This window comes from Solenopsis invicta, chromosome 11 (genome assembly GCF_016802725.1).
Source record: "Solenopsis invicta isolate M01_SB chromosome 11, UNIL_Sinv_3.0, whole genome shotgun sequence".
NCBI classification, from domain to species: domain Eukaryota; kingdom Metazoa; phylum Arthropoda; class Insecta; order Hymenoptera; family Formicidae; genus Solenopsis; species Solenopsis invicta.
The window spans coordinates 561,706-633,794 of record NC_052674.1 but is presented as its reverse complement, the minus strand read 5'-3'; the positions used below and the strand labels follow the sequence as shown (position 1 = coordinate 633,794).

General features: G+C 37.0%; 4 protein-coding genes and 1 long non-coding RNA gene across 5 annotated transcripts; 1 reads left to right on the top strand and 4 right to left on the bottom strand.

Moving 5' to 3' along the window:
• The first annotated feature begins 29,311 nt into the window (after positions 1-29,311).
• LOC120358962 lies at positions 29,312-34,052 on the top strand. The gene is made up of 2 exons (XR_005575846.1): positions 29,312-29,491; positions 31,167-34,052. It is a non-coding gene; the product is annotated as an uncharacterized LOC120358962 (long non-coding RNA).
• A 19,432-nt stretch (positions 34,053-53,484) lies between these two features.
• LOC105198780 lies at positions 53,485-55,634 on the bottom strand. Its single transcript, XM_011165620.3, has 2 exons — positions 54,885-55,634; positions 53,485-54,464 (listed from the first exon to the last, which is right to left on the bottom strand). Exons 1-2 carry the CDS (start codon positions 55,438-55,440, stop codon positions 54,217-54,219), a joined length of 804 nt encoding a protein of 267 aa, XP_011163922.1. The 5' UTR covers positions 55,441-55,634; the 3' UTR covers positions 53,485-54,216.
• A 1,709-nt stretch (positions 55,635-57,343) lies between these two features.
• On the bottom strand, positions 57,344-58,468 carry LOC105198782. The gene is made up of 2 exons (XM_011165622.3): positions 58,156-58,468; positions 57,344-57,974 (listed from the first exon to the last, which is right to left on the bottom strand). Exons 1-2 carry the CDS (start codon positions 58,351-58,353, stop codon positions 57,429-57,431), a joined length of 744 nt encoding a protein of 247 aa, XP_011163924.1. The 5' UTR covers positions 58,354-58,468; the 3' UTR covers positions 57,344-57,428.
• Positions 58,469-60,374: 1,906 nt separating this feature from the next.
• Positions 60,375-61,532, bottom strand: LOC105198781. Its single transcript, XM_011165621.3, has 3 exons — positions 61,374-61,532; positions 60,849-61,210; positions 60,375-60,769 (listed from the first exon to the last, which is right to left on the bottom strand). Exons 1-3 carry the CDS (start codon positions 61,472-61,474, stop codon positions 60,489-60,491), a joined length of 744 nt encoding a protein of 247 aa, XP_011163923.1. The 5' UTR covers positions 61,475-61,532; the 3' UTR covers positions 60,375-60,488.
• A 1,734-nt stretch (positions 61,533-63,266) lies between these two features.
• Positions 63,267-67,078, bottom strand: LOC105198820. Its single transcript, XM_011165663.3, has 4 exons — positions 65,729-67,078; positions 65,413-65,645; positions 64,614-65,320; positions 63,267-64,010 (listed from the first exon to the last, which is right to left on the bottom strand). The coding sequence occupies exons 1-4, from the start codon at positions 66,360-66,362 to the stop codon at positions 63,872-63,874; spliced, it is 1,713 nt and encodes a 570-aa protein (XP_011163965.1). The 5' UTR covers positions 66,363-67,078; the 3' UTR covers positions 63,267-63,871.
• Between the last annotated feature and the right edge of the window lie 5,011 nt (positions 67,079-72,089).

The window sequence follows — 72,089 nt, the reverse complement described above, 5'->3', positions numbered from 1 at the left end:
GTACTTTAATTACGGTCTGACGAATTTCACAAATATCATTTTCTTTCGTGCATCTCAGTGCACCATTGCGCTTATCGAAAGTTTTGATAAACGTAAACTAATAATCGCTAGGTATGGAGCGATCGGTCACGTACGGATGCAATAATCGAATTCACTCACCAACCGACGATTAGCCGTCGTATCTTTTCTCCATCCTTTTCTCATCGTCGCGTCGTTTCAATCGGATGACTCCATTATTCCAGATGCTCGGGGGGTCCAAGTGGATCGACAGAGGTTAGATTACGATCAATCACGGTCCCAGGTGCAAACGTTACGAACTAATGCTGCCTTGATCCCTCGTTTCATATGGCACTTCACACTCACTGTACACACCGTATACGCGTACACTTGTTGCGATGTATTTACGACAAAACGGTCGAACACGAGTAAACAACGCGGCTTGTCGGCCGTCGCCGTCGCCGTCGCCGTCGCCGTCGACTGGCTTTCGTGGAATATTCCTGAAGATAGGCACGCGTTCCGTTCGAACGAAAAACTCGAGCTTCGTGCGACGGCAATCGATCGCGTATGAATGCAATAATCAAATTCACTTATCAACCGACGATTAGTCATCGTTTGTTTCCTCCACTCTTTTCTCCACTACTGCGTCGTTTCAACCGGACGACTCCAGATACTCGGGGAGCGTCCAAGTTGATCGACAGAGGTTAGATTCCGATCAATCACACTCCTGCCGCTTGTAAACACGGCAATCTAATACTGCAATGATCCCTCGTTTTATATGGCATTCCACGCTCACTGTACACACCGTACACGCGTACGCTTGTTTAGAATGTATTCACGCTAACAGTCAAATACGAGTAAACAATGCGGCTCCCGTCGGCCGCCGGTCGTTGACTGGCTTTCGCCGAATATTTCTGAGGTTAGGCACGCGTTCCGTCGGACAGAAAATTCGATCTCTATGCGATGGCAATCGGTCACGTATGGATACAACAATTAAATTCACTAGCCGACGATTAGCCGTCGTTTGTTTTTTTCACTCTTTTTTCTCACCGCTGCGTCGTTTCAACCGAACGACTCCAGATACTCGGGGGGGTAACGATCGACAGAGGTTAGATTACGATCAATCTCGCTCGCTCCCGCTAGTAAACACGACGAACTAATACTGCAATAATCCCTCGTTTCATATGGCACTCCACGCTCACTGTATGTAGACACCGTACACGTGTACGCTTGTTAGAATGTATTCATAGTAAAACAGTCAAATACGAGTAAACAATGCGGCCTCCGTCGTTCGTCGACTGGCTTTCGCAGAATATTTCCGAGGTTAGGCACGCGTTCCGTCGGGCGAAAATCTCGAGCTCCGTGCGACGGCAATCGACCACGTATGGATACAATAATCAAATTTACTAATCGACAATTAGCCAGCGTTCGTTTTCTCCACTCTTTTCTCATCGTCGCGTCGCGTCGCGTCGTTTTAACCGGACGATTCTATTATTCCAAATATTCGGAGGGTCCAAACGGATCGACAGAGATTACAATCAATTACAATCCCACGTGCAGATACTGCGATGATATCTCGTTTCATACGGCACTCCAGGCTCACTGCACATACACACCGTACACGCGTATGTACATTTGTCGCGATGTATTCACGGTAAAACGGTCAAACGCGAGTAAACAACGCGGCCCATCGACCGTCGACTGACTTTCGCGGAACATTCCTGAAGTTAGGCACGCGTTCCGTGTTTCGTCAGGCGAAAAACTCGAGCCCCGTGCGACAGCAATTTCACACCTCTACGTGCCGCATCTCACGTCGCTGCGGGCGTCTCCCGGCGTGAAGCTGGCGTTACCGAGGATTTAATCGCTGTTAAAAGACTGTCGATTACTGTCGGATTATTTTAATTGCTTGGTAAGATCACGTGCCATCTCTCGTATCTCGATTCGACAAGATTCGGTACTTTCTCGCGTGTGAAGTACGCTTGATCATCCGAATGCAGGTTATGATCTTAGGTTATAATCGTGTCACTGTTGCGTTATTCGTCGCAAGCGCGTTATGCAACGAGTATCGAGAATGCCGTAAGTTCGTCGCCTCGCGTTAATTAGTATACGCGATTATGATAAGTCACGTACGTTTGAGCCTTATCTGCACGAGTGATTAGACGGAGACGGAGGACGCAATGCAGAGCAGCCGACGAAGGACATTGGTGAGTCAATTTATTTATTACGTTGCATAACTTTATATCGCATACGGCGATTTTATGTCGTAGCGATCGTATTTTACACTGTCATTGCGATTCCACCATTGCGTTAAATTAAACAATAGAATTGGACGGTGTTGTGCAAAAGTATGTTATGTCTGAGCGATTGGACATTTATAGAGCTTTATATATGTTAATTTAACCACATGTACGTGCTATCATTTCTTGAAAACTGTAAAAACTAAATTTTGCTTGTACAACATTGTTCAAAACGAAATTGTCACGTACATATTACGACTGCAAAATCATCGCGTCAAAGGCGAAAAAAAATCTAATACAATTCCCTAATATTTTCTGAGAAAAGTCTGAAAGAGAAAAGTAAGTATGTATATTGAATTCCCGAGCATTGAAAACTGTCGAAGAAGGTGGCTAGTACCTTTATACATGATTGGCGGTTACGGTCAAGGACTTTGTGACGTCGGGACGGTAGCGGTTGTTAAAGAATTTAGGTCGAAAAGTCACTGTTGTTCATTCGATCGGCAGTGCGAGAACTCGTCGCCTCCAATTTCATGAGGCGTACGCGTGAACGTCGCGCACGCCCTTCCACGCTTCCCGATGTGAACGTAAATTATCCCGCTACGATCTCTCATTGGAATTGTCGGTCGCTTTTCACTGGAGTTGCTAATTATTTGAATTGCAAATTTATGACACCGAAAACGAAATATCATCCCGTTACTAGGGCATTAGGCTCCGCGACTGAAAAATTATAAATATACGCGTTGTAGATCGTGTATTATTGGACTAAAAACATAATAATGTATTTAACTAAATAATAGGTTATATTATCGCTGCAGAGAACTTGCTAAATTTACGTAACTTCTAGTTTCTTTATTCATACGCGCTAAAAGAATAAAATATTGCACTGGTCATACAAATAAACAGCACTTTGTATGTTTCTTTTTTGTTATATATTTTTAATATATACATATTTCAAAACTTATTTTCTAATAGTAAAGAGAAAACTGTAAAGAAAAAATATTATATAATTCTTAAACGTGCATCGTGAACGTTAATCAATTTTAATAAGATAATGCATACATGTTTAAAAATAATATAATAAACAATATATAAAAAGACCAAATAAAATGAGCAAATAATTAGGTGTACAAATAATAATGTTTTTAATCTTTGACAATAAATGTTTCGACTTTACCGAGTCTTTTTCATCATGCAACGTCGTATATTTATTGTTAAAGATTAAAGACATATTATTTTAACATTTTATTGTTTCCTTACTTTATTTGGCCCTTTTATAAATTGTTTATTATGCATTAGTCATTTATTTACCGAAGACAAAGTAAAAAAAAAAAGATTTATTTCAATATATATACATTTTTACTTATTTTATTAAAATATCATCGATAAACTATAAGCCATTACATTTGAGATTTTCAAATTGTGAGGAATTCCATGATAATTTATATGAAACATATTTTTAACATATAATTTTACTATTATACGAACAATACATATATTTATCATAATTTTTTAACTAATATTGTTATATAAAGAAGAGCAAAAAAACTATTGTTTGGAAGGAAAAGTGTACGATTTGTTTTGTTTAATTGCAACATTATGGATACAAAGATTACGGGAACAATCAACATTAACAGCAATATTCCATCAAAAGATATTTCACTGTATTACGGAAGAGAATCTTCGCTTCTTAGAGCCTTTCACTGAGAAAAGATGAAATCAATTTCCCAGTATGACGTAAGATTGAAATATAATATCCTGTCTTATTTCTTATATATAACAATTTGATATAACTTCGGCGTGAAATGTAATCTTTGCTATGCGTGAAAGTTGTAATGGGTAATTAAAAGAAACATATCTCAGGTGCCACATTATCGGAAACAAAAACGAAAGATTTAAGAAAAAACTATTTGGGGATTTGGAAATTTTTATTTCTATAAGAGAAGCTTTTGCTTGAACTAATTATTTTCGTTATTCTATTAGGTTTCAATTATTGTATATCTTGAAATTCGGGACGTGCGTTTCAGTATCATTTTTTCCCCCAATGAAAATATCGAGTTTATATGAATCACAAGTAATGTTTTATTAATTCGCTTACTCTTCCCACAAATCTTGGCGGAAAAAGCGAGAAAGCAATTGAAAAAAGTGTTAATATTTTCTTTTTACAAATATTTATCGTAGTTATAATTGATTCGAAGAGAAAGAGAATGCGCGTTCATGTCAAGAGGAAAGTAAATAAATTGGCATACGTGATCGCATGCGCACGCTGGTGCTGTTGCTGTTGCTGTTGCCTGCTTCCATTGCAAGGGTCATCAAAACCGGCAGCCTTCTCTCCTTCTTTTCTTCCTTTTCTTCTTCTTCATCTTCTTCCAACCCTTGGCACTCTTCGTGTCGTCACGGACGCTCGTGCCAACTCGTAACGCGCGAAGCGCAGGTTACATAATTATTCCGGCCGTGCCTCGTAAGCGTTTCTTGGCCAATAGGACTGTGGTTCTATGGGACAGTGGATGGTGTCCCCATAGAAGCCACGCCTCGTGACCCAGACTCCCACATAACTGTTCTCGAAACATCATCGGCACTCGGAATGAATCGACGCAACGCAGAAGGAAGAAAGTAGCGTTGCAGTAGTAAGAGAAGCAGAGTGGAAAAAGATAGGCGCCTGTAGCGCCGTCTGCTCTCTCTCCCTCTCTCTCTACCTATCATAATTACGATGATAAAGATACAAAGTTGCCATTACGCATTCTATCATCATCGTACGGTACATTATTATCATAAATATCAGAATTCTCAATAGTATACATCTCGATACTGTGACTCGAACTCGAATAGACTGGAATTTATATTACCGTATGCTGTTAGACGTCGCAACGGTAAATTTTGATATCGAATCACATACAAGTTACTATGCAAATCGAATTGTAGTTTTATGAGTAAAAACCTTCGTTTTTTGACGTTATATATACATACTGTTTTTTGTATGTAATAGTTATTTGATAATAATGATTTGTAATTATCTTAATATTATAAATATTCTACTGAAGTCCAATAGTTTAATTTAGTTGAATAATTGTAATTTTAATCTCTTAATGCATCAGTATTATCTGTAAAACTCTGCAATGTGTGCGATCGAGTAATGTGATAAAACTTGATGACAAAGAATATAATCTATCTATTTTATACTTGTAAAAGTGTAAAATGGATGTCTCTTGAGCCATACCAAGTACTCGATATCTAATGCCAAGTGACCGGTTTAATGGCACGCCCAAGGTGTGTCTACGGCAATTCAAGGTCCGTGATATGCTATCGCGATTCTATCACTTCCTAAAGCAACAGTATTTCCATTGTTCGTTTGACGATATTTGTTTTTGGGCATTCATCTACATGTCCAATTGAGATATCACTTTTCCTTGATCAATTCGCGGAAGGTTGTTTTTTCGTCGATAAGATTGCATGCGTGGGCCATACGGAAAACGTAGAAAATATGAAATAATAAGGAAATTTAAATAATAAGCAAACGTAATTTCCTGATATTTGGGAAAGCAAGAATAATTACGACACTTAATAACTATTTTGAATATCTTAGTGCCGTTTAAATGCATAGTTTATTTTTCTAGCGCAAATAACATTTCATGAATATAGAATTTCATGAATATACAGTCAAGGGTTTCATCCTACCGGCGATGAAAGGCACGTGCACGCCTCGAAAATATCGGACAGACGAGGAATTCTCTTGGCGCGCGCGCACGGCCATCCGTCAAATTAAGGGATGAAAAATGTATAAAAGCTGGATGTTTCATCTTTCAACGTCCTATTTTTCTGTCACCCACGCGCGCTCCTTTATCCTTTTTGTCGCTCCTGGCTTCGCGCCGCCACCACGCCACCATGGGTCACTACCGCGCGTGGCCACTCAATGGAGAGTGTATGCCGGTCACTCGGCCCCGCAAAATGCGTGTCCAGAGGATTATGAAAGAATGCTCGGACATTGGTACAAGTTTTAGGACCTCTCTACTTTGCCGTCTTTTGAACCCATTCACGTAGGCACTCGAGCGTGCCCACCATAGCCTACGATTCGCGCGATTCATCCGTGGTTACATGACAGCTGGGAGAGGACATACGACGCGTCTAATTGCCAATTAAAAAGACATTTTTCGTCGCAGGCAAGCTGACCGCTTGAATAGTCAGGACTATATATCCGACAACACTTGGCCATCTGCATTTTGGTCAGTATAAAATCGCCATTCTTGGAGCTAAACGTTTCTTTCATCGTTCTCAGGGGTTGCGAAGTTTGTTCGCTGCTAGTATCGAAAAGACTGTGATGGAAAATTCATCGACTATAAATTGAAACAAATTAAAATATGCTCTTGCCGTTGATATTACTGAATTAATTGGATTAGGTGAAACAACTATTTTTTTTTATTGATTTTATCAAATCCGCTTTAATAAAGCTATAACGTATTACGCAGATGGTTAAATTAATTTATCAGAAATATATTGAAATATCTTTTATTACTCTATATATAACATTTTGAATATCCTTTTAAAGTAATAATTAGAGCAAAATCTATAATTCAATAAATTTCCAAGAGCACGTACAATCGATTGGATAAATCCAACCGTATAATTTATTAACATATAAAAACCATTTACTTGAAAAAGTTTCTGACAAATCCATACTTGATTTTTCTTCTATTTTTATTTGATTCTTTTTTTCATTCTCTAATCATTTTTTACTGTTTATTTTATTTATATATCAATATCATGTATATTTATTTCACCTTAAAATGCAACAACCGCGAATCATTATTTCTCATAGAATAATCGATGTGTACGCATACCCACACGTGCACGTACGCGTTGCAATCCATGTCGTATCGCGTGGGTCGTGAGTTACGCGGCAACTTCCGGGTCGATTTCAATCGTCGATCTCGTGAAATTCGACGGTTACCAGGAAGCGATCGATTCGCTCTGTTAGAAGTGCGTGCAGTAGCCGTCCTTGTCGAGTCCACCCGATCGTCATTGGCGGGTCAGATAGGCGTGGATGGCGCGGCATATGGGCACAAAAGGAACGAAGAAGCGAATTCTACCCGAGAAAGACGAATTTCTCTCTTCCCTCTCGAGATCGCCATCCTTCTGTCCGCATCTTTTTTTTTCATCACTTTTACCCAGCTCCTCCTACTCCCATTTTTTTACCGGAAAACCAGTTCGAGGCTAGATACAATGCGAGATACGAACACCCGGAAGGAGATCTCGCTAGCGTTGTACAAGCTGCGGCCAAGAAGCCCGAAATTTTGTAAAAAGGGTTCGGGAAATAACAAAACTGGCAGGACCAGCTGCACTCTTTTCCACGCCAGAAAGAAGACGGACCTAAGAAAGAAAGGGGTGAATGACGGACCGGCGAAAGGGGATACCTTTCACTTCATGGGAGTACAAGGGATACCTTTTCTTAGTATACGCTTCCTGATTCTCTCCTGTTTGTGTCGGAAGAATCGTGAGGATCCGGAGTCACGTGTCGCGTGCCACGGCACGCGAACGGCTGGGTCCGCGACACGCTTCCGTAGGTTTACATACGTATGTTGTGACGATCATCGTTGCGTATCGATCGATGTAGGAAAAAAATCTTGAAAAGATTCGAGCTGACCTTAACGATCGCTGACCAGCTCATTGCTTCTGCATCGCGAAGAAGTCACAATTTACTGATTGCGAGGCTCTCGCGTAATAATTCTCTTCGTGCGTAAATCCTTGTAACATATTAGGTCATCAAATATGTAAATTTGTTCCCTCTTTCACATTTTCGAATTAGCCGAAGCGCGTAATTCTCGAACGATTTTCTGACGCACGCACGCGAACGAATTGCATCGGATAATTACGCGCACGACAGAATTCACCGGTTAGACTTCATTGAGACATTTCTTTTCCATCTGTGTCCAGATTGCAGAAATGTTTTAAGTTTTGAGTATGCACGCGGAAAGAATGATTTCAAAATATTAGCCAGTCAATGTTAGTAGCTATTATAGTTGAAATTTTTCTGTTATTGCTAAAAATTGGTTATTAACGAAATATATTTGCTGAGAGAAAAAAATGTTATTAGCTAAAATGAAAAATGTGTTTTAACACGAATAGCTAAGAAAGTGGCAGCTATATACTTCTCGACACCTTAAACATAAAACCGCGCATTCGAATCACAATTGTTTATGAGATGCTGCCATATACATTTGGTTCTAGTAGCGAATATTTTTTGCTGTAGCTATATTCTAATAACTAATAAATTGAGCTTCAGCATCAATAACACTAATTGCTTGGAACGTTCATATGGAACCAGAAGCTGATCCATATACATATAATGTAATATATATTTCACGCTATGATTAAAGCGAAACTCGATTCGCATTCGGTGAAAAGGCTCGCATGGCTCGTGAACGGGCGAGTGTTGTTGCGGAACGCGCGTGTCGCGTCCCCTCTGTATGCGCGGCGAACGCGGAAGAGAAGAGACCGCGATGCAGTCGCTAGTCCTTTTCCAAGTAAGAGTGGGTTAAGGCCCAAGGTCCTGCTGTCGTCTCGAAGGCGATCCCCCGGATGCGAAGGATATACACGCTCGGGCTGCGCGCGTCCCGCGCCTCCGACCTACAGACTCGAGTCAGTAGGCACCTTATACCTAACTGTACCTACATTCACGGTTGCAACGCGAACGAGCGGACGTACACCGGACGCATACGATAAACCGCCACCAATGGCTCTCTCTCTCTCTCTCTCTTAATCTTTTTCTCTTTCTCTCTTTCTCTCTTTTCTCCCATTTCTCTTTTTCCCTTCTTTCTTTTCCGTTCGTCTCTCTTTCTCTTCGTGTTGCGCATCTGCACACGCACGTTACCTATACCGTGTCTGTTCGGCGGTGCACACATACGCCCACTAGCTATATAAGCCGCGTGACGTATATACGTGAGAGTGCCTTTTATGTAGGTACCTACATGCGTAAAGGCTTGAACCGTGCCTTCGAGATATGGCCCGTTACTCCGGGGTGTCGCACACTGGAGCCAGTTACCGTGTTACCGCAATTCAGGCCACAAAGTCAAAATACAGTTAGTCGTGGCCGCGTGCGAGAACCGCTTGCCTGCACGAAAAAAGAAATCCGGCTACTCGTCTTCGTTGTCGTTGTCGTCGTCGTCGACGTCGTTATCAGACGTTTTCCTCGCGTCGCGAGTCGTGCGCGGGTACAAGAACATCCGGTTGCAAATCTACTTGCATGCATCGATACATCCTTGTGTATGGCACGAAGATGGCTCGCCAAACTTATCGTAGCCTGCACCGGATTATCCGTTGACTGACCAATCGTGAGAAATGAACGGATAATCAAGCGTACGGGATTTCTGCCAATATACCGTTTCTCCGGTATTACCCTTGAAAAAATCTAGGTCTCGCCCGGAGGCTTTCTAGCACACCTTTCAGTACTTTCTTTCTCGGGCGTGATTCTCGACCCGATGAGAACGTTCTTTCAAGCATCCAAATTTATCCGTTATATTGAATTATAACGGGACAACAGAACGTTATATTTGAAAAATGAAAGAGCATACTCATCATTTCATGGGTTAAACACACACACATGCTGTATATTCATCTTATTTTTCCTTTAATACTAATTTTATGTATTTTTTCTGTCTCAAACGTTTACTAAGTATGCGCATTTTTATCTCAATTTAATATAAAACGTATTTACAGAAATATGTATGATTTTTGAAGTGTTTGAAAGGTGTTAAGATGCCAGCTGTATACGTGTCAAAATATAATTGCATTCGCTATTAAATCGTGTATGTATTCTTTACCAAATGTAATAGCGAGTATTAGAAATGTTTTTATTACAATTTTGTAATATTAATTTGCATTCCAATTGCGAATTAATATTATATGTTTTTGAGTTTTCTTTTTTCTCGCTTTGCCATTTTGTTCATCCGTATCTAAGAAAGTAGGCCAAGATGTTCAATGTTGGCACTGCAAGCTTTTAATAGAGTTATCAGTCTCGGTAGGCACGGACTCTGACACCATAGATCAGTACCGCGTGAGTTAGTGCACGTTACTATGGACAGCCGAGCTCGTTTCACGTGATGTTTCTACTATACGATGCTGATGTTACACGCGCATGAGTGCGTTCAAAGTAGCTCATTCGCGCGTTTACATTCTACCTAATAAATATATGAACAAACGAAACAATAATTTTCACATTTATTGTCAATTTTATTCTCTCAATCAATCGGATATCATATATGCATATTGCTAGCGTGAATCAATACAGCGATTTTGTACAGAATATATCAAAACACATTGTTAATTGCAATTGTTATTGCGAGCTGTAGATTTAATTTTTTCCAAAGTGTAAAATAAAAACGAAATTTTGTAAAATGCTGCATCTAATATTCCGATGAAATACTTGGCCGTATCTGAGCCATTTTATATTAAAAATGAAATTTTGATGAAATTAAAGCAAATTAAGAAAACTGTATCACTGTGTGTCTAAATCTAAATAATTGCACTCCGACGTTTGCTTTAGTGTTTGAAATGCGGAAACATCAAAGCATTCTTTTCTTCTTACGGCCGTGCCTTTTTCCCCATGGGAAATACACAAAAGTGCGTCTTCAACGCCATAAAGAACGGCGCGATAGAAGGAAAAAAGAGAGGTTCGAGTAGGAGATTGCAACACTACTCGTCATCCACGTGGATCTCGAAATTTTGAGAACCCAAGTACACGGTTATGCCCGGGTGGAGGGGAGCTTCACTTTACCGTTGTTATCAGGTCCCCTGCACCGAAAGCCTTCTCTCCTCTTCGTTTTCCCGCTCACGCAGCACGAAAAATCCGCTCGCCGAGGTGGGAGGAAAGGATGATGCTTTCGGTAATCGTAAGCTGCGTCGACACGTAAGACGCAAGAGCCCCCACATGACATTCCACACGTCTCCGTCCGAGTCGGTTGGACAAGGAGGAAAGGAGGAAAGGCGGAGGGCAACGCCCAATTCGCAACCTACGGGATGCATTGATATAGTCCCTAGGGAGTGGGCGTCCGGGACGACGCTCGCTATTTCTAGACCGGGCAATTGTTTCGCCGCTTCGCGGAAGGTTAACGACACCCGCTGTCTGTCGAAACATACAGCTGAATATCATTTCGTGACTCCGCGGATTCCAGTTACTGAGAGTTTGAGTACCGTCTCTCTCCCTTCTCGAGGTAAGGGTTCCTGTCCAGCTTGTCTTTTGGTCGTAACGAAACAATCGACCCTCTCTCCGCCCGCCTTCTTTCTCGCCGTGTTCACGGCGAACCGGAGAGGAATCGGCACAGTCCTCGACATGCACCTGCATGCATCGAATTCGTTGCTCACGACACTGCTGATCGTTGCGTCCGCGTCCGCGTCCGCGTCCGGCTCACAAAGTAGAAGCCGGCTGGTTTTAGGAATGAGGAAGTATCTCACGAATACTACCACCCACGCGCGCTCGAATAATGTAAGCAGATGTTGCGCAACCGGCCGATACGATTCTTTTCGCGGTTCAAGTACAAACTCGTCGCTGAATTCAGACGGCCCTTCGCGACAGAAAGAAACAGGAAGTAACATGTAGAACCAGCCATCCTAATGTCTGATCGTCGATTGATATTCGAGATATTGTATGCGATGGCAACAATGACGCATTATATCACGATTTATCCTTAATTAAAGTGTCAAGATATTCGGAATTTTTTAGCTAGAAAAGTTAGAAAAGTTGAAAGATTTGTTGCTTGTTTTCAAACGGACTCTAATCTAATGAAATCTCTAGGTTGAACGCATATCATAATTTTAATCGAAAAGAAACGGAGATATACATATAGTTAATTGACCAACGTGATTTACCATAACATTGCACACCGAAGAAATGGCGTGCAACTTTCATTTCTTCACAGGAAATTGCTAATGTCACTACAATCGTGTTGCGTTTCTCCTTCGATAGCAATGTGTGCACGTTATCTGTGAGAAAATGCGTTGTAAGTTGATCGCTAAAGAAGAAAGCCTCTCGTGAAAGTCACAACCGGTAGTGTGTATTGCGCGAAATAATTGCTTAGCCGTTCGTGAAGGTAAAAGGAGAAAGGAGGAAAGGTGACATAGAAAGAGAATCCTTCCCCCGTAATCTTTCGGGGTACTCGTATTAATTTAATGCTGACGAATCAGTCCGCTACTGATACCTTGATACTGTGCCAGTTTTGCCAACTGCAACCATATCTCTGTTTCTTCCTTCTTGAATTAACATAAGTATACTTAATAATAAAAGTCAATGCACGCCTTGGAACGAGTGAAAAGAACAAATTTTTGGACATAAGAAAAAATTTTTTAATCTATTTATATTCGTGTCTGGAAAGCGTTGTATTTTTAATAGAAATATTATTTTTCTTTTTATCCCTTCTTGTCATGTTGTTTAAAATTTGTTTCAGCTCTCCATTACTGAAACACAGATTTAAAAAGATAATTATCTTGAAACTTTTGCACGTCATTGTATCTTACCGTTCATGAGTTTAACTGTTTCTATTTCGTTCAACCTAGGTCACATCATAGACTTTCATTTCTTTCACTCTCGCATAATCGGCATCTTTATTGTTGTGAATTGCAAACTACATGTTGATCCTCATTTGTCGATGCTATGCACGCTTACGTATCCTGCATCGCACGCGCACTTGTTGATCGAGATTCAAGTCGCGTATCGATCACGCGTTAGGGACGATACGTACGTGCACTGATACATGAAAGCGATCCACGCGACTAAAAGTATCAGTGAAAGCATACATGTCCGACTTGTGCTATTTGTTAAATGTAAATATATTATAATATAAAATTTTGATATCTTGTGAAGTTTTCTTGAAACATTGGAAAGTTATGAGCGATTTAAAAATTTTAATGCTAACGATTATATGAATCTAAGATTGTATGGTGATACGAAACTAAAAAAATATTTGAATATCACGTAAACATGTCATAGTCGTTGAATTTAAAAATAATATTAAATATATTAGCATATATTGTTTAAAGCAAATATGCATAGTAAAAAATAATTTACGCCGATATTAATCTTTTTTATAAAAAAATATCAATAGAAGGGAATATCTAAAACAGATATATTATTTCACTCTACGATTTTACATGCGATGTACTTGGTTTATTTCTCTTTTATCTCTCTTTATATCCTAGCTAAATTAGCACGTTGCATTATTAATGGTAGCATTGGGCGATCGTCCTTCTGATTTACGCGACAGGTAAGAGCGGCGAACAAGATGAGCACGCGTACAGACGTGCAGGTGACTGATTTCACTTTCCCCGACGTGGAAGGTGGTTCTCCCTCTACTCCTTTTTTTTCTATGGGGAAAGTAAGAGAGAACCGTGAGAGTGCACTAAAGCTGTTAAAAATAACCGGGTTCCGGATATGCACCGAGTTTCTTTTATCATGACGCGTGATAACGCAAGTTTCTCCTTTTGCAAATGTTATTAGACATGAGAATATCGTTAAACATATTTTCGTTTACGCGAGGTTCGATCTTTCTCATAACTTTGAGAAACTTGAAAGAGAAAGTAATTTCTATAATAAAAAGCACACATTCTTAAATCTCTTCACTATTAATAAATCTATTCAAAATTGTATTGATTATTTCTTTTATTGATCGATACATTTGAACATTAAAAAAAAGATATTTTTTTAATTAGTTTTTATTAAATCAATGTTATAATAATTAACGATTATTTGTATTTTCAATACACTTAAGTATGTAAGTGTGTAAGTAAACATTACATAGAAGGTAATTTGATGATTACACATTATTAAAAAATAATCAATAAAACATAAAAAAGTAATTATTAAAACATTATATCACAAATAACTTAGAGACAATGGATTTCTAGAAAAGTTTCGCGATTTCTCTCACGAGATTTCTATCTATGACTAATCGATCGGATTACTTTCGTTTAGTGACCAATTACTTTCATAAGCTTATGTATGATGACTCAGAATCTATGAATAACTAGTTGTATTCTTAGTCACATCTTGAAGAAAAAAAGTGTTGATTGAGTTTCATGGAAGCATCATTGCGTTTTAACTTTCGATAATACAAATTATTTTTGGTAGCAGAAATATAAGTTTATTTCTTGCTATTTACAATCTATTTATGAAATAAATATTAATGTGCTTGGAGAAGGGGTGGGAGGTACACATCTTCTAAAAATATAACAAATATATTATAGTAAAACTTATATTACGGAGCAAGTACGAAAAAATACGATACTTTTGACAAAATTTTAATTTTGTCAAACTTTACGAATGATATGTACATAAAAAGTAATTGAATACAAATGTATAGTGCTTCGATGATTTAACCTTGATTATGACACAATATTCATCGATAGATAATTTGAGCACGTTATGTAAGATATTACAATAGCTAAATCCGTTGAGAAACCGAGTTCAACGATCTGACAGTTTTTGGTTACACCTTATAGATAATTTAAGAATTGACGGAAGGATTGCGAACTCTACATCTCATCGGTGACCTCTCTTTCTGTAATCTATCTGAACATCGTTCCCTCTTTCATTCTCTACATCCCTTTTTCCTTCTATATCTCTTTTCCGCTCTTTATCTCTATCTTTCTTTCTACACTTCTATTTCTCTTCTATCTCTCGTTGAACGTTGGACACGCTGAGAGGGTCAACGCACCTAGTCTAACGAGCAAGCAGTCGACCAACCTATCTATTCTGCCTATATCTATTCTGCCTACCTACCTACCCATCTACCTACTTATCGTCACTTATTCACCGTCGCTCAAGGTGCTTAGATAGTACCTCGAATTGGTGGATCGCCTTCTGTACGTTGTTAGATAGATGCCGTTCGTTTTGGGCCAGGTAAGGCACCTTCTCGCGTGCCACGCACGATGGTGAGGCCCCCAGCTGGACTACACGGGTTCGCGATATGTAATTCGTACGCCCGTATTGGAGAAGCGGCGTGGCGCACGTCGGGTCAGTGATCCAGCTGGAATCGATTTGCAAGAAAGCGGTAGGGGCAAAGCAGAGTTCTCGAGATAGACGGGAGGTCTATCATACGAACGATCTTTTTTTTTATCTCTGAGATAAAAGAATTCATTATTATCAATCAATCCGAATGGATCAGCTGTCAGTTATCTATTGATCGAACATTGTGAATTTCAAACCATCTGGTTAATGCTGCTGACAGATTTTTAATAAGATAAATTTGTAACTCTTTTTTCATTGATAAAGACGACTTTCATCATTTATTTTACGCTCTGCTCTCTATGTTGCTTTTGTTCAACAATTGTGCAACTCGAGACCCTTGGTAGAAAACACTGAAGATGAATGATAGTCGCGTGAATTAAGAGCACTGAAAAAAACTTGAAAACTTGAAATTCACCAAGTCATCACTCGCGACACTTTATAATCGTCATTAAAGATTTTAATCTTTGTTCGATACTATAGTATGATATGTATGCGACATTTATTTGGGAAACGTGATATTTTAATATTATTAATTTTGTCAGTATTTAATACATGTTAACATTTCGTTGTTGAAAATATATTCTAAAATTACTGTAAATTTATAATATCTATTATATTTAGACATTATAAATAGCTCGATTACAACTGCGTTTCTGTGTGAGAGCACGCGCGATTGTGTGTGTGTGTGTGTCTAATATTAATTATACATTATGGCCCATATTCGAAACGTGTTTATACACATAAAATTATTACTTTTTATAACAATATTTATACGCAATAAGACAACATAAGAACATTTATCTTTCTTTCACATTTTGTATGCCTGTTATCTAAATTTGCTTTAATTTTTCTAAAAGTTTAACTAATTTGCATAACTATATAGTAGCATGAAAACACGCTGTCAAAATTAAATCGCATTTGTTATTAACGAATGAAATTTGCGATCGAGATTCAGCATTCGCCAACACGGGATCGTCTCGGAACAGGGTGAACGCCCGACCTAGAGGCTGCTCATTGCGTCGCGATGAGAGCGGCTTGTGAGCTCTCGCGGGAGTTTCAACCGAGAGAGGCGGGAATGAAGCGGAGCAAAGCAATGAGAAGGCGCGTCGCCGCGCCGCGCCGGTAATGCGAGCCATGCGATACGTAAACACGCGACTGTCGTCGAGCGTACCATCTTGATGTTGCGACGACGGCGACGCTTCGAATCGAGGATTACGCACAATCAAACACGTACATGTAAGCAGATTTTAAGGGGGAGGATCAACGTAAAAGCTTTTTCTCGAGACACAATACGAGGATCTCGGGAGTTTCGTTCGAACCATTTTTATCTGGCAACTCAACCAAATCTTCACACCTCTGTCCATAATTTACGATGCAAATATTATACCATTGTAGCATGTACGAGACAATCCTTAAGAAATAGTCAAGAGTCAATAGTCATAGAACTAGTTAGATCGTGCCACGACGAAGTTAACTCGAGACGGGAGAGGCGGAGTGGTTAGGTCAGGGAGAACCTGACACAAAACTTTGCCACGCACATCGGCACAATCGCCTCGACAACTCGAGCGCGAGCGTCTTTGCTTCTCTCTCTCTCTCTCTCTCTCTCTCTCTCTCTCTCTCTCTCTCTCTCTCTCTCTCTCTCTCTCTCTCTCTCTCTCTCTCTCTCTCGCTGTCTCAATTGCTCGTTTGTACTCTAGTTTGTTCTCCATCCTTTCTAGTTTCTCTACCTCTCTTCCTATGCCTCCCTCTTTATGTATTCCCCACTTTTCTCTTCTATTCTCGATTCCTCCTGTCCTCCCTCGCCTTCGCACCTTTCCACCGACGACGTCACCCTTTTCGACGTCGTCTTCTCTTCCTCGTTCTCTCTCGCTTTATCTCCTTTCTCAGCTTCGTCTCACCCTTCCCTCCTCCGATTCTTTGCTCTGTTTCTTTCGCATCCTCCTCTCATAGTGTCTTTCACTTTTTCCCAGCCGCTAGTAGAGCAACTCAGCTGAGGCACAGCTCAGCGTGACGACGATACCACGCGCGTCTGGACTTTCCGAGTCCTTCGGCGACCTAGGATCATAGTAGCGCCGTGCCGACACGATTAAGATCGCCGTTTCTTAACTACTCTTGAGATGACTCCGCTGCTGCACGCTGATAAGGTGCCGCAGCGTTTCTTGATTAGACCTATGTCTATGAGGGACTGGTTTTCTCAACTGAAGGATATTGCTAGTTATTGAAAACGCATCGCACTTTGCCTTGAAAAGCACATGTTTTTAAACTTTACATTAATTACCAGAAGATCTATTCATTTTTGTCTTTCTTTAACTAATGAAAATAATGAAAAGATTAAGAGTAAATAATTAAATAATATCGATTAAATAGAAGATAAATTATTTTAAACTAATTCAAGCTAATTATCTTTTCCTATTTTCATTGCAAACTTCGCAATGTATCGTATATCTTTTGAAGAATTAAATTGTCGCAATTATTGAATGTTTATTTAAGAACAATATAAGATAAAAACACATTTTACGAAATATATGCAAACGTACACAACAAGATGAGAGATGCTATAAATGCGCTATAATAGAGTTCGTTGAACTTGAGGTAGTGTAGACATTGAAAAAAATTAAATATTATAATTCTTTTTTCCGAGTAATTCTAATGATTCCCGTGATCCATTGAACAGAAAGATCTAAAAGAATCCAAAGTAGTTTGTCTATTTGTGTCTATTTTAAACCTTGAAAAGGTCGATAATCCGAAAGATTAGGAGTAGCTGTTGCGAATCAGTAGCAGCTATTTAAAAGCTCTAAAGAGAGAATCTGTGACTAACGCGAATAGAAAAAAATAATATTTTAATATTTAGTTGCTACCCATAAAAGGTCAGAGAAGCTATATTTTACCAAAAACGACGATTCAGAAATTAAGAAAATCTTTGTCGGTACATCAAGTTGATTGAATTTACTGCGCTGAATTCATGGACGTTGCGTGTTTCTAAGAGAAGATCCACATCAGGACGGCGCGGCGTTTCGAAGTTGCCTGTTGCGCAAACCTCGATAGGTACGTAGGCAGGTTCGTATCTTGCACAATCGCCGTTGGCATATAGAAGCACAACGCAGTAAAAAAAAAGGGTGTCTGAATTGCTGCAAGAGTCAACTATACTGACAGCCTCTTCGTCGTAAATTCAATGGTCATTATTTTTACATTGTCGTTCATTACGACGATAAACAAAAATAATTTTGTCGAAAGATTCGTCGCAAATATATCCAATATAAACAGTGTCAGATATTTAATACATCATGATTAAAAAGAACACAAATGATGCTTTAATGTCATTATTCAATCGCACGTATCCTTCGAAATATACGATTAATTGTCGTTAAGCTCTTATTATACGCTACCGGATCTTAACTGCCGCTTCCCGTCGCGTATCTTGATATTTATACCAATGGGATAATATGTATGAACAATATAATATATTGTACAAGCAAGTACATATCTGATCATATGTCGGATTATTAATAGATAACTTTGCTTGATTCTTGGTAACATCATGACGAAGAAGATGCACGCATATTATGAGATAACAACATAAGGAGGCTATGATTATCTTGTTCGTACAATTTATTAATACCTTCATATGTCCATCAACGTGAAGTCTACAATCGTAGATATTAAACACGCACCATCGCATTTAATAATTTTCGTATGAAAATTATTCAAAGCGTTGAAAGCTGATTTCGATTGTATGACAAATGAACCGTTCAGATTTACTCTTGTCTCGTGTCACACGTAACCAATGTAATTCTAATCAATAGTCGATCGCGCGTATCACGTGCGATCAATGCGAAGAACCGAAGAAGGAAATGTGCGCTACTGGATCTATATTTTCTCTCGAAAGTGGGCTTAATGACGTCGCGATGTAACAAGGAGATGCACACGGCCGGCAAATCGAACCTTGAGGATGATCAAGTAATTTATGATCGTCGTATCGTCCTCTTTCTCTCTTCCTTTCTCGATCTTCCTCTATCTACCTTTTCTCGCCTCTCTTTCTTTCTTATTTTACTCGTCTCTACCGCGCACGGGCATAGCAGAAGGACGCGCTACCCCTCCAAACGTAGAGCGGGATGCTGTTGGTGGGATGAGTACCAAGTAGCAACGAGTCATTCACCTTTTATCCCAGTAACACGAAGTCGTAGCCGCGAACGACGACAAACTACAATCTGCACAAGTACCGCGGCGGCGCGGCGTATCTAAGTATCCACACGGTCATAAGCTGGACTCTGCATTAATTTGTATCAGCAAATGAGACGTTGGCGCGCGTCCTCTCATTCCGTTACAGTTGTCCCCCTCGTTCTAAATGCAGTATGCATCCGTCAACAAGCGAGCAATTTTGCGATGCGAGCAATGACGTCAGGATTGGTTAGTATGTATTAAACTAATATCGCGGATAAATTCTTTAGATCGCATTTAGATTAAATTAAAGATGAGCGTAAAAAAAGCGTAATATACGAGCACATTACGCTAAGATCAGTGAAAAACGGGATTCTGATCTCTCGTCCGTAAGACGATACGCTGCTTTCGCCTTTTTTTTTCATGAAAAACTCTCGTCAAAAAATATTATGAAATATAGTTTTAATTAGTTTAATTGTATTTTTAAAAGAGATTTCTGTGTTTTCTAACATATATTAATGAATATACATATTTATTTTTTAGTTATAATTTTTTATCGATATTACTATAATTTTAGTATAATTTTGTTACGTTAACAAACATTTTTTTATTTGTACAAGTTTTTAAATAAAATTTGATGTTTGATACATCACGATTCACATTAAAGTTACAGAACCTAGTAAAATGATATTTCAATTAAAATTTGTTTTTATTTCTCTAAAATAAAATGACTTTTTTTTATTAAAAAAGAATTCTTTTTTTACCAATATTTATAAATTAGGGCATATTGACTTATCAAATTTTAATGATACTGGATTAGGTTGAATATATTTTCATAATGTTGCTACTAAAATTCTTAATTTACCGTATTGAAATTCGCATATCATTAGAATATAATAGTAGAATACAAAGAACAAACAATGGTGACAAACCGGTCTATCGGGCAATGCCTTCAGTATGAACGTTGTGTGTCTTAAGGAAAATAACTTCTCTAGGCCACGCTCTTAATCCGCTTAATAATAATCGCAATATGCAACAAACGTTTTAGCATTTACTGATTCTTTCACGATCCTGTATATACGAACGGTTTCCTCGCTGCGCGATTTTTTTCAAAGGAAAGTCAATGTGATAAGATAACATCTGTTAGTTAATGAACAGAAATTTTCTTATCGTAAAATGTCTTAGGATTAGCATGTTTCTCTATTCAAAATACAATAAAGTGAATAATTTATCATTTCTATATTGGCTTTACTTGCTTTGTGAAATGATAGCGTAGAAAAATGTATTATCATATAAATTGCACAAGAAAATCGGTAATTTTATATGCCATGCTAAAACATATGATTTCTAAAATGATAACTTCTCGATTGATTTCGCGTGAGGTCAATGAATCCATCCCACTACCTAACGCCACGCTAGAAATAGTATTAGAGGACGATGTAGCAGTTCCGCCAACGCTTTTGATAATGAAACAGCTTCAATGCACGCAACGTATTTAAAATTTAAAATATTTGTATGTACGTAGTATTATAATAATATGATTAATTGTGCGATTAACAAATGTAAACCAAACTTATTGGCAAAATTGCAACAATTAGAGACGAATAAGCATCAGACTTATATCACTATAAATTATATGTCGTTCTTTTAAAGAGCTCTAAATCTACTCTGTACATTTGGACTGTATATTTCGCGACCTAAATATTTTGTGTGTGTTTAGTCGAAGCCCAAAGAAAATAATCTCTCTTCTGCGTAAAACTTGATATTATTGGTACAATTGGTACACAAGATCTTTAAATGGTCCGATAGTCTCGTGTCTAACTAGTAATCATAATTTACCGTTGACGACTAATTCTGAGTAAAAAAAAAAAAAAAAAAAAATTCTTCTGGATCCATCCGCGGTGGAACCTCCTCTCTTTGGAGAGTTTCTCCCTTCCTTTGGTCTCTGGCGGATCCCACTTTTCTCCCCACGTAAGGCCCAGTGCGAACACGTGGGGGTTGGGCTTATGTACCGAACGATATATCGGGGGAAATTTTCCGAAAGCTCGGTTGGAGTGCCAATTGCCGCTGTAGCCGGCAGCAACGGCCAATCGCCGTTGCCCCCTAGTCGGACAGGTGGGGGCCAGCCGAGACTTAAGCGAGGCCACTCGCCGTGGAGCTGTCAGAGCTCTGTGGGGCACGGTTACGCACACACAGCAGCCGGTCCCTTCAGTTTTTCCGGTGATAGCGTCCTCGTCGATCGTCGTCTTCGTATATCGCGCTATATTCCTTCCTTGCGAATCACGCATCGTTGCAACACTCGGCAACGACCGTTTCGTGAATTACGACCATCTTTTTACTCGCGTATCGTCACTTTATCTTGAAGATTTCCGATAATTCAGGACATTTCAAGAGCCGTTTTTACACGGGATTACACGATACTTGAAGTGTCAGAAGTGTCTGCAACGCTCTGCTAGCTTTCCAAGGGAGCCGAGTAAGAAGATATGGCTTGGCAGTTGGACCCCACCGGTCTTTACTGAAGACGTTTTTCTTCGCTATCGAGCAACTACATACTTCCGCTTTCAGTGTTGTTGAAGATCATTATCGTCGACATGGCAGCAGGAGGATTGGACCCCACCGGTCTATACTAAAGTGCCGTCGAGTAACTGCCTTTCCCGACATCGTTAATATATCCATATCTATCCGAAGGCTCTCGATTGACTTTCAATTACATTGTGCAACATGGCTGGACTCGATCCAACCGGTCAGTATTAAGAAGGTGAAGAAAGGTCCAGAAGAATTGTAGGAAAGAAATCAGAGAGATATCTCAAGGTCGCGACATGGCTGCTATCGGAGGTCTCGATCCGACCGGACAGTACTAAGATACTGAAATCTCCGAATCTCGGAGGAAACGTCCTCATAGATTGATAATATCGATGATGGAAGCGGTGAGAGGAAGAGAAGAGGTTTCATCTTCCAACCTAAGGAGACTGAGATGGAGCATCCATATTCGCAAGGGACGACATCGGACATTCCTCGTAAATGTGGAACGTCAATGAAGATGCCGAATCTGCCTACGTACAGGGTGAGTGCTTCTTGTTTTTTTTTTTGTTTTTTTTTTTTTGTTTAATTGAAATTAATGTTAATTGTGAAAATAATATAATTTAATATGAGATGTCAATTTTCAACGATCGCAATTGTTCGACTGATCTGTTTCGATTATACTAGCGTATGTTATTCGACCCTGTTTCATTTATGACAACATAGCTTGTCTATTCTTGCACGTGTTCGCCATAGTTACATAAGTTGTGACAGTGATTTGCTCGAGCTCGTCATCAGGTCGCGACTATTCGCGAGCTTCTCTTTCGGCGGTCAACCCTCTCCCACCTTCGTGAACCTTGCTCCTTCTCACTCCGATTCACCTTCTCGTCTTGCCGTCTTTGACGTAACCGTGATCGTGCCGAGGCGAAAGAAGGGAGGAAGACTTCTTCAAAGATGACCCGCGCATGACCGACGATCCAAAAGGAGGAGGGAGCCAGTTAAAATGAGCGCCAGGAGGAACAGGGCAGGAGGAGACTCACGTGAGGTGGGACTACTTGATTCTTTAACGTTACGTCACGTCACGTCACGTCACGTCAACCTATATCGACACCTAACACTATCCTTGTATTGCCCTTTGGTTACCGCAATCCGATCGAGATCGATGATGTAGGAAGCCCTCGCGGAGGCATAGAATCCCGCGGCTACTACTAGTTATCTAATTTTGACAGACGTTAGAGTACGTTACGAGACAGCGATCTCACGTAGATACACGTTTTATCCTTTCTACCTGGTTTTCTTGTCGCGGTTACAGGCAAGTGCCCCTCTGGGAGTCAGCCTAGACCATTCACCTCGCCATTACCTCCGACCCGAATATGTTCCGGCATGTAATTAGACGAGTTGTGGCATCACGCCTAATTGCCTACGATTGGCTGTTTTCTTTGTCATCTAAGATAGAGTCAATAAAATATTTTGAAACAAAAGCTTTTTATGTATGTATCAATCGACTTATTGATAATTTACTATTAAGAAATTGTTAGCTATAATATCCAGAAGGATAGAGAACTATCCGTTCGTCAATATATTTAACGATATATACAATCTTTATATACATAATCTTTTTCACCAAAGTTCTCAGTAAATTTTCACACACTAAAATAAAACATTCTAAACTAGTTATTAAATTTTAATAATAATTATTAAACAATCTTGGGTAATTTATTTAATAATCGCTTACAATATTCAATTACGATCGAAACATCGCGCAATCTCGTTGCAAATATCTGATACATATCGGTACGTAAGGCAAACATACGTGCGATGACGCGTCTCGTCGCTGAATATAATCATACAAAATAGGCCAGTTTCGGGAAAATCGCCCTAGAAATCCGTCGCACTCGGCATTATCGCACTCGCGGGCGTGTGCGCGCGTCGCGTCGCGTCGCGTCGCTTTCGCAAAGTCACGAAATTAGTCTCGGTCCCATGGGAAAGACAAGACCCCAATATAGTGGGTATAGCCGAGGAGGAGGCCCCCGGCCGACTCCTCACATGGCCGAGTTCATTGACACCACCTGAGTTTTGGGCATTCACCGTCTCGCTCGCACGCACACACCGTCGATCGTGCTCTCCTCGTCAGGAATAAGCGATCGTTCCTTCGCTCGTCCGTTCGCTCAAGTCAAGTCCGCTCGGTCAGCCACCGTGCCTCTTCCTCCTCGATGACCGTTTGGAGGGATCCTCTAGGTTTCGCGGAAACAAGCCAGGATAGGATATGCTACTATCTATCTTTTCTTTTTCGCGCATTCGTCAACCAATCGACCCAATTCCTGCGAGATTTCTGGAGGAATTGCGTTAATTTTTGTAGAAAATAAAAGCAATCTCGTGGAGAAGCTCGGTTCAATCGAGAGCGGACGTGGGCAGATTCTTCAAAGTTTTCTTCTGCGCGGTTGTGCGGTCCGCATACATGAACCTCTTCCGGGTGCGTCCCAAACCGTTCGTTAGCTCTCGCGCGAGGTGTGTGCAAGAGCAGTGCGGCAATTTGCCGTGATTACTCGACGAATATTTGCACATTCAAAGATAGATGTAGCGCCTTGTATTTCCGAAACTATATAAAATAGATATGTTTTATACTTTTTCCATTAATTAGAAATGAATTTACAATTGTAGTCATAACACATCTACGAAACGCGTAATTTCTATATGAGGTCACGTATATGATTGTATGATTGGTACGAATGTTTAACGCGCACAAAGTTGAAACAATCAGCATTACTCAAAACTTGTATACAATAGCGCATCGTTGCATGGTTGCATCGTTAAGAGACAGAGAGAGAGAGAGAGAGAGAGAGAGAGAGAGAGAGAGAGAACTCCATTCCTTCACTTATTGCGACGTATACCGAAGGTACCGTCGCTGGTTGTAATTTCGAACCGCTTCCGTTTATTCGCCATCATAATGTTTGCCTCGCCGTACGATCTTATTACCAGAATAATAGACAAATAGAAGTTGCGGAGATAGAATGTACAAATGCTGCCATTGCTGCTGCTGCTGCTGCTGCTGCTGCTGCTGCTGCTGCTGCTGCTGCTGCTGCTGCTGCTGTACAGAAATACCGAGACGAGAGAGCAAAAGAGGAAGAATGGGGATAGAATGACAGGGGAGAGAGAGGGAGAGGTGGAAGAAGGAGAGAGATCACGCGTGACCTAGGACAACATACCGCGCGACCTGCATGCCAATCGTCTCTCTCTTACTCTCGCACGTACTCGCACATTCTTTCATTTCTCTCTTACTCGAACGCGCGGTTTCTCTTCCCGTGTCGCATCGCCGTCTCTCTTCTTCCCTCTTACGCCACTCTCCCCCGTAGTAATAGGCGTACCGAATTGTACTCCTCGTTCCGCGATCGTGACGCATCGGTCGTGGTTTTAGAACAAGGCGCCGCGCGCCGTAATGCTATCGAACCCAGGCAGACAGGCTCGCGGATTTTGGCAGGCAGACTCTGCCTGCGCAGACAACGCATCACGCATAACAATGACATTATCGTATTTGAATTTAATGGACGTGGTCGGATACGTGAAGATGGCAGTCTCAGCCCATATGTGCATGTAGGCAAGCTTCCTTCGATGAGCAAAACGAAAAATAAAAACGAAATTTTTGTGAACGATCAGTGTCAATTTTCTAGTCTCTCAGTGTTCTCTACGCGTTTCTCATTTTCCTATGAAGGGCCAATTAATTTTTTCGTTGCTCACATGTGTATCTAAGAAATATGTGATTGGATATGTTGCATTTACCTCAATTTAACAAAAATGTAAACGTTCTAAAACTTGAAAAACTATTTTTTATATCTCTTGAACATAATCTCTTCAATGGATGATCCCTTGGCAGTTCTCTTCGAAGCGTTTTGGAGCGATATTTTCTTTGAATAATCCGATAAGCATCGTCGCACGTGTCTGACACGTGGTCAACTTGCCCAGCAACATTATCACGCATGAAAAACGTCGTTGTATGCTCGACGGTCGGCATTCAACGGCCAACATTGCGGCATAAACTGCCGCGATAATAGGATAAATCGACTCGGTTGTAATTAACGTCGGGGTGGGCGCATTAAGTCACGATATTCTCATTTGGTGTGCTGAACGAGTGTACAATATTATCGGTTTAGCGGAACATCTCGGGCTACAGTACGGATAATACATAAAGATGCGTTTCTACTACGCGCGAGAGGAGATCTCGCGGCATTACGATCGTAGACGCCGGCTGCTCTCGTCGTCCCCTTCCAATTCCCCTATCTCTTTCTATAGCGAGCATCCTTCTCCTCCAACACTTCCTCCTCCTCCTCCTTCTCCTCCTCCTTTTCCTCTTCTTCCTCCTCCTTCTCCGCCATCTCTGCCTCCTCCCCCTTGTTACCTACTCCGTCCTCTCCCGCTGTGGTCGCCTCTTTTTTCGGTGGTTCTCCTTCTTTTTTCTCATGTCCAGAAGATTCGGAGGTTCGTTCACCTTACGAGGTATCTACTGCTTGGACTTGTCTATACTCCTATGGGAGCTGGGGCTATTGCCGCGTAGTCGTTTATAGTCATATAGTTGACTAGAATAACACGCGATCAGGCTGTCCTATCCAAGATCACGCTCGATGAGCCACGCCGAACCGGAGCAGAGGTTTTAATTCAACATTCTTCGGATTCTCTCTCTCTCTCTCTCTCTCTCTCTCTCCTTCTCCTTCTCTTCCCAGTTTTCTTCGCAGTTTGCCGCGTCTGATCGACTCTCGAAAATCCTATGTTTCTTTCCTACTCATGATGATTATTTTGTGCCTTGCGCATAATGCTCAACCTTGCGCTATCGTACTCACTATTGAGACGGTTATAATATTTTTCACTTAGCACAGATCGACAACACGTGACAGAGTCAAGGAAAATTATACTGTGCCAACGCGACACGACGATGTTGGAGATTTATCTCTATTCAATCCTGTTGCATTGTCGTTTGCGTTGTCGATCTCTCGGTATATATTCGCGACAGCACGCCATCGGCCATCCATGATCGGCAGCTCAAAGTGTGCTATTCACGCGATAAAGGAATCTCCTCATTCGATAACCGCCGACCTTTCTCGAACGAATGCGCCAACACTCGTATTTAACCATCCTCGAGTAAGCGAGCGGGCGCAAAAAAATTTCCGAAAGGCCAATATCGTCTGCATCGTGGAACGACTCTAGCTTATTGTTAGCTTAAGGGTAAATGGGCCAGGGCCGTCGTCGTGGCTCGTGCAACACGAAATTCCCTCGAAGCATCCGATAGTCCCATGAAAGAACGATATCACGATTATACCAGGCACTCATCATCGGGCGGCATCTTAGGATGTGTTCGATGCATCGAAGGTCTGACCAAGCAAGCGGCATAATGCCAACCAGTGGCATTTACGGCGGTAAGACCACCTTTGCCTCAACTCTTTCTCTCCCTGTCTCCTTTCTCTCTCTCTCTTTCTCTCTCTCTCTCTCTCTCTCTCTCCCTCTCTCTCTCTTTCTCGTCCCGCTCTTTCCTTCACACCCTCGCGTATCGTCTTTATCTTCGTTTCTCTTTCTTTCTCTCTTTTTCTTTGCTCCTGTCTCTTTTTCCTGTCTTTTTCTCTTCCTCTCTCTTTAGCTCGTTCTCGCAGTACACGGGTCTCGAGCAGCAACTTCTTTAGCGTTCCATTACCGACGTTCTATGGAATGCATCGGTCTCTCGCAACACCTACGAAGACGAAGTCTGCGGAATCGGTCTTAAACCCTTCGAGACAAATGGCAAGGCACTGCTAAACTTCTTGTCTCTTTAACACATATCGTTCGTTGATGCTTCAAACGTATCTATTTGTCCAGAAGATATTTCGATAATCGGATAGGATTTTCGGAATATGAGATAGTAGAGATAGTAGAGATTAAATCATTTATTTATTGATAGAAATATCATAAATAAATAATAAACTGATTTCAAAATTTGGAAATAGTTGCTCAATTTATTGTGCCCTCCGCATAAATTTAATTAAGTTGCTCTATTATATTGTTGATATATTTATGATATTATGAAAATATTCCAACAACTAATCTTTACAATTACTAGTAATATTTTAATATAAAAAAATGACCAACACAGAACACTAATGCTGTGAAAATGAGCAATCACGGCGTACTTCCTTGACGATTACAGTGATCCTTGATGAGATAATTGACACATATTTATGGTCAATGACTACGCGTCTGCAGATGAAAATGGGCTAACCATGACGACATCCCCATGTAGGCATTCCAAGCGAGGCAGACTGTATAGAGATCCTCCGAGCAATTGTACTCGTGTGCGGTAGCGCACGCCGCGGTGGTGGCGGTCTATGGTGATAGAAACGCCGTCGGCGTGATGATGGTGAGCGGATTGCCTTGACGAGAAAATCACGTGGCCGCGGGAAATGACTTGTTATATAAACTAACGATTATCTCAGTACTTGTGCATTGCCACACGTCTAATCCGACGAGTCTGACACGGGCCTGCGATAGACGCGACGTGTCTCACGTCCGTGTCACATTTATCACGAGTACGCAAGGATAGGCAAAGAGATAATGGATAACGCCCCCGTGAGCCGATATTAGCTCGCCGCTAATCATGCGCACGCTCGACTCGATTCTAATCGATCAGGAAAGTTTGCAAGAGCGACAATCAAGGATAACTGAAAAGATTCATTGCTCACGACGAGGTGCTCTCCGCTCAGTGCTTCCTAGAGAAAATACGCGGAGGCGTAGAGTCGGGCTTGCAATCACGCGAAGATCTGTGTCACGTGAGTGAACCGATCGGTGCATCCGCGTATCTAGGGCAGCGAAATGCAATCGAATAGTCTAGACCGCGATGCGAGAAAATCAGTGCAGAGCGTACTCGCGGTGCTCGCGGCAGTGGCGGCGGCGGGTAGAAGCAAAGCTAAGAAAGTGGGTCAACGTTGAGCCGAGCGAGTCCGAGAACCAAGTTCAGGGGCAAACTGCAGCGCCATGCCCGAAGCCACGGACTCCTCTCGTGCCTTAGGTTAAGTTCTTTCTCTCTTTCTTTCCCTCGTCGACATGCACACGGATGCGTGTACGCGTGTACAGACCGCGGTCTATCTCTCGTTCTCTCCCAGGGAGGAGAGAACGCAAAAGGAAGAGAGAGAGAGAGAGAGAGAGAGAGAGAGAGAGAGAGAGAGAGAGAGAGAGAGAGAGAGAGAGAGAGAGAGAGAGTACAGGAGGCGGTCTAACGGATTCTGCTCTGGTCTGTCTAGTTTTATTTTTCCGACAGACCCGAGCCTGGCCATTCGTTCCGTTCTTCTCTTGCCCGCCTTGGACCCTCCCTCGCACGCGTGCACGCGCGCACGTGTGAGTGAGTGCAAGAAGGGAGAGGGAGTGATCCGATCCAGTACCCATGCTTCCCCTCATGCTTCCCCTTATTTTCTTTTTCTCTACGTTAGCTGATCTTGGCCTAGGTCTCAGGCCTAGCGCGTTGTTGCTGCCATCGCGACCGCCACTGCTGCTTCGAGAGTGCTTTCTCCTGAGCAAACTGGCGTTTCATGACACATTTTCGGTCGAACTTGGCCCAGAAATAACCGAGTTGGAAAGTGTAAGTGAAACCCTTCGCTCTCGAATAACCGTTCCTAGCCACGACGATGGTTCGACGCGTCTCCAGACGACTGACGTCTTCCTTTGAGCAGGCGGGTAGCGACTCAGTCTCTCGCACAAGTAATCTTTCAATAGGAGATGAAAGAAGCAACATCCTAAACGGGTTTTTTCTTATTTTATTACTAAAAATGTTTCGGAATAAATTATAAATTACATAAATAATATTCTCAAAAGAGAAGACATGAAAGTTTTCGTTAGTTTCGTTAATCTCATCACGCATCTTGATTCAGTCGCTTGATATAGTCTTCAAAACTCTCTTAATTTTTTGTGAAAATCTGTGCAAACTGCTTATTACACGAATTGATACTAATTATTGATTGAAATTGTTCTCCTTCGTCCAATATTCTCCTATACCTTACTGTTGCAGCCATACGATTCCGTTTCCTGAATATGTCGACGACTGTCGCATTGCGATTACGATAGTTCTCGGCTTGCCTGTCCGTTCCTCGAATTCTCTTTCACTCCTCCGTCTCGTACGACGCGCGACAAAAAAAAAGGATCGAGCGAGTAAAGTGACCTCGGCGAAATCGTCACGAAGGCCGACTGGCGCGCGCGCGCGCGCGCTAGCGCACATATGCTCGTTGTACTGTAGCAGCCGGAAGATATATTATATCGATTAGCGATAAAGCACGCCTATATCTACACCTAGCAAACGCATACAGGCGTGCTAGACAGGTAGGCCGATGGTGGGAAGGTAGTCGGCTTCAAGTAGCCAGCGGGTCACTCGGGCCTCGTCTATTTTACGTCTTCGTACACACGCTGTTTCGCATACAACACGTGTGCACACGAACAGCGCGGCGTCCGCGCATTTCAATCCACTTATAGCGCCGCATGCGAACCGGCTAAATCGCGTGATGTTACACGCGTGCTTCATAGTGTTATCTTCGTTTCAAGCGCGTGCTTTCGAACGCGAGAGGCTGTAGGAAGCGCGTGGACACGCGCGAATGAATGGGAGCGCAAGTGATTCTCGCGCTGATCTCACGCAACCAATACTGCGCGAACATGTATATGTATGCTCCCGCCTTGCCGATAAATTGTCCCTGAGGATACGCGATCGATTTGCCAGGGCGTGGTTTCCTATGCAGTTTTTGCCCGCCTAGAATGCACCAGGCGGCCTTCGCTGAGATCAGGATATCCCGCTGTCGCTCGTTCGTTTCTCCAGGCCTCTGCCATTCCGGCGTACACCCACTTCTTCACCTTTTGCCTCCTGTGTTACGCTGCGCCCTCCGTCAAGTCACTATGGTTTTATCATATTTCGAATTATTTCTACTCGCAAGTCGCATGACAAACCGAGTACGCGGGATATTAATATATCGTAATTTACTGCATAATATATGTCTTGCATTTACATCGATATACATTGTAAGATAAAAATTGAAATTAGATACTTTGTGTTGCTACGGCAATGTGCTATTATTACAATCTATTTATATACATACGAGTAAATAGGTAGAAGATGATAAGCAGATTGTTGACACAATCCCGTACAAATGCTAATCGCCATGCTAATATCGTTCTATTTACAATATGTATACTTGGTATTACAACGTACAATCTAATTCTGCATTATTAATGAGCCTTGAATTAATAGAGCCGTTTTCTATTGACTGTTTCAGGAATCAACCAGCAACGACATCACTGCCGTCGAGTGAACCACATCGTTCTCATCTCCGATGACGAGGACAATGGAGTCTACTCCTGGAGAATGGAAGGATCAGAAACTTTACACTGCCATGGAAATTTGCCACCTAGTCGTTCCATCTCTTTCTTCATCTCGATCTCTCGCGGAGACACTCGCGATTCTCGAAGGCGAAAAAATCGGTCAGACACCCGAGAAGAATAGTGTACGTTTCTTTTGATATTCGCGACACCGTAAATGTTCCGCGATAAACCGTACACTGCCGATGTAGTAAGCACGATAAGATGCTATTTTTTAAAATTTATATCGCGTGTTAAGACACAGCGGAAACGCAGTGAAACGTGGCTCTCACGAGAAGAACGACACTTCAGCTTCGGTTATCACCGAAAAAATTTTTGTTTCTGTCCGATACCGCTTTATCCTTATTATCACTGCGGTTACTACTGTTAGTCGCTACCTGTATTGTCTGCCACTGATCGAGATATTTATGCGCGCAACAACATCGCGCTGTTACCGTTATCGCTACACTATCAACGTTGTCACGACTAATGTGATCACCGTTACTATATCTTTTTCCTGTTGCTTCGAATGATATCGTCGAATGATATCATACACACATATGGATTGCAGAAACAGTAGAGTTGAGAATTGTTGTTTAGAAAAATCCCGTTTTGCTCTCTTGGCGTGGCTCTTTAATATTCACGTTACATAAACTATCAAGAATTATGCAGTTAATGTAGATAAATTGAAATGAGGCATTAAATCACTTTATTACCGTAAACAAGATCAGTCTTGATTTACAACGGAGTTTCACATACTGCGTTTAAAAAAGAAAAAATTAAGCGCAGCGAGTTTTAGCGAATTTCAGAAAAATAAATGATTGTCAAGATTTGTATTTTTTAAACGTATATTATTTTATCGATTTAATATTTGGACATAATCGAAATTGCTAAAATGATTCGTCAAAAGTTTCAAATTAAGTTTGCTTGCTTTTTTTTCCAAGTATTGGATTCGATTAACATATTTAAAATTACAAATTAAGAAACTAAGCGATAAACGCAGTACGTCACTTTTGCCAATCAAAAAACTCATTCCTGGATAAATTTTAATTAATCCTTTTTTTTTACCAAGGAGTAACCGGTTTTTATAACGAATTTGGCAAGTCTGTTCGAAATCGATGATTAAAAGTAACATTCGCGCACGGAAATAGCCGTTTACACAGAAGATACATGAATACCTAACAAATTGATTGTTCGCGCTCGTACGACGTACGGCGGTGTCCTTCGAATGTTGGCGCGAAATCGATCAGGCACCTTCGCGATTATTATCAGGAAGCGATCGCAGTGCATACGCCGGTCGCGCATTGTTACACATAACTTCTTTCTGTCGGTTATGTCGTAATGCGCGATTCGCGCGTTTCGAACCACGACGACCGCGTACTTTGCATTCCTCGCATACATCGACTCGCTTGGTGCGCGAGCTGCGAGCTCATTGCAACTCGCTCTTGCACACGAGCACGTACGAGCGCACAAGCACGAATACAGCTCGAAGCGTTGAGCCGCGCTTCTGCTCGAGCTGGAGCGCGTGTTCTTCACCTACGTATATGTGTACGAGTTACCGTATTTCTCTTAATTACCACAATGATCGAGTAGCATATAGGTAAACGTTCGCGTTCTATCTTTATTTCTTACTCTTTAATTATTATTCTAATTATTATCATCTTTTACCATTATTATTTTTATCATTAATCTATTGTATTATTATTATCATCTTTATTTCAATTATTATTATTAATATAATTCTTGTTTTTCATTGTTACTCGTTTAGTGTATTTCGAGACTCTCTTTCTCTCGCGGCTCTTCTTCGTTAAGACGCCGAATTTCGTTATGAGGATGACGAGTATGAAAGCGAGAACGAGCGGGAGGAGATAGTCGAAGATGCGTGTTCTTTTAGAGAGTAAAGAGGTGAGAACGCGTGCGTGCACGGGGAAGGATGCGAGTGTTTCTTTTTTTTTCTTTTTTTTTCTTTTTTTTCTTTTAGTACAAATGCGTGTGCGAGAGACAAGCGGGACTGAAGGAGAAGCGAAGAAAGAGATAAGAGATATATATACATACGATATATAAATAAATATATATTTTTGTACCTTTTATCTCGAGGAAAATCGACACCTCGATAATCGAGACGCTCGCGATCGACCGTGATCGACGCCGCGCGTCCGATGGCGGGCTTACCGTATCATATATCTCTCTCTCCTCGTCATGATCCCCGTGACCTTTTCCTATTGGAACGCAACGATCCATAAGGCCGATAAAGAGTTCGTTACTTGAGGTCACGTTCGGAAGAGCGCGTCAATAATTTCTATTATTGTATTAATCGTGAATCGTCGCAATTGTCGCCGTATGTCTGAACGTTACCCCGACTAAGTTCCACGGCGTTGGTAACGAGATTCTAATTCCGGAAACTGTCTCTTAAATTAATTTTTCCTTCCGCTCCCGTGCGAATCGTAGGTAGATTGTAACTGTTTTTCTTTTTTTTTTTCTTTCTACAACAAAAATGATAAGTGCGAGAGAAATAAAGAATATGGAACAAGCTGTCGAGCGTTGGCGGTAGCCCTTTTTGTCCCGTCACCTCCTTCACCGCTTCCTTTGTGTCAGTCTTCAAGGATAACGCAATAGAACTATTTTGTCGTCCGTGAACGGCTTCTCGACTTTCTATGATTGAGTCATTTCTAAATGCGATGCTTTTTTTCCGCCCTCTTTCTTTTGCCCCGCTGCCTTTTTGATCGTTTTGAGAACGAGATCCGATCGATTTCTTTATTCCAACAATAAAATGTATACTCAATAAAGAGATTCTTTGATTTTTACATGTAACCTGTATTATGTAACGTAACACCGGCAAACGTATGAACAAGCAGAATTGTGTCAAACATAAGAGAGTATCTCTCTCTTTCTCTCCTACGCGTGGTAGGTATATCACGATTATGATATAACACAGTCTTACTTGATCGAAGAAGCACCAAGCTATCTATCTATAGAAGCTGAGATATTTTCATAGGTCAGGAACATATTTATGAGCTTCGGTTTACTCGTAATTATTAGTTACAGCTAAACCATGACTAGCCTTAACCTTTAGCAAAAAGTAATAAGCTTAAGATGATGTCTGCTGCTGGCGTTTTCGCATCATTTGATTCATTGTTTTATCATTTCTCCCTCTTTCCAGATTCCCTTTATGCGATTATTAATTACTCTGCGTTGCGACTTACGGTATCTACCCTCTTTTCAAAGCTATAGAGAAACTTGCGTTTTCTCTATGAGTACCGGAGTGCTAATCACGAGATATCGAGGATCGGTGGCGCCTAGGGCACGTGGCATGCACATCTCTTTTGTTTTTGCAGACTACCAGGCGACTAGGCACTAGGTTACTGGATTCTCTTCTGCACTTCCCCTTCTGTCGGTGTCTTCCCCACCATCACTATCCAGCGATGCTCTCCGGCTCTCTCTTCCTTCGATTCTCCCGTAGACGCGGGCGACCTATAGTGCCCCAGACTATAGTGCCCCAGATGCGTCATGCAGTTTTGTCCATTCGACGTAGCTTTTAATCCATGCCTTTGATCGACTTTTTCCTGCTTATTCGCTTTTTTCGCTTAACAATATCTATGATGCGGTCATAGAACCAATGATGCGGAATGAAATTTTTCTGACATTTGGCAAAGAAAGCCGAGACATTCATTTGCTGCTGCATTTGTACCCGTTCAAAATTTATCGCTTACGATACTTTGTTCTTGATTTAATCACAAATTTTCCAATGACATCTTTCAATGTTTCAGCATTCAATATTATAGCTGTAGATTTCAATATAAAAAAAACTTTGAATTTAAAATTTTATAAAATTTTTAAAAATAACATTTAAATAAAATTTGAATAAAATAAAATTTTGTCAAATAATTATATTTTAAAAGGTTATTTGGCTAATAAACTTTTATTTGTAATCGTTCACAATTACAAGTTAGATTACAAGATCTGCATTTTTCTCGAAAATATTGGATTAAGATTATTAAGAAAGTTGTTAAAATTAAGGGCATTATTTAAAATTTATCGCGTCATAAATTATAAACACTTTTGTATTTCGATAAATATTCGAATAGTGGAGTAATAAATAAGCAGCTTATATATGGATGTAGAATTGTTTGCGTCAATTGATTTTACAGCATTATTTACTAGTAGATATTATATTTTATTTTCACATATAACAGATATAAAATTAATCGTAATTGCCACGCAGAGCGCAATGTTGCATGATTGTTGCAACCAAAGTCGAGGTCACCTGCAGTATTTCTTGCATAGAAACTATGATTGCGGGATAATAAAGTTTTTCTCAATCGCGATGAGAAACGATCACTTCGCTTAGATATACTTGCAGTTTATTAATAGATCTCTTTATATGTATTCACACACACACACACACACACACACACACACACATTTGTACAGTTGCGTATTTATTTAAATTAATTTTGTGAATATCTAAGAAGTAAGTTGCAAAAGCTTATCAATACATACATTGATGTACATGTGCACTATGACCTGTATTCAGAACGCACTTATAAAGTTTTAACGTAATTTTTTTATCATTCCATCCTTATTTTACGTTTAAGGAATGATAAAGATACGAATGATAAAATTTAAAATTACTTTCAGCTGTATTTTTTTCATCTCTAGATAGACTACGGTATTTGTTGTATTTAACGTATTCGTTGTATTTAAATGAATTGTTTATACTTTAAATAATTATTTTTCACGTTTATGGTCCTCTCTATCTTACGCGTCTGCTCTCTTTTATGGGCTATAATATATGATCTACTTTTAGCAGATCAGGTATGTTCGGTTTTTTGTAATATCGTTATGGGACCTACAACGAGGGAAAACCTTGGTGACGATCTTGTGATTTCGAGCAATAGAAAGAACCGTAAATGTATTTAAGAAAGACATAAATATTCTTAATAAAAGGCAAAATTCGCAAATGCTATTAATTATAATTCACGACCTTGTATTTATACGTGACTCTCTTTTTAGTCTATTTCAAAGGAAATTTCGCGTGGACCAACCACTATATTTATGAGATCAATGGACTTTTTGTCTGACTGATTGATTTGTTACCATAGCTATTAATTATATAAATTGTCTCTAAAAGAAAAATAAATGTAAGTTTGAAACATATATTACAATAAAATGTAGCTAGTGGAACACATCAATCTAGTAAAATTTGTGAGTCAGACTATTCTTAAAATAGAGAGAATTTAAGTACATAAATTTTTTAATGTTTTATAGATAAAATTTAGTTCGCCATTTTTACATTAATTTCATTAGAGTTCAAGTATATTTTTGTAATCATTTTTTGTAATCACTTTTTGTAAAAATCAAATACAAAAAGAGTTTGCCTAAGCCATTGAGAATTTGTTCACGGTAGGAGGTTAATCCGTTAATCTGTTGAAATGGTTGAGAAATGGTAAAAGACCAACCATTAAAAAGCACAAATATTTCCGTAACAAACTTGTGGTCAAACTCGTTCACAATACAACGATGGAGAGGTTCTGACCCTTTCTTTATGCTTTTGACGTCCTTTGTGTTTTTATTAAAAGAGTTTCTTTTTTTGAGTGTCATTGTAATGCTTATATTTTCGCTCGTTATCACGATTGTAAATTTCATCAATTATAATGCTCAAGACATTTTGACTGTTTTTGTTGAAATTTAAGAGGGCAGCAACTAAACGATATATTTTTATTTATGGAAAACTTATAATTAATATAATCATGATATTAAAAATAAATGTTATAATATCGCTAAAAACCAAAGAGTTTCGTGCATTATTTATGTCAAAGGCAATACAATCTTTCAGTCATTTTTGTTTTCTAGTTTTTGTAATTTATAGATATCCAGATAACACAAAGTCTAAAATCGCATCATAAGATGTTTTTGAGACGTCTGAAAGATGTCTTTTAAGGCTACTTTTAGAAATGTGTCTTGAAGACGTCTTATGATTTAAACTTTGCATTGTTTGGGTAGCCTGTGTTAATATAAAGTTTTTAAAATGTTTTATCTATTACATTTAAAAATTTTTGTCCGCGCCACTTAAAGTATTACTATGATCGTAATATATAACTCGGGAACTTAATAATTAAAGTTAAAATTGAAACCAATGGAAATTATTCTTTGCATAATTGTTTTGAACGCTAGCTTTAATGTAAACTTTACATTCTGTTCTTAAATACAATCATGAATAGATATACGAGTAAAACATGATTTCTCAGACATATTGAGATATGAGTACAGTTGAATATAATAAGTTAGTTCTTCGTACGTATTAATTGTTCTTTGCACTTTTTGTTGCGCTTTATTAACAGCTTATCTAACATTAACATCATGCATGCTATTAGCAATTAATTCTTAACATCAATTCTCAATATAATTGGTACTGAGGACTTGTTGAGAAAAAATATTTCATTAAACATTCAGTATTCTCATCTATCTTCTCAAGTCATCATCATATGATCAGAATTTTATTGACAATAGAAACTAAAGATAAAAAGATATTTAAAGATATTTATAAGCAAAGAAGTCTTTTGAAATGGTTTCTAAATTTACAAACAAAAAATAAAATTAAAAATATTTAATATTAGAGAATTGATTATTAAACTAATTACGAATGGCAACAAAAATGTACATTAAACTTTATAAATTAATGTAAAAGTTAAATAAAGCAATATCTGAGCAATGTGCGAGATGATAAATAGATATGTAAAAAATTTTGCATGTATGTATATTAAAATTATTAATGTACGTACTACATGTTATAAATATATTTCTAGGCCAAATTTCTTTATCCAGAAAAAGCGGTTCTTTCGTCATCGAAGACTGTGAGAACGATCGAGTCCTTGGAAACGATCCCCGTCTCCGAAACGCGGAAGCTGCGCGTAGATTACACGGACCACAGTTAGACGAGGGTTGTGAAGAGGCGGGAGAAATGAAGGAATAAAAAACGAAATGCCGTAACCACACCACCGCCGCTTAAGGGGCAGCTTGCCGACGAGCTGACCTAACGGGACTACCGTAACCGCCCTTCGTATCGTAGTAGGGGATTAAAAAACGGCATGAAAAAAGAAAAGAGATTATTCGGAGGTACCCTCAACCCTTCCGCATACCAGTGTTAATCGCGAGCCATTTGGAAAGCACCTTTCTCTAATCCGGTTTCCCTGCAACCCCTTCCCCTGCTTTCTCCGCAGGTCCACACATCGCTTCTACCCCGGATTCAGAGGGTAGAGAGAGAGAGTAGAGGGGAGGAAGGGATCACCAATTTTTTTCACCTTATTCCATGGCCGCCTCCTTACGCCGCGGCCGCTTCTTCCAGATCGCGACCAGGCCACTCGAGAAAGACTACTCTTCCTCCACCAGGTGCCTGAAATTTCGCCAGCTGTGTGCTTCTCGTCACTTCCTGCTCCAAGAAGCAATCGTCTTAAAAATACTTAAACATTGCGAAATTTTAATCCTTTGACCACGACGCTTCGCGTTGTTTAATCGATTTACTTTCAACGCAATTATAATTTATATATGTTTCGAATAATTAAAAATTACCTCAAAAATAAAAAAAAATTCAAAACTGCATTTAGATGTGTATCTATTATTCAAGTAATTTTATTACAAGATATTCATCGTGATTATTAATTCCATAATATTTTAAATCGTTAAAAAAGACATTGCGAATAATTTTTTCCTATAAATGACAAATTCACGATTCGAATAATGCAATAGGGCTGATTACATCTCGCACGACACTGAATACGTAATTAGCAGCGCGGAAAAAAATAATGACAGTATAATATTTTAATCGCGGCGAATACATTAATCCGAGTGTCTCAATCGACGCTCATGGCCACGAAGTTGCAAGATAGCTACCGACGCTAATGTGGAGGATGTTGATCAATATTAAAACATCATCCTATGCGCCTCGTCCAAATACGGCACGTAACTTATGTTAATTTGAAATAATTACGTGTGCGTCTTTCTAAAACCGGATTTCACGGCTTTGTCATTACTTTTGTCAATTTGACACATCGGCATTCTTCATCAATTTATATAAACGACGATTTTTTTTCCACGAATAAAAATGTCATAACGACTATTCTTATTCCCAAGTATGCAATTTCACAGAAATGTACAAAGATACGTACATTTAGTTGTCTCGTTGGAAACATTTATTCTCCAAGTTCTTCCGTCATAGCATCAGCTGTGAAAGCGGATATTGCGGTTTAAATGATGATACAGCAACATATATTTGTTAATATAGATTTATCAATATATCAATTACGAGTTGTCGTTATTTAACAAATTTTTATTATGTGTTGTAAGTATTTTCATATTCAAATCGTGTAATTGATATTTATATTTTGTCATTTTCTGTCATTTGAGAATGAAACACAGCTGCAAAAGATTTAATTCCTCCTCTCCCCTAGCAGCTGATGAGTATCTTTCGTATCACTTTCGGTTTTAAGGAAGCCTCCTACGGCGTCCGTGCAGGAATGTATAAAATCCATGACGGCACCTCGTAGGAATCTCCTTTCGAATCCTCGAGGAGCGAGGACGACGAAGAAGGCTCAAAGGTTGCTGCTCGCTTGTGCGCGTATCTGCCGCCTCAATGATAAGGTTGCTTTCGTTGTACCACTAAATTGGCTGAAAAGACGAATCTAATTTGTACGAATATTTGGCCGGCACCGTGTCTCTTCCCTTTTCGATATCCACCCTCTGATATCCAACCTTCCACACATCGTTTCTACGATGTTTATTATTTTTATCTCTCTTTGTCTGTTTTTCCACTGTTTAAACCGCAGATAGTATGCCGATGGACCGCGGCGCGCCGCGAACGGGCTCACTGACCCCTGAAAATATGCGGATAAGCGGAGGAATCCTTTGGTATCCTAAGCACCTCAACGTTTCATGACGCACCGATGCTCGAACGCAATGCGTTAATCGCCAATATACGAGCGTATCGCGAATATAAGCGATGTCATATGGTAATCGCGCCATTTGATATTCCTTATTAATCTGTCCATCTCAGTTATGGAACCAGCGGTAGCGCACGATGAGATAATCGGCTATTGGCCGATACCACGCATTCCCAAACTTTATTCCGTCGAATAAAGCGAGATCGATGCCGCATGCCGACTTTGGATCCTGTCGAATTAAATGAAGACGTCCGCACAGGGGAGAAACTTTTCTCAAATAACAGTCGCGATTCGTTCGCCCGATTAATTTGCTCGGCCAAGAGAAGACAGGCACGATGCATTTACGATGAAGATTCACTCACGATTCGCAATTTATCATCGGCGAACGAACGATCCCCACGCGAAGACGTCTTCGTCGAAGACGAGTTGAACTCGATGAACCGAGCCGATGGTTCTCGTATGTTATTGCTGGTCCATCGAGAAAGGGTACGAATGCACGCAGTTCAGAAAGCGTTGGTTACACTTGGCGAACACAAAGTCCATTGATCGAACTGCTAACGAAAATACACGATCGTTCTTAATCGTGCGTGTCGCCACGTCTAGACGTTCCCGATTAGAGTGAGGAAGGCATCGATGTTTCATTCATTAGTGGCGCCGAATGCGTTTACTTTCTCTACTTTCTTGCTGATTTCAATTACTTGAATACTTACAATTGAAACTCTAACTTGAGGCCAAATTTATTAACTTTCTATAGTTTTTCTTTATTACAAATATTTCTTAAAAATAATTAACTTTTAAACACACCGATCCCGTAAAATACGTAAACACATTTTCGGGTCTGGGAGACTTTCTCAACTTTGAGAAGCTGTAACTTTGATTCCAATCGATATTTTTCAACATTTTTTTTTATCAAATAAAAGTTTAGAATCTCAAAAATATGACAGCATAATCAGCATTGCCAAAAAATGATTTATTGTTATAAAGAAAAATCATTAGACAGAAATGAAAAATTGTTTAAAAATTCACTTTTTTTAAAAAAAATTATATCTTCGCAACAAAAACCTTTTAAAATCTTTAAAATACGGCATTTTAAAGCTAAAGAGTAAAAAAAAATTATGTTATCATTCCTATTAAAAAATATACTTATGTAAGAAGGCAAATATCAGGTATTTTTGATTAATTCAAAATGTCTAAAATTGAAAATTGATGTGTCTCATGATATATTTTGGATTCTGTGCAGAAGCCCCCTAACTTTAGACAAAGTATATGTGAGTAACACACGCGAAAGGACTTGTTCGAACGTGTTTTGTCCGTTTTTTTTAAATATAAGATTACTCACAAAAGATTTCACTCGCACACAATATTGGTCCCACAGAGTTAGTTTTAACAAAACTTTGCTGTCGTGCCGTTCGAATTTTAGTTGACCAAAAAAGTTAATCAGCCAAAGAGGAGATTTCAAACTTTTATTACCCCCTGGTCCAAACCTCCTATCTCATTCCGTCTTCACGCAGCAAGCGAAACTTTGTATGGGGCCTCTTAAACTCATTTATGTATTTAAGGATTGATTACAAATAACTATTTCTTTATATTTAATACAGAAAGTAAAGGAAAGATATAATTAAATTAAATAATGAAATTAAATATCAATTAAATCATTAATGAATTTTGTTTTTTTTTTATTAAAGCATATGAAATTAATATATGTGCATATATTGAATAACATTATTATTATTATTATTATTATTATTATTATTATTATGTGTGAATGATCGTGTCGCTAGCATTCGGGTGCGCCTGTTTGATTACGTAAATCGAAGGTTACGGCTGCCTGAAAAATGCCGATGACTCAATGGCTCGCCACCCGGCACAAACTCAAAAAAAAAAAAAAAGAATCCGACAAAAGGCATAGGAGAATCGGACGGGAAAAAAAGAAATGAATGGTACTCCATCGTCCTTTCGCGGCAAGGACGGCGCCAACAGCGTAGGTTTCTGTGAGATATTGAAGTGTACCTAGTTGGCTTGCTCGCCCGCTCTCGTCAGGATCGTTACTTACATCAAGAGTCGAGTAAATTTTGTGTTTCCGCAAACGTCAACCGCTTTCGATACCAATCGCGCGCGGACCTGACGATGGAGAGATCGCCCGAACAACAATGTACAGCTCATTTGAGATTCTCGCGCGTCCATCGTCCATCTCCATTCAGATAGCGATCGGCCGATCATGAAAGGAATCCGCTCGGGAATCTTTGAGAAAATCGACACGCGTTTTCATCCAGCTCCTTACTATTTGGTAAAACACAAGAAAAATCGGGGATTGCAAGCCCTTTACGACCAACCCTTCGTCCCAAAACCCATCGATGAACGGCAAAAGAATCGAGAGAGAATAGAGTCGTTAGCAAGTGCCAAAATAAATAACTTAAATCGTTCTCACCGGCTTTTACCTGTCTCCTGAAAGATGTGCACCTTTCTTTCACGGGTTCCTATTATCCGACACTCGACCTACCTCGTGCTTTCTTTCGAGAATTCGTTATCGACGGTATTAGATCTAGCCGGCAAAATATTGGCCATGGTGTCAGCGACCAAATTTGATACACTTATTACTTGTCGGTAGAATAGAAACGTTCGAAAGTGTTTTTTTTTGAAAAAAATTTGTAATGGCGAATAAAATGTCACATTGTAGCGGGATTAAATGTCGCCCTGCACTATGTAATTGCAGTACGCAATGGTATTATCTCGAGAAACGGTTATAATACAAGTTTTTCTGTACATATATCTCCAACATTACTTTATATATATATACGTATATGCTTTGAAATAAAACGTTCAAAACACTGACGTGTAATATATTGCATGAAAAGTCATCTTTAACAAAATTAATTTTGGACAAAAATTTCGAAAATATTACAACAAGAATAATGCAATAGTAAGCAAAATCGAATAATTTAATGATAATATTACATAAAAGTATATTATAAGTAATTTATTATCTATAATATAAAAACTTTAAAAATATATGTGTATTTATTTCGAACGAAAGATCTTTTTAAAATTCTGTATTAATAAAATAAAATTCAAGGTCCATATGATTCTTTGAAAGCAGATATAATGTATACGCATTATAAAGTAAAAATAGAAATTATACTTGGAAAAGGTTGCTACTAAGGGAAATAGAAAATACTTGTAGCAATTGATTACGATTCACATGTTATTTCGAAGGTCACGTTAGATGTAATTGTTCCGGTATGCCTGGCTTGGGACATATCCGCGAAAGAGTCATATTAAAAGGCTTTTAAGAAAAATTCGCGCTGGCATACGCATCAAATGTCACATCACGCGCGATTAAATGTCGCCGTTGTACAAAGTAATGGTATTATTCAAACTAGCCATATAATTATGGTAATTGTACGACAAGATTTGCACGCAACGGGTAAACATACTGGAATTTACATACCTTATTAAAATTCAATTGGTCACATGCGCTACGTGGATATTCTCTATACGAAAATGTTATTTAACGAATTGAACGATATATACGAAATTGCACAATTTATAGTAAAGCCGAGGTGCACAATCACTGTATAATGAGTTTGCCGAGTGTCGAGAGACGTCGAATATCAATTTCACATTACGTAATGGAAGAGAAGAGAAGAGAAGAGAAGAGAAGCGGGAGGCAAGAAAGAGACGAAGAGACAGATCGGTGTGCTAGTCCACACAAACTTTCATATTCCGCCCCGTAGTCTCGCTTCCGGTTGTGTAACAAGCGCCTACGCCATACGTTGCATCCACCGTGCCGCGTGTGCATCACTCTTTTCTCTTCCACGCATTAGGTATCTCTCTCTCTCTCTCTCTCCCTCGTTGCGCGTTATGTGTACCTCGACAAAAGATTGCCAGTTTTATATGAGCTTTTTTAATAGAACCGCATAAAAAGGCAGAGGGTAGAGAGAGGAGCCGTGCAGCTTGTCGATAGTTCAGTTGCCCCGGCCGACTGTCTATATATATCCACCAGAAACAGGGAATGCGAATGCAGGAAGTAACGTATCCTGTGCGACCGATAGCTCAAGGGCCTTCGTGCCTTCGCGCTCTCCTCAATTTAACCACCTGCGTGACGTATGCCCCCTTCCCCGCCTTCCTGATACATTTTCATATGCTATACGTCAAGGAAATTGGGAGACTTTAATTACACTACTTTTTCCGCTTTCTCTGCGCGAGTAGGTAACGATTGCAATTAGGCATCGCGCTGATCGCGCACCCAAGTGAATGCCATCGTTAAGTATCGTTGCGATTCTCGCCGGAGAGCTCTTCTTCGCGTTCGTGAGAAGAATGATCGCATGTAAATTGTAAATCATCCGCGACACTGCAGCGCATACTCCGCTTCTCTCAACGATGCGCGATGCAGCGATGTAGAAAAAACTCAACGGTTAAAAAAATTGGTTCTTATCAACGGATAATTGTATCTTGTGAAGTTATTTAATAGAATTTTACATTATTCACAGATCAGCATAATTCAGATCGCAAATGAGTCGGATACTAAACAAAGAAAGAAGGAGCGCGGTTTTGGTCGACCGTGAGAATGTGGTCGCGCAAGAGAATCTTGAAACCGCTCTCTTCGAGGAATTTCGGAACGTATTAAAAGGGTGATCGTAGTAAAGGGGAGAATATTTTCCGGGAAGGGTTGTGAAAAGCAAATTTCTTTAACACTTGAGTGTTCATGTGTGACATTTTCCATCACAGAGTCGAAATCTCTCGACGCAGCTCGAGAAACAACTCACAATGCTTTACAACGCAAAAATCGCAATGGGAATCGAAGATATATCGAAAAGAAATTTGCAATCTAATGACACGAAGCATTGCACGTAAAACTTGATCACAACGTGAGCGATTATTTCTATGTAATCGCCACATAGCGTACGTCATATATGCGAGTACCCGGAAACTCTCCGTTCAACACTGTAGATCCATACTATGATTATTAAAATAATACACGTACTTTCAGCAACATTGTTAACGTAATGGAAGGTTTCACAATCGCGCACGATCTTGAGGATGCGATAAACACGCTTTCTAAAGAATATGTGCCCTACTCGGCGCAGGATATTGGCGTATGCGGATGCAAATTGCTTACGTAAAAAGGGATCGTATGCAAAGTAGACGCATCCTGCTGTTGATCCCGCAGATCTCTTTATCTCGAGCTTCTCGCGAATAAAGAGAAATCACGCGCTTTCGATGAATCAACCTGATGCGATTCCTCTTCGCTTTCACTGATTGCTTTTACTTATTTCAAATATGATACAACGATGACAAGGCAAAACGTGCTGGCCAGTCTTTCTTAAGGGGAGGATCGGTAAAAGAAAAAGAAAGATTCTATTTTATGCACAATGCTCGGAAATCCGAGAAATCTGAAAATCTTCAGGATTATTTTTTGTGTCACTTAAGATATTTTAAGCTTTTTTTTCACGAGCGGATATTATAAGCCCTTTTGGTATTAGCCCAGTTTTACCTGATAGCTTTTACCTCGAAATATACCCTTTTACTATGTTTTTCAGTCTTTCAATATGTAAAGTTTTTTTCAGTACTGAAGGAATGTGAAAGTAAAAATTGCTTTAACGAAAGAATATTTAAACTGTGTATTATCGAGGACAAGTGATCCAAAGGACAATGGTTTGACACGAACAAAAGAATTATATTGCTCGGTGTGGATATTTGTCCCTAAATAAAAATTCAGGTTTATGATTTACTTGAAACATTACCATAAAAAGGTGCTATAATTTTTTAACTTTATAAACGACAAAATATTATGCGTAATAAATTATAGTATTGACTGTGATAGAGGTTATACATGTTAATATGTAATACGTGCTATATGCCGAGTATTCTAATTATCGATTAATATTTAAAAAAAAAAAGAAAATAAATTTTGCAATCTTATTGTATTAGCATAATAAATAATTTTCTATATGTTAATATCATGACGATTTAATTAATGTATTTTAAGTAAAAATACATTATTCAAAATCTTCAAATACCTATTTAAAAATATAAGTAAATTAATCGTGATTATATATTTTATAATGTAATGTTTAATATTTATAATGTAATAACTGTTAATATGTTTAATAAAACTTTAAGGTAATTTTCTATAAAAAGTTTACAACGATAAATGGTAATGTCGATAAAGAAGATTGATCGTGTGATCCATGGATTATTCTGGATAGTCTCAATGGTTTCTTACATTGTAAGCGCCATCTCACATTGCTCTCTTTACTTGATCATGAGATTGTGTTAATATTACCAGCTGGAGAACATACAGTTTTCAAAACTTAAATGTTTTCATAAATAAAATATATAATACATCTTATATTTAATTAAAAATTAATAATTAATTATGCGTTTTAGTCAATTTTGGATGTTAAAAATTACTCTAAAAAAGTTCCTTGTTAATTTTTTTTTAATATAAGACATTGTTTAAATATGATTTAGATTAAATTAAAAATTTTAAGCAATAGTGATATCGTTATATTTTTTAATTTCAACTATTTAAGTTCATTGTTAATTTTATTCCTGATAGTAATGTAATTACATTGTTTAAAGGAACGGCAACAGATTTTACATACGTCATGATATAGCAAACATCTTACAGGGGCTTGGCGGATTTTATGAGATTTACTTATACAAATGTGATTTCTTGGAAAAAGGATTTTTAATCTCTTTTTTTACGCTTTCTTAATTATTTCAATTAAAAGGAGTAAATTTTTAAGTGAATAGATGACCGATATTTAATTTTATATAAATATCTTTTTGTAATAATTATTTATTTAATTTTATATCCTATATATTCAAATAATCCAATTTATTATGCTCGAGAAATTGCTAAAGTAAAGTACATTTAGATTTATATTTAAAATTTATACCTTTTTTCGTATCATTATACAGAGTTGTCAGATTGGGGAATTTTCCCCCAAATGTAGTTTTTGTTATTATCACGGAGGACTTTTTGGGTGGATAAAAAGTTTAATAGCGTTTTTCATTGGGAAAACTAGTGCGCACTGAATGTGCACTTGCTGCAGGTAATTGGGCGTTTCCGTTGGCACCGTCATCGCGCGAACCGAAACGTCCAATTACCAGCGGCGAGTGCACACTCAGTGCGCACTAGTTTTCCCAATGAAAAACGCTATAAGAGAATCTTTATGGTGCGAAAATGTAGAGATCTACAATAATTTTATTCTCCCAAAACAATTTCTGTGGTAATAACAATTAACAGAACTCAAAATTAGGGAAAAATTTCCCAAATTCCTGACTCTTTTCAACAGAGTTCTTGTATAAGTAAAGTTCCATATAATAAAGCATTACTAAATATTAAATTTTTTTCTCCGTTACGTTAGCGCAATAATTATATTTGTATAAAAAATATTGATGTCACTTTATTTTCACGAAAACCATGGATTTAAAAATCACTTATTAATTATTATTATCAATTAATTATTATAAATCACATAAAAACTATCATAAATATCTTTATTAGTTTTCAAAATATAGTTTCACGATATAGTTTGTGTTTTCAAAAGTTTAGAATATAACTTATTTTGTCAATGAAAATGTGAAGTATATAAAAATCCTAATGTTACATTAATTAAAGCTCTTCCTTACTTCTTCGGACAAAAAATTTACGTTATTTATCAGTAATAATATTATATCTACAGAAAAGAAAAGTGCCTATAAAGCCAATTTAAATTTTGTAAATAAAGTGTGAAAAACATATTGTTTTATAGTTTAAGTAATATTTCTTTTTTTATCTATTAATGTTATTAAAAAGTTAAATTTTAAAATATACGATAAGTAATAAATATAAAATTTTCGGAAGAACCAAGCAAGTCCAGAGATATTTTATTTTTTCTAATTTTGTTTTAAAATAGATCTTCAATGTATTAATTAGTCTGCAATTTTGTTTTCATATCTATTATACATTGAAAAATTATTTTTATTTTTCTGATTACTTATATATTATGTATATTCAGATATTATTCATTACATATCTTTATATATCATTAAATTATAATTAAATTTTATTTTTATACAATTTTAAAATTTATATCTATGTATGTCTCTAAATATGTTATAAGTATATCGAATTTTAATAACCATGCAAGGTACAGAAATAAAAATTAAAACGCGAATTGAGAAAATCTAAAGTTTACATCTTCGTTGAATTATTTCGAATATCGAATCTCACCGATACAAGTGAGAATTAAAGAATAATATGATCTCCGAAAGAATAATAAAAGAAATCTCGTGTAATTATATTAGAATGAATATTTTATATACTAAAGCAAAAACAATTTGAATTTTGATAGCTACATTTTTCATCACTATACATAATATTGAATATAATACTTGCAAAATTATTTTAATGTATTAAAAATAATTTTCTAATATTAATCTATCTTGTGTTTCTTAAAATCAAGTATTTAAATTTAAAATTGATCAACTTTAAAATAAGTGTTAACAATTTTTTTCTAATCCGTGAATAACTTTGATTGGATATCATGTCATATAACTTTTAACTGGTAGAAAAATCATTTATTTATATATGGATAGACTAAAAAAGTTTAAGCTTAAATTGGCACATCAGGACAAATAATTTTACTTATTGATGATGAATATATGTTGTTAAATAACTTGTATAGATTATATGTTAAATAGAAACTGACTAAAATATTGCACCAAAATAAAGTATTAAAATAAAGTATTTGTTATTTAATAATAAATATTTCTAATTCCCTTATATCGTCACTATTATCAATTGTGCATATTTATATTATTTATTATTTATTATTTCTTCTTTTTCATTTTACTTTATTTTAAATATACATAATTATTTTTTTTATATTATTCCTTTCTTACTTTTTTATGTAACAAATACGTACAAATCTATTTATGTGTGATTTCAGTATTAAATATTAAATCTTAATCTGTTTTAATCCATCCATTTTAAGGCAATAGATTTATGAAATATAATATATGTAATGAGTTATTATCGTAGTTTGATATAAATATCCTTTCATTATATTTCATTATAATTATCACAGATCTATTGTCTTAGTTATAAAAGTTTACTCATCACTTACCGACTAATGCGTAACAACGGAGTTATTCTGCAACGTCGCTTTAATGATTCTGTAACAAACAAATGCAAAATCCAAATTAAAGCAGGGTAGAAAAGACATTCAATATTTAAAAAAATAATTTCTGCATATAATTTTTATATGTTCTTTAAGTGAATGTTTGATCATTAGAATAATCATGTATTGTTTAGAATATCTTATTAGATACAAGCTTCTATAGGATTTCATAAATAAAAAAAATTTTTTTTTTCTAATTTTTATTTTCTGAATATTTAATTAAAAAATGAGCAATACTTCCGCGCGTAAGATATAATACATAAATAAATTATATTTACCGCATGTTGCTCCGCCGACGCCCGATGCTTTTGTTAGATCTCCTGTTTGGATTGTCCGGATTTTCAGTATCATAAGCACCATATTTTGTTTTATATAACACTCGCGAAAGCAGATCATGATAATACTTTACACTACACTCTCGAAATCGAAACTAAAGATGCAATAACGCGAGATCGTATCAGCGAAAATATCTAATAAACACTTCAATAAATGTTTAATAAATATACTATTTTCGCCAGGATCGGTACGCGTAAGCAGATATAACAAATGATACGAGAGTTCGTAATAATACGAGAATTCGATGCGACGCAAGCAAGTTTCACTAACATATAAAATCGTTGAGTTGAGACTGTGTTAGCTGAGGCGCACGCTGCTAACCGATGAACGGACTGTTGATCGCGGCGCAAGGTCAACGTCCGACAAGGTCGCGCCGTGACGCTCCGTCTACGCCATTCAGACGCCTCTCCCACTACCCCCACTACTCACTACGCACGTAGTGACGTGCGTCTCGGCGGCTCGGCCATTTCCGCCGCCGTTCGGCAATCGTCGTTGAACTGCTGCTACCGCCGCGACTCCTATCGCTAGTGCCGCTCGCGCCGTATTGTGTTGTATTGTTATTGGTTAGGTTATCAGTTAGAACGAAAGGGGCTTCGTTCGTGCTTCACGCGTGTCCTAAGTCCAAATTGTGCGAAAATACAGTCTCGGGATGTTTGTATTACAAATAAATATATTATCTCATGGATCCGTTATTATAATTATTTTGATTATAATTGTTTTGATTTCTTATAAAACTTTTTAAATATATATCTTTAATTTATTTTTTATATGCTTGAGCAAACTTAATTTTTTTGTGTGTAAAGTTGACGTATTCTTGTCGCCAATTTAATTGAAAATAAACGAACCGCAGTCGGTTCGTCGCGTCGTGCGTTTTATTTCGGGAGTGCCGAGTTATCGGACTAAAACTTTTGTGAATAATTAGTCCACGTGCGTTTATAATATATTGTCGCGAGTGTTTTTTTGCGAGTGTGCAACGAAAAAAAGAGGAAGAGGAGATTTGATAATCCAAATGTCCTGAGAGGAGGAAGAGATCTAGGAGAGACATCGGGCCTCGGCAGAGCAACTTTAGGGTAAATGTGATTTTTTATTAATGTAAAATTAATAGTTTTTTTCTATTTTATTCGATTTTTAGCTTAATAAATTAAAAGATAGAGGAACATATAAAATTTTATACAAAATTACTTAATCTAATTAAAAATCAAATTTTAAAAGTTTGATGTGCGTATATGAATTAACTTTTGAAATATTAATTATTTTGAGCGCAATTTTAATTTAAATCTTACGTTTGTTTGTTACAGTATCATCGCAGTTTTCTTACTGATAAACTCCGCTCGTTGCGCATCGAATCGGTGAGTGACAAATTTTTTATAACAGACTAACGAATTTATAAAACTTCTTTTTAGATACATATTCAGGTATTATATCAAAAAATGGTAGTGATGAATATAAATGCAACTTTTCATAAATTCGTTGTCCTAAATTGGGTAAATTACAACAGACTATAAGCTGAATAATTAATTCTGGGGCATTATGTATCGATTTATCGTGCTTACGGGAGTATTTTCTCGTAACTACATCGAGCTTACATTCGAAACAAAGACATTTTTCTATAATAGTTAAATATTATTTTATGTACATATAACACATCGTTCAATAAGTCCCGAGACTAACCCAGAGATAACGCTAGTAGTACCAAGCTGGCCACGTTTCCCTAGAATGCGAACCTTCACATGAAACGTGTACAAATTTCACGTCGATCGGACCACAAACAGCTGAGTTATTGAGGTTAGAGCAAAGTCACTTTGTAATTTGTTTGAAAAATGGAAAAAAATTTAGTTTCGCGTGTTGATAAAGCATTGTTTTTTAATGGGTAAATTCCATCTAAATCAACGATTTGTCGTTGGTATGCTGAGTTTAAACGTGGTCGTACGGACACAAACGATGCGGAACGTTCGGGTAGGCCATTGGAAGCCGTTTACAAATTACAAAGTGACTTTGCTCTAACCTCAATAACTCAGCTGTTTGTGGTCCGATCGACGTGAAATTTGTACACGTTTCATGTGAAGGTTCGCATTCTAGGGAAACGTGGCCAGCTTGGTACTACTAGCGTTATCTCTGGGTTAGTCTCGGGACTTATTGAACGATGTGTTATATATATATATTTTTTTTTTCTTTTCTCTCTCTTTCTCTCTTTCTGTTTTTTTCTCTCTGTTTCTTTTTTCTCAAACAATTCTCCAGGATTAAATATTACATAAATTGACATAAATTAATATAAATGTATTAATAAACGATAAGAATGAAATGACACCTTAGGGATACTCGGAGAATCCCAGAAAATAATTAGTTTTTGAATACAATTAGAAAAATTACCTCCTTTATATGATCGTCACTTCTTTATATTCCGTTGTTTACGTAACTAAAAAGAAATTGTTAGCAATTCTATCTGACAGTGCACCGACCACAATTTTAATAGAGATTCCGATCGATCCAAAATTCTCGAGACGTTCTTGTCGCACTATCATTGTCAAGCATTCAAGATTTTTTAATATAAGTTATGCATGTGTACGGGATACTTTCAAAGATGGTCCGACAACGGTTAGACAGTTTCTTTTTGTTTACCTTCAGCATGCGAGGCATTTTATCATCCACTCACTTTTCTATCGAAAGGCAGAATGCTATGTGATCTGAACGGAAAGAAATATCTCGAACGAGCATTGATCGGAGAAGTAAGGATGGGATGTCTTGTCCAGCGAGGATTCCACGTCCTATCGGGTCCCTATCCTTTAATAATAGATCTTTGAACCGTTAATCACACCAATGAAATATAGTTTAATAGCTCAACGACCGAAGGACGACCACTAAAAATAACGAACGGCCGGAAAACACGCGGCAAACGTGCCACCTACAAGCGATCTCCCAAGCGCATTACCCCGGACGTGTAATAACGATAAAGGGTTGGGTATTTCTGAACGAACCTTCTGGTACGGGCACTTGTGAAAGGCGTGTGTGAGGTGTACATTACATTCGTCCACTCTGCCGCACTCAATAGCCTTCCAATTCGCTGGAATCCTTCGTATATGGAGCGTCGGAGTGGTCCTCTACCTCTGCAAATAGTAGTGGGACCAATCCGAGTACTTAGGTATAATATTCAATTAATAGAATGTCCACGCATCCTTTTAGTGATTTACATCATTGATACGACAGAATGTAAATATATTATTCACGTGAAAATACATGTGCAAAATATAGGCATTGGAAAAGAGATTAAAAGCGAATATAAACTTGCTCGGTACTTGCTGTGAAGTTTATCACTGTTTAATAACTTATCGTCAGTTCTTAATAATATTTTTATATGCTTGAGATGGAATATCTTAAACTTTTTATAAATTAATAAATTTTTGTTAGTTTTCCAAAAAAGTCATAGAAAAAACTATATCTTTTTTTGTTTCAAAAATACAGAAAAAATTACGATAACAAAATGCTAGTATTCTTAATTCTTTAGAAAAATAAAATTAAGAAAGAAAATTCAGTTTTTTATTTTTCCGAAAAATACAAAAAAATATGACTGATAATAATAATAGACTTTATAACATTTTTACATTTAAATCATTGACATATAGAAAAATAAAAGTGACTTATTTACCTTGTAAAAAAAACCTGTAAAGTAAGAAAAAAACTAAAAAAAATATTTTTTCTGAAATATTTTGAGAATTTTTTTGAGCAAAAATATTAATAAGCATGCGAATGTTATCAAAATTATTTTGTAAATATTTTGATAAATTATTTATAACATTAAATTAGCTTTATTTGAAATTTCTTTGTTGTACTAGAAGCAAGAAATGTCAAATTATTTTACAAGCAATATTTTTATTAACAAACGGGAAGATAATAAATAATTATGTGGCACAAAAAATAAATAATCAATGATTACCGAAGAAATAATCTTGTATCACTTTGCAAATATATTCGGCAACATACTTGTATATTATAATAATTGCATTGTTAAGATTTTCTACGTACACTTTGATACATGCAAAGATGATCATTGCTAATTATTCTTCGGCGCGCATATGCACACTCAAAGAAACATGGCGAACGGCTTTGTCGATATTTTGAATAATTCTTTAAGAAAAATGAATTATTATTCTATTTGCCATATTCTAACTATTAGACATAGCAATATCAGGATTAGGGGAAATATTATATATTCTTAAACTTAGCAAAAAATTCAATTAGCGTAACTAATTGCTCGATAAGATAATAAATCCGCTATCGAGTTTTGTTGAACCGACAAAACGATTCTACGATTATAGTCGGCACGAAGCCGACAGTCTTTGAATGTGACGCTCTCATTAATAAAACTGACATCGCGTCAGCTTAATTGTCAGCAAACTACTTGATTATTTGGCGTGCGTTTCTTTGGTCGTATCTTATTTGTCGACGTACACGATCTCGGGAATGCGTTCACGAGGACAACATCGGGCAATCGATCGATGCGTCGTTAGTGGGACATTAGAACGAGTTCAGTTGTAGTTCGTTGAGCTGCTTGAAGATGAAGACGACGAAGACGATCCTACTGAGTTGTACGAGCTAGAGCTACTACCAGGCGAATAATAGCTGTAAGCAAGATTTTGGCTCTCCACACCATTGGTCGGCATCCAAACGCGGGAATAAGGACCGTTGCCGTCCCATGTATTAGCGGGATCATAGCTCGACGTCGTCGAGAGCGAAGGTGGAGCACCATATGTCGATGCTGGTTCCATAGACATTCCTACAATCAAAAAATTTCACTTTTCACGCATTCTATGAAATTACACGTGCAAATGTGAACCTTTTTCCATCTTGCGATTATTCTTCAAATTTAATATAATCTCTTTCTTATGCATTCAAAAAAATCTACTTTAAAATGGTGTAATCAATTATATAATAATATTCTTCTAGAAAAAAATATCACTTTGTATAACTGAGATAAGAAAGCTGAAATTTTCTTAAAAGCAGCAATATACTTATAACTTATAACTTGTAACAAATATAGAAAATTATAAATATATAAATATATACATTAATATATAAATTATGTATATATATAAATATATACATAAATATATAGATTAATATATTAAATATATTATAAAAATGATATATATAAAAATTATATTTTTCTAAATATTACTAAAAATATATTACGTACCCATCGGTGCCATCATGCCGCTTTTCTTAAAAAACTGCATGGCGACAAATCCGATGACGATAAGTAAGGCAAGCTTCGACAGGACGAGAGCCTTCAACGCTTTTAATCCAATAATAGCGACAAAGATGGGCATTAAAGCTTTCAACTTTAATTTCAACAGCAGCAAAAACGGTAGCAAGAGTTTCTTCTTCAAAAGTCCTCGAGCTTGACTGGTAGCCATATCATTGTCCTTGAATTCAATGTCAAGATCAGCCAGGCTCCTACTAGGTCTGTATTTTAACCTAGCATCTACGAAAGGTAAATTAACTCCGTAATCGAAACTCTTCAGATACTTGAAGGTCCTGGCGATGATCGCCTCGTCAACTGTTTCGAGCGATCTCGCTTCCGTGGTAGTTCCCAATTTATTATCGAGATAAGTTAAAACTTGATGCTTCGAACAAGATGTCCAGGACTCTGTCTTTATACACTCGTTCAAGGAGTTTGTCAGGAAGTCATGATTGGCTGTACAAGATCCAATCAACAGAATGATCACGCCTACTGATGCTATCACTCGCATGTCGATGTCCTTTTCCTTTCTTTCACGTTTTGAAGAAGATTATTCGAGTCGCCCGCGTTTTTCTTCTTATCCTCTCGTCTCGTACGGAATCCACCCGACGTTCTCGCGGTACCGCGTGTCAATAAAAGCGATCGATCGTCCACCCGTGTAAGCGATCATCGGCAATCGAACTACGACTGACGGAGGAGTGGCCCGTCCTTTTTATTTAATTTGTCCCCCTTGAATCTATGTTATTCGGTCGCGCATGCCAGGAATCTACGATCGAAGGGAAATTATTCAAATTTCACTGGCATAGAGTACCCCATACCAACAATCCCCTCCTCTTTCGAGCCTCTTTATGCTCATTCACTCGTGCGTGTATATGTATTGATTGTTGTGCGTCGCGTACGTCGTACACCATGGCATGCGATGCATACGGGAAACGGAACTTGCGCCTCGCGTCTTTTCGACTTCTCTTCGCGAGCCTTCTTATTTGACTCGGCGTAAACTACCAGGCGCCGTTTCACGGCCTGTATGCCTTCTACGATTTAACAGAATGAGTACAGAACTGTTGAGTTGCTGCAACACTCTTGAAAATTGCAAGCTATATTATATAGCTTGTAATTTTCAGGAGTGTCGCGGTAACTTAGCAGTTTTGTAATATATATATATATATATATATATGTATGTATATATGCATGTATATAATCGCATATGATTTAAAAGAATACAAATGTATTACTACAACTATTCTAGTGTCACGGTACAGCACATTGTTTACCGTTTTGATCATTTACGATAACGCGCTGCTATTATGATGTCGTACAATAAAAAAAGAAATTTGTTGTTACGCATTTACTAAAGTTTATCTGGGACTTTTTGATAAATTTCATTTTTTAATAAAAAAATCATAATTGATGCATTATATAGTATTTAATTGATAATTAACAATTTAAGTAACAATATAACTAAATATATGTACAAACTGAAATCTTGTTTTATTTATTTTTATTTATTTCAATAATCTTTGTATATAAATCTTCTATTTTCCAAAATATATAACAACATAAAATATATAAGAACATTGATGTGAATATGATTGTAAACGTGATGTAAATAGCTAAACATGTATAACGTATAAATTAATACTTAGTTACACGCATGACGTACATACTGATTTTCTAATTTTCATAGAAATTGCAAGTCACGTAATATGTTAAAACAGTGAAATGACTCTCTTTTAAAGCAGTGATTTCTCTAATCAACTTTCGTAAGAAACGAAAGTAATCACATTCGCATATACATACGTATGTGTATGTGCATAAATTTCTTTAAATACCTTATAAAACTTTGATGAAAAATATATTTAAAAAATAAAAAAAAAGAAAGATACAATCAAACATGTATTATAAAAATTTGGGCATATTAAGTATATTACATAAATCTTAAATATTACATATAAAATTAAAAACCCTTTTTTTAAGTATATTGTTAAATCAGCACATAAATAGCATTTATTATAAAATATTCATCTGATTTTTTATTTTTATGAATACGTCTGTATTATTAGAAATAAAAAAAATTAATTTGAATGAATTAATTTCTATACACAAAGAAGGGCAACTTTACTTTCATTAAACCTTTTTTTAAAACTTTATTAATATTTAAATGTTTTAATAATAATTAATTCTCAAGCTAGTTTATAAATTTATCTTCTTCATATGATCTAAATTGTATATGTATATTTGTAGTATTATTTTAAATATATAAATTTTAAAGTAAAAACTAATATATATTGATTTAAAACTGCAATCAATTTATTAATATCAATCTAAATTTCTTTTTCATAATTTCTTGAATAAATTTTAACATTGAACAGGAATCGGCATTGAGGAAGCAGGTTTTAAATAAGCATAGGTTGAAATGACTTGCAATAATAATTTATTAAATAGACAATAAAAATAGGAAGCTAAGTATCTTACAAAAGCGTCTATAGGTCGATAGTGACATTAAGATTGTGCATGAGCGGAGTATGCGAGATTGTGTGCAAGTTGCGATGTCGAGAGTTGATCCTGATCCTGGAAAGATCTGTACTGAGTCTGATATTCCCATCCATGAGCAAGGGGCGCAGCATGAGTATCGGCGGCAATTTTTTTACACAGTTGGAATATGGCCATGCCAACGGATACGATAAAGCTAAAGAATGAGAGTTGCAGGGCGTTCCAGGCTTTCAAACCGAGTACACCGATAGCCAGAGGAATCAGAGTCATGGCCTTCAGCAAGACAAACACGAGGATAGGAATGATGACTTTCTTCAGCTTGGATCTGCGAGCCTCATCGACGGCACGGCCCTGGCCGAACTTGACGTCGAAGATGAGCTGATCGTCTTCGATGTTGCGCGAGCTCATCTTCACAGTGGAGTCTAGTGGCAGCTTAAAGGTCACGTCATGAGAGGCGAAATAAGATTGTACAGTATCGAGAAAAGAACTCTCGCTACGGGCAGATGTTGTTTCGACGGGGTACGAATTACGCGTAACTTCCACTGTCTCGGAAATCTGCAAAAATAGAGGTAGTAAAAAAGTTGACAGATATATCGCAGCAAAATATTTCGTTATGTATTATGCAACTCTACTCTTAAAGTACAAGAAAATTTAAGATAGTAAATTAAAAATGTGAAAACTCTATCTTAACTGCTTGTAGTAGTAATAATAGTAAGAAAGTGTTACCGATACTCACCTTGAAATTATCCTTGCTGAAGACTTGATCGAGCAGATTGAACACCTTGAACTTCATGCAAGCGATTTCGTCATTCTTCTGCGAACATTCAGACCTAGATTGATCTACCATCTCATCCATGGCACTCTTCCAGTTTTCATTCTTGGCTGGTTGCGCAGCGGCCAACGCTAGTAGACCACACAAGATGAAGGACTTCATGGTGCTAGCAGGGGATATATCCGTTCGCAAAGACTTTTGAGAAAAATTCGTACTATACACTTGTTCGTGGATAATGAATAAGGACGATCGCGGCACGACGACTGATGCCAATGGGTTGGGCAGTACGGTATTTATACGAAGGCCTATCATCGAATCGCACAACGTACATTGAAGAGACGTATAGCGATGTTCCCGAACACTTCCCCACTTCCACCCGGGCGTGGATTTTCTTTTCGTTCAGTATGGTCTTCGATTATTGAGGCCTCGGTACAGATCATGCCGCGACTACCTAATGAGGGAGGATAGACCGGGCAAGCGTGAGATCGTACGACACGCGGCACGCGACGTCGAATCGGGGTGGTGGCCCCGATAGGTCATACATTTCGCTCATGAAACGCGATGGAATCTATGATATTAATGAGCAGTAGTTTGCTTTCCATGAACGATATCAGAAGACCCACTTGCGCTCGTGGAATATTTTTAAAGCATGCAGCTTGAAATTAAATTTTTCATAACGAACGCAGCCGGATTTTTTAATTAGACCTGATTCATTCAGGTGAGGGCGAAATTTAAAAAAAAGTTATTAAAAAAATCTAAAAACCTTCTAAAGATTTTTAAAAACGTGATGTACAGCTTTATCATTGAATAAAATTGAAATTTTAATTATGACAAGAATAAATTATAGTACATAATAATTTTTTTCAAATAGATACCATAGACTTGAAAAATTAAAGTAATAACACATTATCAGATCATTTAATTAACTTTGTTATTTTAAAAGCAATATTACACAATATTTTATACTATTAGGTAATTACAGTTATCACATAATTTATCTACTTACATAATTTATTAAGTGAGTGTTTTAATTTATTGCTTTTTTTCATATTTGATAAGCAATTCGTCTAACGTAAATTCATGTAAGAAATTGATAATTAATATTTATAATTCAATTACACATAATGAAAATTAATTGTAATTAATATCAGACACAAAAAAAAGATTAAAGAAGATAATGAGTGAAAATTATCTATTTTTTTAATTATTTAATTAATTCTTCTATAGTTTCTTTTTTCTTTAGCAAACCGGAAGTCATCTATATGAATACGAGTAAAAGTCTTTTATCCTTGACATCGAAATGATTGTAACATTGGCACTAAGTCAATCATTCATTCACGCCACGATCATGGCTTTCCACACGAATGTGCCGTTAAAACTCCCTTCTGTCTGTTCATGTTCTTTTCACGTTTCCTTGTGTCGTTAACCTGATCTTTAGACATTGCTAATTTTACTCTGCCAGACCTAATTAAATTGTAGCTCCTGATTGAACGTAAAAGAAACAGTTCATTGGGGTACATCAGCAATGCGCGTTGCGTGCGAGTTTCTCGCGCGAAAATGTGCATGGGGTACCATCGAAGACACTTCTGTCTTTCTGCCCGACTTCTTTATTGTAACAATGAAACGACAACTGGAATTTTGGGTCAAATTTGCATAAATATTCAGGCCATCTACTCGATGAAATGCCAATCAACATCTTTTACATTTTGTACAACTATTTGTTTCACTTTTAATATGTTTATTGAAACAAATCAAGTTTGCGTGCACTAATAAACACCATGAACTGCAAAATAATCGCTGTATTATTACGTGTACTCAATCCTTTTTTAAAGATACGACATTTTTAAACATGTGTGAGAATTAAAAGCATTTTTGTTTGATAGTACAGATTAAAAAATCATAAAAACCAAATTGATAACGTAACATTTTTAGAAAACTTCTATCTCAACATTTTTATACGTATTACGCATATTCCTTTCATGCTATACGAATTTTTGTAGAAGAAGATGTAAAAAAGGCGTCAAACAAAGAATCACTTTCTCAATTTTGAAACTTATTAATACTGTGTCATATTTATTTATTATTCTTTTGTAAAATGTATCGACTGCTGGAACGATACGTTTTTACATCTGAGGAAAATGATAGCTTAAAATATTAAAATAAAGTGTTGAGACGAAAGTTGATGAAATAATGTAAAAGTTTTTATTTTACATAAATAATTCAGGTGGAACATTGATAATGAATAAATATTAAATAAATCTACTCTAATGATAAAGCAATCAATTTTGTATATCATTCTATTTCCTATAGGCTCTATAGGGTCCTTGGGGTGCAGAATCCCAATGAGGCGGATGTTCTACAGGTGGATGTCCGTAGTGAACAACCTCGTAAGCGACTCTCGGTTTAGTCAATTTGAAGATCAACATCGCTCCGCTGAGAACCATCGATAAAAGACCCAAAGTCAGTGCTTTCCACGTTTTTAAGGCGATGAGAGCGAGAGCAAGAGGTACCAAAGCGGTGGCTTTGAACTTAAGACCAAGTAGGAACGGTATCATCACTTTCTTGACGAAACCGCGGCCTGCATAATAATAATATTATATTTGCTAAAAGCGTACTTGAAAACAATTTTGTATCCTTAAAAAATATTATTAAATTACCTTGTTCATCAGAAGAATCACTGAGAGGGACCGTAAGACTTTTTGGAATGCTGTCAACTAAAGATCTGGGAACAATGTTGGAGCCCACGATTGCTGTTGGTAGTTTAATCTCAAGCTGATGGCTTGACAAATACGTGTCCAATTTCTCGAGCATCAATGTTCGCAAGAGTTTTCTCTTGGATGGATCGGTGGTATCGTAATGTGAGGGAGAGTGATCTTCTGCTTTATGCTCTGGCGCATCATGAGATTTAACTACCGCTAAATCTTCCGTAATTGCTAATTTGTCTTGTTTCACGGCATCGGTGATGTAAGCCAACACTTTCGGTTTAACGCAAGATAACATTGATTCGCTATCTGCGCATCTAAAACATCAAACAAATATTTATATATATTTATATATATGTCATATGAGCATCAAATATTTTTGAAATATTATTATTTTAATTTAGATATTTTAACTTGATTTAATGCAAATATTTTTTAATTACATATATAAGTATTAGAGAATTACATATAATAACTTACCTGTGATAAATTTCTTGCAAGACATTGATGGTAGTTTCCGTTTGTTGCGCACCAGTGAAACTGGCCAGAAGGACTACTGACGCAAAAGTGGAGATCCTCATGGCGGTATCACCGATTCGCCAGACTAAACACCGAATGCCAGTACGGTCGAAGTCCACGGGGTTTTATAGCTGATGGCAGTCGCGTACGGCCGGTGAATTTTGATTAGAGACGTGTTGCTGGTTGGTTGAAAGAAAAGAAGAAAGCTTCATTATTTAGGGTGTCAGTATTTTCACGACACTGAACGCCTTCGACCCTCTGGAATAATTTCGATTTCGATGTCAAATATTACTTACGCGTTTTTGAATTATATCCATCTGTGAAATATATTTAAGTAATACTTATTCAGAATAATTTTCCACAAAATTATGATTTTTCTGAAAAGTTATGTAGTAGATTTTTATTATAACACAAAATTTAAAATCTTTTTGTATTGTACAATAATAATAAAATTATAATCTTTTATGTTTCGATACATCTATCGAAAATGTATATATTTATACATTTTTGTTAGAAGTATCGAAAACATAAAAAATTATAATTTTACAAAATAATGAAATATAGTAATTTTTTTTATTTTTAAACAATACTTTTTTATTTCAATACAAATATAAAACTAAGTAAATAATTTTAAACAGATTATTTATTTGTGTTAAATTTTGTAAAGATTCTGTAAATCTGCTTTTATGTTGCTTAATACACTTATAAAGTAGTTAAAAAAAATAGACATGTTTTTTTAATTGGCGATCAAAACATGTCTAAAAGATAAAATCAGACGTCAAAAATCTGCTAAATTTTCGTTTTTTAATTATAATGTTTGAATAAAGCATGATAATGTAATTTTAGGTGTACAAAATGTAGAATTTTGAAAGCTATTCAGTGGTATAAAAATTAAATTTTTATAGATATTATAATATTAGAAAAAATATTACATTTTTATTTTATTTTTATTTCTATAATTTAACGAGGTAATTTTCTTGTTTGCGGTAATTTTTGTTAACTGGAGAAAATATAATAACAACGTAATAATATAATTAAGCAAATTTATCAAATGAATTTTAAATTTTGTTATTATTGTCATGAGAGAGAGAAAGAGAGAGAGAGAAAGAGAGGGAGAGTTGTTTTGCTTATACAATTATTTATACAATTTAAAAAAAAACAAAATAAAATTTTTAGAAAATGTATACGAGATTATTTTAATTTAATTATGTAATCTGTATAAAGCTTACAATTATTTACTGCTAAAAATGTTGAATACAAACGTATAGATATATATGTATAAGGATAATGTATATGAAAATGTGAACAATTGATTAAATGTTTTATTGTGTATAAATTAATGTACACGAACAGGCTATATAATTAATTAAAAGTATTTATTTTCTACATAGTTTTTTGACATTTCTATACAGTTAAAGGATTTAAAATAAAGTTTGAGTAATATTTATTGGGTATGGCACCCGAATGTAACAATAACTGATTAACTATCTAACAAAATAAATAATTTTTGTATACTGAGAATGTTATATCTTAATTAATTTTTATATAACATCACACGTCATGCGAAAATGCAATATGTTTTTAACATATTTTAAATTTATTAAAACGGCATCTAAATCTTTTTTATTTGCTATTGCATGTAATCATATGAAAACATCATAAAATTATTATAAAATGCTCTAATTAATCCATTTTATAAATAAATATTAAAAAAAAAATTTTATATATTATATTATGTTACATGCATAAAGAAATTTTTCTTTTTGTTATTTAGAAGACATCTATCTTTTCCAGAGATAAATAAATTAAATTAGTACAATTTTTTTGTTGTTTTTTAGAATACCATAAATTTCTAAATTAAATACATAAAAATTGCTTAAAAATTATAAAGCTCGCTTAATTCATAAAATGCCACATAATCCAACATCGTATAAATCTTATTATCTAATCATATCTAATGATATTCTTAGAGACAGTGATCTTGCTGACAACGCGTCAATAGACTAAAAACTTGACACGCCATCACAAAATTCACTGATTTTACTCTTTACTAAATTCGGTCATAAAATTTGAAAAAATTGGCATAAATTATATCAAAATATTACATTTAACGTGTTGATCAGTATCTTATTAACTAAATTAATTGCTAGGATTAATACGACGAGTGAACTTGTCCGTAGAACACTTCAATTTCTTTGCTAATAGGAAAATTGGAGTTCATACGAATTTACGCACGTCTCACATATGTATTCATAAATTAATGCATGGCAATATATCTTCGATCTTTCTTATAGTGCTATTACATTACGACGCTGAGCTTCTAATGTAATTTCTTCGGCCTCATTGAGCAAATGTAAATATATGTATATGTGTTCACCAATTTTGTAATAATATATAACATTCGTTATATATTAATCGCAGATTTTGCAAATCGATATAAATTCCCCATTATGGGATATTTATTCGATATTACTATGACAGGGATACGTTTTGAGGCAATCTCCACCATCTTGACCGTGTCTGGCTGCGCTCACATATCTGTAGAACTTTTGACTGGACGTTGTTCCTGTTACATCTCGCCTGAGCTCTTGAGGATCTCTGAAAATATATAATTTTTTTAATTCATCTAATTTTCAAAGGTACATACCTAATGTCTTTAACAAGCGGAGAGAGATAGTACGTTCAATTAATGCGTTTATTTCAAGCCGCGTCGACCCGATTCACATTTTCTTGCTCGTTACCGGAATAATTCGATATGCGAGCATTGCTCTCAAACGTAATTTTGTCTAAAGAGAAGATTACTTTTCAAAAGGCTACAATTATGCGTAAGCGAGTTAACTGACGAGTGTCACGAACGCAACGGAACTGTGTTATATTTCTAGTCCGTTGTGACGTGTCCGGCTGAAGTGAAAATATCTCCGTATCTTATGCTAATTATTAAGGAAATATTAAGCAAGACGCAACGCTGAAAGCTGAGGAAGAGCTATGTAAAAGCTATGATGCGCGAAATTACATTCACAGCATCAAGAAACGTGAAAAGAAGAACGATAAAAAGAAAAGAGAGAAAGAAACAGGAAGAGAAAGAGAGAGAAACCAACATGACCCGATTAACGTGATTCGGAGCGCGGGCGATCTCCACCTTTCTCTTTGTGATGTGCGATTTAATCGATAAGCCACGTAGTTGCTACTGCAATTTCATACCTGGAAAGTTCATTGGACACAAGGTTACTGTGCGGCGAGTAGCCCGTCGGATTTTTGTACATGCTGCAAACGAGCATTTCTCTACACGTTTCCTCGTAGAATCTCAGCTGCCCGAAGATATCTTCAAGCCGAGCGATTATTGGCCCATAATACTCGTCTTCCGTGTCTTGTCGCGAGATCGAGATGGAGGAACTCTTGGCATTCGCGACAGGTGTCAAGAATCTTTGAGGCTGATGATGAATCGGACGTATGTTTGGCGCAAATACCGCATAAGGATTTTTTATTTGTGTCTTTACACCGGACACGAGACCCGGATTTATCGAAAGTACAGCGGCGGAGGTTGGTTGCGCTGCAGGTACTCGCCGATATCCGGAATAGGCCAAATTGTGAGCGCTAGCTGCCACCGAATTGTCCAAATAAGACGATGCGATCGGCTTCACATCCGGCGCATATTGAGGCAATCCGTACGGGCCCGAATACGTAAGTCCCGAAACTGAGGTCGGAGCTGGTACTACGCGATTTAAAGATTGACTGGCTTCTTCAACCAGTTCGTTATTAGGCTCTATACCCCATTCTTTCAGTTCTTCCAAATCCTTCCGGTATTGAATGTGAGGATGGTAATCGGCGAAACCGTCTAAACTGTCGTGATGATCGTAAAACGTTGGGACAGCAACTGGAACCGGTACGTGATGATGGTGATGAGCTATCTGTGAAATAAAGATTTACATTATTTTAGCATTTAAGACGATGCGATCGATAAAAATATTTTATAACTGAGATGTAAAAATCTTATGCGTACCTGATGATGATGATGATGGAACTTGGTGCCTTGGTTCGAATAGTAGCTGGAGCACAGTTTGAATATGTGAGCAAACGCGGGAATGAAGAAAAGCAGCAGTTTTAGGAAAAGTTTCTTGGCAGCGCCCACACCGAAGAGGAACGGAATTATGAATAAAAACTTTACTTTAATTAGCTTGATAATTAAAAGAAGCGCCAGAAAGCTGGTTAACAATCTATTCTGTATGAATTTCTCTAAAATAAAATAAGACTGAATTATATTTATCATCCTTAACTTTATTTTATAATAAGATATTGAGAACTTTGATTTTTCTTACTGATTTTCTTAAAGATTCGTCCCTGCTCCTGTACACCTTCATCAGCTCCAAAATCTACCCTGAGGAGAGCGCCGTTCTCGTCTATTTCACGCGGACTTATTTTCATCGTGGCACCCTCGAAAAAAAACTTGGGAAGTTGAATTTGATAATTATGAGTTGACAAAAATTTCACAGTCTTCCGTCTCAGAGCGTTCGTAATCTCTTCGAGTGGCGACTGATTAGGGAAATTCCGATGTTGCGCTTTTGCATCTTCGGAAGCTTTATTTTCACAATTATCCGTATCAACGTCCACGAGGTTCTCGTGAACGTCGTTGCGATTTTCCGTCTTAGGACACGTGTCATAAGTGATATTGTTTTTCGTAAGCATAAGACCGTCGAAGATGGTGATATTGTCCCTTTCGATGAACGCATTGTCGAGATACGTGTAGGCATTTTTTTGTATGCAAGAAAACGTCACTCTCTTGTTGCAATCCTTGAAGAGTCCGTGCCAGAGCTCGTTTCCGGTCTCATTGATATTTAACGTGTTAAATTTCAAGATCTTTGCGTATTGCCCGAGCTTCTCGGTACTGAATAACTGCGAGTACGATAACGTCATGGTAAAACACAACAGGATTAATATCGTTCTCCAATACATCTTCAATATCACTTGCAGAGATTTAATTATGTTTAATGTATACACATATATTTCATTTGACTGTTATTTACGTATGACCAGAGGTGTGAGGTAGCGTGCCGGAAGTACTGCACGCTCTGAATATATATGACCGGCACCAACTACTTGTTTAGTAACTAGAACCGGAACACTTTTGATTTCGCGAAAGGGTCATCATCACTAGTCCCACGTGCACGCCGGATTCTTTGGTATCTACCCGTGGTCGTTACACGCCTTTTCTACTTATTGAAAACGCTGTTCGATGTTGATTCTCCCCTCTCTTCTTCGTGGCCGAAAACTCTACCGCAACCTTCTCCCACTTCTTTGTGACATCGATGGTCTTCTTCTTCCTCTTCCTTTTCTTCCTCACACAATTCAAATCCTCAGCGATTCGGTGCGACGTAAGTTCTTTCGCTGCGATCACGTTGCATCGCAGACAATCGTCGTGCTAACTACTATCATTCGCATCATCATCATCATCATCATCACATTTGACTTAGTTCCCGTGCACCTTTGACCTTTTTTTTCTTTTTTACCCTCTTTTTCTCTTTTTATCTCGTTTCTCCAGACGCGTCACGTTCAATCTCTCGCATCACACTAACCACGAACCTCTCCGTTCTCGGTTACAATTCACCTGAGCGTCAAGTGTGTCAAAGGCCCTCCTACTCCGTCGGCGAGCTCCTCCGTGGAAGGTCATTATCGTCTCCTCTCGGACTGCAACCGACCAGACCTGTGCTTATACACGCGCGCGCCTTTAAGACCGTCCGGTTCCTGACCGTAGACCTGCTACATAAATATGCAATGGGCTACGTTTTGGACAAGCGAAAACGCTGTTCCTCGATTTAGTATGAATACTGAACACATTTGCTCGCGTTTCCAATATTCAGATTTCCAATATTCAGGCATATAAAATATTCGCTAACCGCTAACATTTAAGGATGTATGTGTCGCTTAAACATTCTTTTATTTTAAATTTAAATTATGCCCTATAAAATATCTGTGTCAAATTTAAGCATTATTCTCTTAGTTTAAAGTTTAAAAATTATTTAATTTATTTGTTATTGATACTTAAAATTTTTGTTATATAACAATAAACAAAGATAACAAGATACGATTAGAATTTGTGATTTATATTTGTGTATGCGCGATAGCATTTTATGTGGAAAAAATTAATAGCGTAATTGTAATAGCTTTTTGTAATTTGTTTTGTGAGAAATGATGCGGAAGAAATTTTCCCGCAAAGCTAACAGTATTTAATTAAACTATTGATTATTTATACGTAGGCCTGGTATGCGCCACACGCTGGAAATCCAGTTTAATTTTTTTATCTCATCTGTAGATATAATCATTAAATTTTTTAATTAAATATTTAAATAAAATATAGTTAATATATTATTTTGAATTATAAAAATGATATTAAAATTATTTAAATAAAGAGAAAATTAATTGCAACATGATAAATTTAAAAATAAATATGTAAAACACAAGTATAAATAAATACCTATTTTTGCAGATAGAAATAGTTGAACGACATTTTTCTTTCTTTCCAAACTTGCTGTTGGTAAAAAGATCTTAATAACTCAATTTAATATATCTCAATTTAAAACGTAAATTTTCCTCATTGAATTATATTTTAATTTTGTGATAAAAAGATAAAAAGAGTTGCCCAAAGATTTAATCTTGGATGCAATAATTGTACATACGTTCAAACAACTAGCATCAAGAAATAATCTGTTAAGAAAATATTTCATTATTTACCAAAATTAATATTTCTTTAACGAGATATAATAATAAATTATCAGATGATTGACAAATGTATTTGATCATAAATTAAATTATACCAAGTTTTACATACGTATCTATGTTAGAATAAAAAATATTTTTAGAGGTTAACATCTGTTAACCTAATGAAATATTTATTAGGTATAATAATTCATTCTTTATGTCAATTGCGTCATTCTATTTCTTTACCGCTACATTGGAATAATAGATAGCGTAAGCTATAAGCATAAGTACAAAAGGATAAGTGTGTTAAAGCGTAATAGTGATAACAAGTGTCTGATCACACGAGTATCATTATAACGTGCAAAAAAAACTATAAATAGTACTCTGAAAAACTATTCATTTACCACTAACACAGCACTATACTTTTACTCTGAGAAATAATGTTGTTTATCCTGTAACTAGATATGTCTAGAATCAAATCGTTCAAGTTAATCGATCGAGTTAAAAACCTGCTTTATAATCTTTACCAATACATGTTAATATCAGCGAAACATTATCAAATAAACACTTTGCTACATTTCTCTCGTCTTCTCACTAACCGCTTTTCACTAACAGATTCCTGATGGTGAAGGTGTTCTCCTTATTTCAGCTGGAGAAGAGAGAAGTAACTTCAAGATGCGTAGGATCCATATCCAATCTTAATATACCTAAGTGACAGTTAGACATCACTTCTTCTTTAGCACGCTAATAATATTTATACTTTGATGCTATATTATTGAAATATGAAGATGCTTGCACTGTACGTTGCATTATAAATTTAATATTTAAATAGAACTGTTTACGATATTTTGAAACCTGTTTCTTGTTTCCTCGGTTATACTAATACAATTCTTCTACATCATAAAATTTTACTAAATGTTATGTTGAATCACTATGTTTTTTTATTCCTTTTTTTCTTATTTTTTTCTCAAATTAGAGATATTTTTTATGTTTTGACATATTCCTATGTAAATTAAGATATTGATACTAATGTTTACAAATGCTAATTAATTTAATATGTAAACGCGTTCTCGGAATATATTTTTTATGCAAAAACAAATTTTGAAAGTAGCACATTTATCTCTCAGAATATTTATTTCTGAGTGAAAAAATATGAAAGTCAAAGTTGTATCGATAAATCGACCGCCTGTGAAGAAACTGTGAATTCCGTGTCTCAGAAAACATCAACCAAGATGATCGGGTGGGCCAAGCGAGTGGACGAACGCAGTTTGACCGGATGAATTCCATTGACCCACTAACGTAAGGCGCTAGGTAGGTAGGTAGGTTGAGGCACATGACCGGCTTACACGTTAGTTGCCAAAAAACAATCGTACGCACGTACGCACACGCGAAAGGCGTATTCATCGAAATAAGATTTCACACTGAGAATTTTGTTCCACCGTAGAGATTTGTCTTCTTTACGTTAACGAATACAAAATGTACGCGAGAACGCGCATTCTCTTATTTTACCTCACTTCTTTAGAGTTCTCGATACCCATGGAGGAACAAGGGGCTCGAACAAGATTCCAGCGCAACCTAGTTATGTCTTAGTTGTAATTTATCAAATGCGGGCGACAATATTACTGGGTACTTTTTCATTTCATTGTCATTGTGGAAATGAAGACAGCGGCATTATTAAAGTTCGCGTGCTTTTAATTTATCCAGATTTAAATAATGCCTAAATTATTTAATAACACATTTATATCATGTTTAATACTTATTACACGTTAACATTAACTTTATCATATTTAAATGACCTTAAAGTTTTTAATAAACAGTTTGTAACGGTACGGTTAATTAAATTGAAAATAAATATATGTGTAACTAGAAATAAACCAATTACAAAATCAAGCATAAATAATTATATTGCACAAACAGTTTATTCTTAAAATGTCATAATTTTTCTTGAATATTGTTATATTACACTCAACAGACAATATTTTTTTAAAAACTTTTTAATATTTATTTTATCATAATTTTACATTATACAATTGATTTAAAAAATAATGTTTATTAAATATTTATTAAGTACTTATTTAACGTTTATTAAATATTTAAAAAAAATTTTATCTTATTTTTAACATTTTTTAAAATGTATTTAAAAGTATTTTACAAATATTTTAAAAAGTATTTTTGAAAACATTTGTTTGCTGATTGGGTACGTAAATTATATCTTCAATAGGAAGATTGAATTTGGTCATTTTGTGATTTTATAATGAATTCTATATTATGTATATTTGTGAATCTTTTTGCTTTTTTTAATTATTATATTGTAATAATTTCTACAGAACGAAATAACGAAATTACTTGAGATGTGTCTGTCGCTCGTGACCACATGTTAGAAAGTATTTTAAAATATAGATGTAATTGTGAATCAGAAATGTAAATTTCAAGAGAAGTGCAAACTTCAGCAGCGACAGCAGGTCCAACGGAAAGTATTTTTCTGTGGTGCATTGAAACTGGTTTGTACGTGCAGTACAAAGTGAACCAAGTAACTGGGACATACCACACATTGGGTGAGAAAAAATATAGCTTTAACATTTGAGAAAAAATCCATTGTGTGGTAATTGATAATAACAAAACTCATGAAAATTTATGAGCTTTCCAATAATATAAAGAAATTTTAGAAAGTAACTTTTTTATATTTTCCACAGTACTATATGAGAGACGCTTATCAAATCATTTTTTGACAAGTGTTTTACTTATATACTTATAGATTGATTCAAAATTTTAACTTTAACTAATTGCGCATGATAATTTTAATAAAGATTTATATATATTACAGTTAAGAGCAGATGAAAGATTAACTATCAAAGTGTCAATCATTATTTTTCATTGTCATTCTTTGACAAAGAGTGACAACACTTACTCACCCACTTATCTATCTCCTACTTTTTTCCCACAAATCAGAGACATGCGAATATAATATTATCGCACCGTCTCTGACGGAACAAATAGCATATGCCTCGTATTATGCAGACATTACAGACACAGACTGCTATACAATTTCCGTTACGTCAACTGAGACAGGGAAATGGCTTTCGACGTTTACAATAAACTTTCCAAATAGAGCTTTCCAAGTGAGCATGTAAACAGAAATATTGTATTAAATACGGAAATAATTATTAAGAACAAACATCACATACTTTTAATATGAGTTAAGTTAATATTAACAAAATAAGAAAAATTCTCTTGAACCAAATATTGAATTTCTTTTAGTATCTATAGAGAAATGGTTATTCACATGCAATTTCTTTATTACTGTCTTAAAAAAAAGCTTATAAATTATATTTCCCAAGAACAATAGTATAAATGTTATGAGATATGTATAATTGAAATTAGTTATTATTGCAGAGATCATTTTCAATAATTGATCCTGAGATGCGGTAACATAGGAAAGTGATCCTCAGGCGTAGAATTGCGCGTTGCATCTATTTCCGGAACAGTGGAACCTTCCTTGTGTCGAGAGGCACGAATACTTTCACCCATTTTCCCGATCAGTCGCGAAAAGTAGCGAAACATTCAGTAACATCCTGTTGATCAGTAGGTTACCTAACGGTGATTGACAGATAAGCTTGCGGTTTAAAGCAGGCGCTTCCTCATCAAAGAAGCTAAAGGAGAGCGCCCCGAGAAAATCAAATGCTCGACCATATACGCACATGCGCCATCGTTCACTGACAAATCCATCTACCGTTTCTCTTTTTGAATCAGACCGCGTTGCCTCCGAAAATACTACGTGCCGTGAGTCACAAATAAACGGTCAACGTACTAATGTAGGTCGATCGTTGTACGCGTAAAAAGACAACTTGATAATTTCGCTGTTTAAAGCATAGTTAAGTACCAGATATAAACCAGATAATCTCAAAATAAGAAATGAAGAAGGATATTAAATTGATTCAGAGATGGACCGTATTACATACATTTATGCAGCTAGATCAAAATAAT

Bases quoted from the DNA above. Each gene is read 5' to 3' on its own strand.
- LOC105198782 (XM_011165622.3), bottom strand. From the start codon at position 58,353: ATGAAGTCCTTCATCTTGTGTGGTCTACTAGCGTTGGCCGCTGCGCAA. The intron at 57,975-58,155 runs GTGAGTATCGGT...CTATTTTTGCAG, and splicing joins TCAGCAAGGATAATTTCAAG to ATTTCCGAGACAGTGGAAGT.
- LOC105198780 (XM_011165620.3), bottom strand. From the start codon at position 55,440: ATGCGAGTGATAGCATCAGTAGGCGTGATCATTCTGTTGATTGGATCT. The intron at 54,465-54,884 runs GTACGTAATATA...TTTTGATTGTAG, and splicing joins CGGCATGATGGCACCGATGG to GAATGTCTATGGAACCAGCA.
- LOC105198820 (XM_011165663.3), bottom strand. From the start codon at position 66,362: ATGTATTGGAGAACGATATTAATCCTGTTGTGTTTTACCATGACGTTA. The intron at 65,321-65,412 runs GTACGCATAAGA...TTTATTTCACAG, and splicing joins TCCATCATCATCATCATCAG to ATAGCTCATCACCATCATCA. The intron at 64,011-64,613 runs GTATGAAATTGC...ATATATTTTCAG, and splicing joins GTGTCCAATGAACTTTCCAG to AGATCCTCAAGAGCTCAGGC.
- LOC105198781 (XM_011165621.3), bottom strand. From the start codon at position 61,474: ATGAGGATCTCCACTTTTGCGTCAGTAGTCCTTCTGGCCAGTTTCACT. The intron at 61,211-61,373 runs GTAAGTTATTAT...TTGATGTTTTAG, and splicing joins TTGCAAGAAATTTATCACAG to ATGCGCAGATAGCGAATCAA. The intron at 60,770-60,848 runs GTAATTTAATAA...ATTATTATGCAG, and splicing joins TGATTCTTCTGATGAACAAG to GCCGCGGTTTCGTCAAGAAA.